The 72,089-nt window shown below is 40.4% G+C and overlaps 1 protein-coding gene and 1 pseudogene across 1 annotated transcript; one reads left to right on the plus strand and one right to left on the minus strand.

The window, feature by feature from the left end:
- Window positions 1-3,711: 3,711 nt before the first annotated feature.
- On the plus strand, window positions 3,712-4,430 carry LOC101434672 (proteasome subunit alpha type-2 pseudogene; annotated as a pseudogene).
- A 12,381-nt stretch (window positions 4,431-16,811) lies between these two features.
- On the minus strand, window positions 16,812-27,074 carry DACT1 (dishevelled binding antagonist of beta catenin 1). The gene is made up of 4 exons (XM_004452467.4): window positions 26,585-27,074; window positions 24,296-24,428; window positions 23,423-23,578; window positions 16,812-19,735 (listed from the first exon to the last, which is right to left on the minus strand). Exons 1-4 carry the CDS (start codon window positions 26,927-26,929, stop codon window positions 17,946-17,948), a joined length of 2,424 nt encoding a protein of 807 aa, XP_004452524.2. The 5' UTR covers window positions 26,930-27,074; the 3' UTR covers window positions 16,812-17,945.
- Between the last annotated feature and the right edge of the window lie 45,015 nt (window positions 27,075-72,089).

Consider the following 72,089-nt stretch of genomic DNA (forward strand, 5'->3'; position numbering starts at 1 on the left):
CACCACGGAGAGTAAACTCAGCAAAGTGATGCAACAAAAAAGGGAGACAAGCAAAAATGCAGAAGAGCGCACAGTGAACGGACACAGAGAGCAGACAGCAAGCAAGCCACAAGGGGGGGAATAAATTAAAAAATAAATAAATTAAAGGTTAGCTGTACAAGCAATTAGAACATGATATGTAGCTAGCGTTATCAGGATTCTTCTATCAGCAACCTATTTAAAATACTCAAACTGAGCAGTTAAAAAGTCCCTTTTCAGGTAAATGTTGTTTCTGTTCTTGGAAGATGTATATATTTTCTTACTGTATATAAAGATGTTGGAGTTTTGATGTTGGAGTTTGATGCTGAAGCCTTAAGATGGAACCCCAGGAAGTAAACACACAGAGGAAAGAGAAGCAAGCCACAGGAAGAGAGGAACCCTGAGCCCAGGAAGAAGCAAGCCCTGGGAAGAAAAGAATCCTGAGCCCAGAGAGAAGCAAGACCCTGGACAGGAGGAATTTAGGAAGCCTGAACCCATGCAGACATCAGCAGCCATCTTGCTCTAACACATGAAAATAGACTTTGGTGAGGAAAGTAACCTATGCTTTATGGCCTCATATCTATAAGCTCCTACCCCAAATAAATACCCTTTGTAAAAAACAACCAATTTCTGGTATTTTGCATCAGCACCTTTTGGTTGACTGATACAGAATTTGGTAAGGGAAGTGCTTTTGCAATTACCGAAATGCTGGAATGGTTTTTTCTTTGTTGTTGTTTTTTTTATCCCCCCTCCCCCTTGTGGTTTTTTGCATGTTGTCTGCTCTCTGTGTCCATTCGCTGTGCATTCTTCTGTATCTGTATTTATTTCCCCTCCCCCCTTGCGGCTTGCTTGCTGTCTGTTCTGTGTCCATTCACTGCATGCTCTTTTGTGTTTTTGTTTGTCACCTTGCTGAGTCGGTGCTCCGTGGTGCTTGTGGGCCAGGTGGCTCTCCACAGTGTGCACGTGAACCTGCCTTCACAAGGAGGCCCTGGGATACAAACCCAGGGCCTCCCATATGGTAGATGGGAGCCCAACTGATTGAGCCACAGCTGCTTCCCTAGAATGGTTTTATAAATGGGTAAGGGTTGTGTTTTTGGAGGAATTTTGAGATGCTTGGAGAAAAGACCTACAGTGCTTTGAAGAGACTGTTGATAGGAATATGGATGTTAAAGAGACTTTTTATGATGCCTTAGAAGTAAATGATGACACTGTTATTGGAAACTGGAGGAAAGGCGATCCGTGTTTTAAAGTTGCAGGGAATTTAGCAAGATTAACTATTGGTGTTGTATGGAAGGCAGAATTTTTTTTTTAAGATTTATTTATTTATTTATTTTTCTCCCCTTCCTTCCCCCTCCCCAGTTGTCTGTTCTCTGTGTCTATTTGCTTCGTATTCTTCTTTGTCCGCTTCTGTTGTTGTCAGCGGCACAGGAATCTGTGTTTCTTTCTGTTGCGTCATCTTGTTGTGTCAGCTCTCCGCGTGTGCGGCGCCATTCTTGGGCAGGCTGCACTTTCTTTCGCGCTGGGCGGCTTTCCTTACACAGCGCACTCCTTCCATGTGGGGCCCCCCTGCGCAGGGGACACCCCTGCGTGGCACGGCACTCTTTTGTGCACATCAGCACTGCGCGTGGGCCAGCTCCACAGGGGTCAAGGAGGCCCGGGGTTTGAACCGCGGACCACCCATGTGGTAGACAGATGCCCTAACCACTGGGCCAAGTCCACTTCCCTGGAAGGCAGAATTTGAAAATGGTGAGTCCTGGCATTTAGCTGAAGAGCTTTCCAAAGTAAACTAGGAGAATGGGACTTGGCTTCTGCTTGCGGCTTACAGCAAAATGCTAGAAGAGCGAGATAAGCTGAGAATTGAATTGTTGGGCACAAAGAAAACAGTAACTGGTTCCAGAAATTCCAAGCCTCTGGAAAACAAACTCCCAAATGATGGTGCCCCATGAGAGGATTTACCTAAACTTAGAACTTGTAAATCAGAATTGAAGATGCAGTTATCTAGGAAAGACATGGAAAGTCTTACTCTCTGATGGCTTGAACCCCTGCTTCTTGCATGCTAAACCAACAAGGTTTTGAGAGAGCTGTATGAACAAAACCACTGTCAGCATGGACTAAAAGGGACATGGAAAGGAGAGACTGAAGGGGAAACAACTTCAAGAGAGAAACCATGGAAGCTGAGATCTGGAATTAAGACATCACCTTGGGCCAAGAAAGGAAACCCACCCATGGGTACAGAGAGGGTGAGTTTGCCCCAGCACTTGAAGAGGGTGGATGTTCCCACCCAATGTTCTGGGAGATTTTTGCTACCTCAGGATGCAGAGAGGATGGAGCACATTCCCCAAGGATTATGGCAGTTAAGTTCAGCACTCCACAGGTCTGAGAGGGATAGACCTATCACCCATGGATTAGGGAAGACTAGGTGGTCAACTCGTTGCTCTGAGAGGGCTGAGCCTGTTTGCCAAAGATTAGGGGAAATGTTGTCTTCATGTCACTGTACTAGGGGGGGTTAAGACTCTAACCAAAGATTGGGTAAGGTGCAATAATCACCCCAACACTCTTGGAGGGTGAGGTCTGGAGCTTGGTCAACACCCAGATGCTTGATGAGGGTGGAACCAAGAAAATGGCCATTGGGCAAGCATGTGAAAAGGGTGGGCTCCCATAAGGCACCAAGGAGAAGAAACCATCATCTTAAGAATGACTCTCAGACTGAAATCAAATGGAGGATGCCCTGCAGATTTACTTAACTGTAGAGGACCCGTGACTCATGTTTCCCTCCCAATTTCTCCTTATCGTAATGAAAATGTTTATCCTAAGTCTGTCCATTTGTGTACTGGAAACAGATAAATGGTTTCAAGTTTCAGAGATCTACAGCAGATAGGACTTTGCCCCAAGACAAGCTATATTTCTTTAAATTGATTTTGATATGATTTAGTATTCGCATTGTTACTGATTTAAGGTGTTTTTTTTTAAATATTGTAATGTCTTTTTGGAATTCAGCAGGTGATGTATAGCAGTTTGATATAGTTACGAATTCCAAATATAGATATTGGATTATGTTTGTAATCTGGTCTGTACCTGGGCATGATTAAGTTACAATTAGGGCTTTGATTGGGCCATGTCATTGGGGTGGGAACTCACAGATAAAAGGCATGGCAAAGGACAGAGGTGAGGGTTTGTGATGTTGGAGTTCTGATGCTGGAGCTTGATGCTGAAGCCTTAACTGGAGCCCCAGGAAGTAAGCACACAGAGGAAAGAGAAGCAAGCCACAGGAAAAGAGGAACCCTGAGCCCAGAGAGAAGCAAGACCCAGGAAAGGAGGAATTTAGGAAGCCTGAACCCTCATAGACATCGGCAGACATCTTGCTCCAACATGTGAAAATAGACTTTGGTAAGGGAAGTAACCTATGCTTTATGGCCTGGTATCTGTAAGCTCCTACCCCAAATAAATACCCTTTATAAAAACCAACCAATTTCTGGTATTTTGCATCAGCACTCCTTTGGCTGACTAACACAGATATCAAGGATTGACTTGCAACTTAATTTTTTTAATGTTTTTAAAAAGCGCCCCTAAACAACTGGGGAAATGTGAATGTGGACTCGGTATTAGACAAGAAGAAAATGTGTTTACATGGAAGGTGGAGATCCTTGACTGCAAAAATTAAGTGGCAGATGCACCTTGACTCTCCGAGTAAAGATGGAGGAACATGGTTACAGCTTTTGCCGACTACATTCAGCCCATCTGGTAAATGTGTCCAGATTGAATATGCTTTGGCTGCTATAGCTGGAGGAGATGCTTCAGAGGGAATTAAAGCTGCAAATGGTGTGGTGTCGGCAACTGAGAAGAAACATAAGTCCATTCTGAATAGATGAGTGAAGTGTACAAAAAATGAAACCAGTTACCAAACATGTAGGTTTGGTGTACAGTGGAATGGGCCCACATTACAGATGCTTATGCACAGAGCTTGGAAACTAGCTCAGCAATATTGTCTTGTTTACCAAGAGCCCATTACCACAGCTCAGGTGGTACAGAAAGTAGCTTCTCTGATGTAAGAACACACCTAGTCAAGTGATGTTCATCCACTTGGAGCCTCTTCACTTATGTGTTTGGAATGAAGGATGGCCATATTTATTTCACTTAGATCCATCTGGTGCTTACTTTGCCTGTAAAGTCACAGCAATGGAAAAGAACTATGTGAAAGAGGAAAACTTTCCTGGAGAAAAGATACAATGAAGATGTGGAACTTGAAGATGCCCTTCTTAGAGCCATCTTAACCCTAAAGGAAAGCTTTGAAAGGCAAATACAGAAGATGGCATAGAAGTTGGACAGAAGTTGGAATCTGCAATGAAGCTGGATTTAGGAGGCTTACTCCAACTGAAGTCAAGGATTACTTGGCTGCCATAAAGAAGTACTGAATAATCTTGAATTTCAGATGTTCTGTGTACTTAAACATGTTTAAAGTATGTTTGTTTTGTAGACTTTTGGGATACTTATTTCTATATGGTTTAATGGACTGATGTTTTTAAAATGGCACTTAGAAATCACAATAAGCTGTTAAACCCCACCCTCCCAAAAAAGAGCAACTGGCAAAATAGCAAGTAAGGTCAGATCTCATTCTTGGACACATACATTCTTGAAAGGGGACCTGAAAGGATATACAATGAGTGATTGTCAGAAATATGATCTCTAATTAATAAAAAATAGTGTTTTTATTTCCTTATTTTTTGCTTATTTGTATTTTCTTACTTTCAATAATATATACATACTGTGTTTATAATAAAAGATTATTTTCAATTAAAAAAAAACTTCCTTACTTTTAAAATTTTAGAACTTTGCATTTCCTGATTCTGCCTAGGTACAATATTCAGAGTAAAATACCAAAATCCACTAGAAAGCCAGAAATGTGGGTACAACTTCTTCCTAAGTAAGGAATATAGTTGTTGTTTTTTTTAATATGGGGAAAAGTTGCTCTTGCAAGATTCCTTGCCTAAGTTTGCCAGTTCAAAGGCTTAACACATTTTACATATGATTTTGATAAATAAATAGATTTTAGGGTATTTACTCAAACCAAACCCATGCTCTGATCATTTTAATTCTACCCATCATTAATCAAAATTTCCCACAGAAAGTCTCTAGGCTGCAACTTTATATCTTAGTGTCTCTTTATGGTATAACAACTAAATGGACTAGTAGTATTTAAGACATTGTTTTATACTTTGCTAAACCTGAAATATTTGTTATAATTAAATATAAAGGTAAATTATTCCTTGACTGCTTCAGTTTAATGATTCCAATGCAGATATTATTTACCTGGGCAACAGTCCTCAAATTAAAATAATTCTCTGCTACAGTTTTGGGCTCCATGCTGCTAGTCCTTATGTTTAACAGATAGGTTGTAACAGATCCAAAACCACCATGGGCCAAGGAGTAAATAATCATTTTCAAAAGTATAATTATGTGCTGTAATTATATTAGAGTCAGAGATATGATGATCAGGTAAATAATTAAAAGTGACAAATCTAAAATCAAACACAATGACTCCCAAGGAAACAAAAAGCACTTTTATGTCACATTTCAGATAATACTCACAAGTGGAGAATGTTATTTTTTCTAGTTCCAAGAGAAAAAGTTGTACAGAAATAATTACAAAGCTCCCCCTCCACCCTCCAAATTAAAGGTTTGCACCCAGAAGGAAGTTAAAATAAAATCTACTATGCCAGTACTAAATGCAGTCTTCAATGTTGATAAAGGATTTTCCTGCTTTTAACAAACCTTACTATTTTATAAGATTTAAAAATCAGATCACAGAAAGGCTATGTCTGTTTTTCAGAGTAGGATGGGGAATTTGGGGGAAGATATGACTGGCTCTCCTACAAGACCCTGCTGGGTCTTTGAATTCTATCCATATTAAAAATAAATAGGTCAGTGTAATTCTGGTTCTGCTATAGTAGTATGAGACCACTATGGTCTATCCTTCCCACTGATTACAACTAAAAAATCTGACCAAAAATATGAAAGAAAAAAAACTATCTAAGGATTATGAAAAATAAACCAAAGCAGAAAAATGGAGTAATAGGGAGCAGGGGAAGAATAAGGCATGAGTTTCACATTATTTTTTTATTTTTTCATGCTTTGCCTTGATGGCAGGTCCCAATGGCAGAGCAGTGGGGCCACACAGACAGCTAAGATTCGAAAAGAAACATGTCTTTTTGACCAGAGGAACCAAAAATGTTGACCCTGTGGCACTGAGAAAATGGGAGAAATCTCAGAGTTAGAGAAGATCCTCTAATTCTGGATAGGGAACTTCACAAATCTCAGCTTGGCTAACCTCTAAGCCAAGCATACAAGAACAGGTCCAACATAGCAGAGGCTTTGAGAATTGAACTGAGATATGAACCACCCACTCCTAGACTAACTCCTGAACTACCCATATGCAGGACAGATCCAAAGTATCTCAGCAAAGGTTTAGATAATTGAACTGAGATTTAAATCACTGCCCACAGTAGGTGAGTAAAACTTAGGGTCAGAGCCCAACTGAGTTGACTGCCTGCTAAAACAAAAACATTGAAAGGATGTTGATGTTAAGGAATACAAAAGGACCCAGAATCTACACAATTTAACATTCACAAAGTCCAGGATACAATCTAAAATTGCTTAACAACCAAAGAAACGGGGAGAATGTGACCAATTCTAAAGTCAAAATCAATCTAATTCCAAAATGATCCAGATATTGAAATTATCAAAGACATAAAAGAGCTATTATAACTATGCTTTGTAAGTTAAAGGAAAACACATTTGAAATGAAAAGATTAAAATTCTCAGTAGAGAAATAGGAACTTTTAAAAAGAACCAAATGAAAATTTTAGAACTGAAAAAATCCAAAGTTTGAATTTTTTTTTAATTCACTAGATAAGCTCAATAGCAGAATCAGATGACAAAAGAGTCAGAAATTATCTAAATTGGAGAAAGTGAAAAATCCTTTCAAACCTTGAAGACAATATCAAAAGATCTAAGATTCATGCAACTGGAATTCTACAAAACAACTATTAGAACTAATTTGCTAAAGGAATTTAGCAAAATACAGGATTTAAGGTTAATACACAAATATCAATTTATTCGTATATACCAGCAGCAAACAAATGGAAAAATGAAATTTGGAGTAGGATAAAAAAACAAAACTACCTAGAAATAAATCTAACAAAAGATGTCCAAGGCTTCTATACACTAAAAACTATAAAACATTGCTGAGAAAAAGTAAAGAAGACATAAATAAATGAAAACTGTACCATACTTATGGATTGGAAGACCCATTATTGTTAAGATGATAGCAATTCTCCCTATATTGATCAATTCAATGTGATCCCAATCAAAAATTTCAACAGGCGGTTTTGTTTTGTTTTGTTTTGTTTTATTTGTAGAAATTGACAACCAGATTTTAAAATGTATATGATAATGCAAAGAAACTAGAATAAACAAAGGAATGGAGGAAGAGGAAAAGGGGAAGAAGAAAGAGGGGAAGGAGAAGCAGCAGCAGCAGAACAGTAGTTGGAGAAAAAAGAGGAAAAAGAAAAATAGGAAGGAGAATAGGAGGAGACAGAAGCAAAGAAGGTGGCAAAGGAGGAAGGAAGAGGAGGAAGAGTTGCAACAAAGTTGTAAGGCTTGCCCTACCTGATTTCAATATTTACTGTAAAGCTACAGAAATCAAAATAGTTTGGTATTGGTGAAAAAAAGACATAACAGATCAATGAAATAGAAGATAGTCCAGAAATAGACCCACATGCATATAGTCAATTGTTTTGACAAACGTACCAATGAAGAAGGGAAAGTCTTTTCAACAAATAGTGCTGGCAACTATATATATGTATGGAAAAAACAATGGAACATCTACTTTTACCTCACACCATATACAAAATTTAAATCAAAACAGGCCACTGACCTATTTGAAAAACCTAAAACTATAAAACTTCTAAAAGAAAGTATAGGAGAACATGGCTGGTAGTAATGTAAATGGTACAATGAGTTTGTAAAGAAGTTTGGCAGGTTTTTAAAAAATTTTTATGTTTAAAGAAGCTTTAGATTACATAAATGTTATATAAAAAAATATAGGGGATACCCATATGCCCCACCCCTACCTCCCTCCCACATTTTCTCACATTAACAACATCTTTCATTAGTGTGGTACATTTGTTACACTTGATGAACACATATTGAAGCACTGCTACTAAGCATGGACTATAGTTTACATTATAGTTTATACTCTGTCCCACACAATTTTGTAGGTTATAACAAAATATACAATGGTCTGTTTCCATCACTGCAATGTCATGCAGGACAACTCCAATTTCCTGAAAATGCCCCCATATTACACCTATTCTTCCCTCTCCCATCCCTCAGAACTTCTGGTTGCCACTGCCTTCATATCAATGATAAGTTTTTCCATTGCTAGATTAATAATGTCTATAGTAGAATAATAAATCTACTTTAGGGAAACGGACTTGGCCCAGTGGTTAGGGTGTCCGTCTACCACATGGGAGGTCTCTGCGGTTCAAACCCCGGGCCTCCTTGACCCGTGTACAGCTGGCCCATGCACAGTGCTGATGTGCGCAAGGAGTGCCCTGCCACGCAGGGGTGTCCCCCACGTAGGGGAGCCCCACGTGCAAGGAGTGCGCCCGTAAGTAGAGCCGCCCAGCACGAAAGAAAGTGTAGCCTGCCCAGGAATGGCGCCGCCCACACTTCCCCCGTGCCGCTGATGACAACAGAAGCGAACAAAGAAACAAGACGCAGCAAATAGACACAGAGAACAGACAACCGGGGGAGGGGGGGGGGAATTAAATAAAATAAAAAAAGAAATAAAAAAAAAGATAGCTTTAAAAAAAAAAAGTCTACTTTAGTCCATTGTTCATTCCCCAACCTTGAGGCTTTTGAGATGGTGATGCCCACTCTGCTTCTATTTGAGAGGGAGCTTAGATCCCATGGGGCAGATAGATGGAACTATCTTGCTTGCAGTTACTCTCTGTTACTGGGATGGGTGTTGTCCATAATCATCTCATTAGTTGTCCTGGGTAAGTCCAATGAACTGGAGAGTAGGTGTTGCAATTCTGCTGAGACTCAGGGCTCAAACAACACATGAATGGGCCAAAGATTTAAGTCTCTGGGACACATATTTAAAGAGTATAGTGCTGGGAAGCAGAGTTGGCCTAGTGGTTAGGGCGTCCGTCTACCACATGGGAGGTCCACGGTTCAAACCCCAGGCCTCCCTGACCCGTGTGGAGCTGGCCCATGCGCAGTGCTGATGCGCGCAAGGAGTGCCGTACTATGCAGGGGTGTCCCCCACATAGGGAAGCCCCACGCACAAGGAGTGCACCCCATAAGGATAGTCAGCCAGCACAACAGAAAGTGCAGCCTGCCTAAGAATGCACCGCCCACACGGAAAGCTGACACAACAAGATGAAGCAACAAAAAGAAACACAGATTCCCGTGCCACTGACAACAATAGAAGCGGACAAAGAAGACAACGCAGCAAATAGACACAGAGAAGAGACAACCAGGCCGGGCGGGAGTGGGGGGCGGATAAATAAATCTTCTTTTTGAAAAAGAGTATAGTGCTAATTATAGTTTCAAATAAAAGGAACCAAAGAGCCATGTGCAGGGAAACTATAAATGAGTCTAATTTTATTACACTGGGGAGTATAAATTCCAAACCAAGGCCCACCTACAGGGTGCTGAATTCCTGAGCTTGTCTGCCCTGCTTATAGTGTTTAGATATCTCTATAGCCCTTAGGAGCCCCACTGTTTGAGGCACTGTTTACTGTGGCAGTCAATGAGAGTCTGCTAAGACGTGCATAAGCATAACCTCTGGAATGATCTTCCAACTCACTCTGAAATCTCTTAGCCATAAAAACTCATTTATATTTAATATTTCCCCCTTTTGGTCAAGGTTTTTTTCCATATGCATTGCTAGTTGGTGCTTGGTAGTAATTCTCTTGGTGACAGGGAGGCTTATCCCCAGGAGTCATGTCCCACTCTAGGCAGAAGGTAGTACATTTATATGCTGAGTTTGGCTAAGAGAGAGACAATATTTGACCAACAAGGAGGTTTTCTAGGAGGTAACCCTAAGGCAATATATAATACTAAGCTAAGTTTCAATTTCACAAGAAAAGGTTCATAAGTACAATCATCAATATCAAGGGCCTGGTATAATGGTGAGTCTTCCTTCACTAGGCACTGCCCATGTACTCAGAGGATTCTTGCCTATCTATTAGAGAATGTATCAGGATAGGAATTCAATATTCTTTTGGTTATTATGTGGGTCTCCACCCTCCGAGACTATGCCCCATGAACACTTGAACATATTTATATGCCTTAAAGCATGCCCCAGGTGCAGCTCTCTCTACACATCTCCCCATCACCAACACCCTGCACAAGTGCGCCTCCTCTACCAGAATTATAACCCTTCTGTGACCCAAAAGCTCTCCAAAAACAAATCCCCCCAAAAAACAAACAAAATTAATAATAAAATAATAATTTTTAAAAATAACAAAATACAAAAATATTTAAAAATTTGAAATAACATTTTAAAAATTTTTATATTGTATCTTCCATCATTGTGATCTGTTATCTTGTAGATACAGTGACAATTTCTTCTATTTGTTCCCCCAGTGTCTTATTTTTTTTTAATCTCTAAAGAAGCTTTAGGTTACAGAAAAGTCACATAGAAAATATAGAGGATTCCCATATATCCATATACCTTTCCGATTCTCCCCTATAAATAATATTTTACATGTGGATGGTACATTTGTTACAAATGATGTACAAATATTGAAGCATTACTACTAACCATGGTCAATGGTTCACATTATGGCTTACATTTTGCACCATACCCTCTTATATGTTTTGACGAAATTTCAAATAGCCTGTTTTCATTATTGCAAGACCATGCAGAACAATTTTTAAAATGCCCTATGTTCACCTATCTATTTTTCCTCCCCTTCCCCTCAGAATCTATGGTAACTGTCAAGTTTCAATTTTAAGAATAAGGTTCATAATTACTTGCAATAATATTCAGGGTTTGACATATTGGCCTGTTTTATTAGGCACTGGCAGTTTCTTAAAAAGTGAAATATATGCCTACCATATGACCCTAGGTATTTTCCCAAGACAAACCAAGACATATAGCCCCATCAAAAACCTGTGCATGAGTGTTCATAGCAGCTTTATAATCTGCTATGTTATTACCCCCAACGGAAAATAACCCTAATGTTTATCAACAAGTAAATGGAAAAACAAATGGTGGTATATCACTACAAAGGAATGCAGCTCAGCAAATGAAAGTAGTGGACTACTGATGCATGAAACAACATGAATGAGGCTGAAAATCATTATGCTGAACTTAAAAACTCAGGCAAAAAAAAAGTGTACATACTGTTTGATTCCATTTATGTATAATAGTAGAAAATGCAAAGTAATGTATACTGACAGAAAGCAGATCAGTGATTGCTTGGGGACAGGGATGGCAGGACAAATGGATCACAAAGGATCTCAACGAAACTTTTAAGAGTGACAGAAATGTTTGTTATCTTAATTGTTGTGATGGTTTCTCAGGTATATACATATGTCAAAACTGATCAAGTGGTAACTTAAAATATGTGCAGTTTATTGTACAATTGTACTTCAATAAAAATGTAACCAAAAAAGAGGGAAATGGAGATCCAACTTATTGGCAAAGGCAACAGATGGTGCCATGGTTCCTGTTTCCAGTAATATGGTGAATTCAATAACCTGTTCTTCTCATTATGAAACACTCAGAATGTTGGATGAATTCACAAATATCTTTGTAAGTGTTTAGCTGACTTCACTAGAAAGAAAGGCAACCAAGCTTGGAGAGTTGCTGGAGAAGGTCTCTTAAGCAATAGGTTTTGGTTTCAACAGTTACTCAGGGTCAAGGGCTTGACCCTCACAGGGTAGGATTTGGGAGTAAGATTCCGCCATATTTCTGGGATCACTGAAGGACTCAGTGAAAGGTTAGCCCCAGGATGAAAATAAGGCAGCTTGTCTGCCTTGGCATGGGCTCTGATGAAAGAAAAGTTCTCCCCCAAAAACTTTTAACTACAGCCTATCCTCAAGTGAGTTTGGGATATGAATTTATATTACCTCTGTAGTCAAGAAACTCAAAGTATATAAATTACTTTAAAAAGTGGTCGAGCCTAGAAATACCCCTGAGTATTTCTGAGGCAACTGGGATAAAAAAGAACAAAACTCCTCTGTATGGAAAAACCCCTAGCCAAGCCCAATAGTATTCCCACAATAACACACCACTGAAAGTGAGCTCACAATACAAAATGTGAGACAACTAGTAAGGAAATGTATGTGAAAATATAGAGCACTTGATTCACAATTTTGTTGCTAAGTACTGGAAATTTTCTAAACAAGGCAAATTCAAGTAGCCTATAAAATCTGGTGCCAAGAGACGCAGATGTGGCTCAAGTGATTGAGCTCCCATTTACCATATGGAGGATCCTGGGTTCAATTCATGGGGTCTCCTGGTGAAAAGCGAGCTGGTGCAACAAGATAACACAACAAAAAAAAGCGACACTCAACTCAGACCAGCAGAATATCTCAGCCCACATGTAATATCAGGAGTTAAAAATGCATTTGACCTTGAATAAAAGGGGGAAATGGAAAGGACAAATGAGTTTATATGGCTATGAGTCTCCAAAAAAGAACCAGGAGCTCATCAGAGGGGTCACCTGTATGCACACCTCAGCAGAGTCCCAGAGACAGCTAAAGTAAATACAACCCCAGATATTGGTTCTCCTGAGGGCTACAGAGACCCACAGGTTCTATGGTCATGGCAGATGGACTTCAGTGCCATGTCAGTTGGCCCTACTTTGGAGTTTATGTTCCTGAGCATGATGGAGTTGGACTCAGATATGATCTTTGTTCACAAGCCTCTCCTGTTACTTTTACTGGACCTGTGGTGGGCGCTGGGGTTTAGTGTATACTCAGGGGTCCTGAATCTCTGGACTGTCTATGTGATAGCCAGGCCCTGAGCCTCAATAAACTTGCAACTCCTATACTCTGGTTTATTGGACTTATGCCAGCCAGCTAACATGGAGGTGAAGAAGGTCAACCACCACACCAGGGAGTCAAGAGTGCCTACAACTGCAAACAGGAGAATTGCATCCATCATCCAAGTGGAATCTAAGCCCCCTCTTGATATAGAGGTGGAGTGGACATAACCATCCCACGGTCCACAGGATGGAGGAATAGAGTATGGATTAGAGTAGACTTACTGATACTCTATTCTAGAACTATTGTGACTAGTAATGGAAGTAAATGCAGCACTGATGTGGAGAAAGTGGCCAATGAAGCTGCTGAGGGTGGGGAGTGGGAAGAAGAGATGTGATGTAGGGGCATTTTCAGGACTTGGAGGTGTCCTGGGTGGTATTGCAGGGACAGTTACTGGACATTGTATGTCCTCCCATGGCCCACTGGGTGGACTGGGGAAGAGTGTAAACTATAATGTGGACCATTGGCCATGTGGTGCAACAGTACTCAGAGATGTATTCACCAAGTGCAATGAATGTCCCATGATGATGGAGGAGGTTGTTGTTATGGGAGGAGTAGGGTGAGGGGGATGGGGGGTTTCTGGGGACCTCATATCTTTTAAATATAACATTAAAATAAATAAAGACAAAGAAAAAAAAAAAAAAAGCAACACAGAGGAGACAGCGAGAGACACAACAAACCAGGGAGCTGAGCCGGTTCAGGTGATTGAGTACCTGCCTTCCATGTCAAAAGGTCCCAGGGTCAGTTCCCAGGGCCTCCTAAAAAGAAGACAAGGCACACAGAATGGACACAGACAGCAGACAGTGAGCACAAGTGGCACGGGGTGTGTGTGGGGGGATATAAATAAATAAATCTTTAAAAAGTGAAGCAATACTTGGAATCCCATTAAAAAGAATGGAAAGATTATCCACCATGCAGTTTCATGAAATGAAGGAAGCAAGTAATGGAATAATATATATGGCTTAGGCCATCTTTTTTCTTTTTAAAGAAAAACTATCAAGGTTATGTGTTGGTTTGCATACATAACAGGGTATGGAAATAACATACATCAAACTTACTGAAGAGCAGGATTTGGGGAGGACTAAGGGGGACAAGTTTTAAACACCTGTATATTGTTATTTTTCTTTTGCAATAAGCATTTGTAATTTTTTAAAATAAAAACATTCTTAAGAATTCTTTTGTTACAACAATAACAGCTGTTTTGCCATTGAAAATAATGGACAAAGCCCAGTTTTCCAGATGTTGTACAACTGCTACAGGGAAGTCAAGTAATAGACTAGGAGGAGGATAAGCCTTTGAAAACCCTGTTTTTCACACATCTTAGTTTGGTATTCTTTCACCTACGGGCGATTATTCAGAAGCTGGTTTTCAGAAAGTGTCCCCTTCCGAGAATAAAGCTCATTGAGAACAACTTGGAAATTATTCAAGAACTGACTGCAGGTCACAAATGATTCACATAATAAATTTTATAGTCATGTCCCAGAGATCAGATCACAGAATTAGAAAAGGTGGTAAGATCATCCCCTAACTTATGCTTGGCTCACATTTAGTCAGGTAATAAAAGAATTTCTAGCCAAAGTAGAATGACTTTATAATATATATGTAAAAACTTATGACTACTAAAATACACAACGTTTTGAAGAATTCAATTGCTTGGGGTATCTTGCTAAAAGGACATCTTTATGAGTCACAGGGTGTTCCAAGGATAAAAGCCTCGCTAGAGATAAGAGGTATGTAAAATAGGGGAAAAGAGAAAAATTACAAGACCAAATAAAAAAATGAGTAGTTAAGCCCTAAATGAAAAAAAGGTAGTTAAGAGATTTTCCTTGCATTAAAAGTTAGCATCTTGCATTAAAAGTTAATGCAAGTTTCCTTGCATTAAAAGGAAGCGGACTTGGCCCAATGGATAGGGAGTCCATCTATTACACAGGAGGTCCGTGGTTCAAAACCCAGGCCTTCTTGACCCGTGTGGATCTGGCCATGTGCAGTGCTGATGTGCACAAGGAGTGCCGTGCCACACAGAGGTGTCCCCCCCCCCCCAGTGTAGGGGAGCCCCACATGCAAGGAGTGTGCCCCGTTAAGGAGAACGACCCAGCACAAAAGGAAGTGCAGCCTGCCCACGAATGGTGCGGCACACATGGAGAGCTGACACAGCAAAATTACGCAACAAAAAGAAACACAGATTCCCGGTGCTGCTGATAAGGATAGAAGCGGTCACAGAGGAGCACGCAGCAAATGGACACAGAAAGCAGACAACTCTGGGGGGGGGGGAGGGGAATAAAAAATAAATCTTTAAAAAAGTAAGTATCTGAATTAGTCTTTGAAATTTCATTTTAATTGAAGATATTTCAGAATAAATATCCGAATTATAAGACTGAGCTGATTCTATTGTTTGCTTTAAACAAAGTAGATTCTACTGGTCATATCTGAGGGAAGCTGAACATGAAATAGGACAATGACTGCAGGTGATTATAACATACCAAATAAATAAAAATTTATGAATGCATAGTGATATTCCAAAGACAGAAAGGGGAAAAAATTAGGAAAGTTCTATTTTTGTAGAAGAATGTCTGAAAAATAAAAGGAGAGAAAATATTTCAAAAACTACCTTTTTGCACCCCCAAAGCAGTAACCAATTCAAAGATCAGGAATGCATGCTAAAGCTATTAAGGGAAAGGTTGTTAAGGAATCCACACACTACCAAAGAATTACCCACATATACCCACAAATACTAACCATCTACAAAAGAAAAAAAAAACAAAAAACTTCATATCTTAACCAAGTGATCATTCAAATTCAGTAATGGTGGGGCAACCTGATAATTATATGGTTCTTTATGTGAAGCAACACAAAGTATACATCACCACTGAAACCTTGCCAAGAATGTGTACACAGGAAATAGAGAGACTAGACTATGTTGAAGGACAACATAAGGAAACAACAAAATACAGAATACGGGTCCTTTACAAGGCAATTGTCTTGAATTCTTCAAAAAGTCAATGTCATTTTTTTTTTAAGTAGGGAGACTGATATAAACTGAAAAAAACTTTTAAAGCAATCTAATAACCAACGGCAATGCACAACACTTGACTGAATCCTGCTATTTTTTAATTCTTGGAACAAACCAGAAAACCTGAATTTAGATTAAGTATTTGATATTTTGAATTGTTAATTTTCCTAAGTATTATCTGAATTGGGTATACAATATTTCCTTGTTCTTATAAGATGTATTCTTAGGTTTTTAAGGATGAAATTTCATGATGCCTATAATTTACTTTAAAATGGTACAGGATTATATGTGGGAGTGGAGGGAGACCTGCCAGTATCTGAATGTCTTCTGACCTACAAAACCAGCAAAATAGTTTAATCTAATGCATACATACAGAGAGTTAAAACAAATAGAGCAAAATGTTAGTAACTGTTGAATCTAGGTAGTGGGTATACAAAGTTTATTGTACTATCCTTTCAACTTTCCTATATATTTGAAATTTTTTTAATAATAAAAGGTTGGAGGGATTCTTCTCAGAAATGTTTTCTTGAAGACACCTATCAATTTTACTTATATTTTAAAGAAGTGGTTCACTTTTTCACAGTTGTTTACCCACATTTCCCAATAATACTCCTAAAGCCTGCCTCAATTATTGTAAATAATATTCTAAAGCTAGACTAGATCTAATACAAATTTCACAGATAACACCAATAATCAGCACAAAATTTAAAGCACAAAATTTAAAGGTTTAAACATCTGATTTTATACCCAAATAACAAACTTAACAGCAGTAAAACAAATTGTTTATTACAGTATATAATGTGTTATATTAAATTTACACAATGATATATAAAATCACATACTGCTTATATCATACAGAAATTTAACAGGAATATCAAAACAAATACTACTCATGCACAAAACATGCATATATTGTTTTTTAAAAAGCAATTTTATACAATACTGTTTATCAAAACATTTTTAAAAAACAAAAAACCCTTCCAATACTGGGTCAGTGGTCCAATCTGGACTGGATTGCACTAAAACGCTGGGACCAATGCTTAGTTGGCACAATGCTCAGCAAGCAATTTTAGGTTGAATTAAAAAGGAGTTACTTCATTAGGAGTGAATTTCTCTGTACCCAAGAACCAAAGTTTTATACAAAGGCAAGTCCTCCCAAGAAAGAATGGTTGGATCTGCTGCAAATTAAGGAAGTGAAAAAAGGCATCAAATGTTGAATAAATGACCCTTCAGTAACCAGGGCCAAGGCACCAAGAGTGACAAAAGTTTTAGCGAATCCTTTTATCACCAGCCCCTATGCAAGTCAGGATCTCTCTCGATTTAAGGTCTGCTTTACAAATCGTGTGTAAACAGAAAAGAATGGGCAAACATCTGAGAAATGGTGACTATCTAAAACATTATAAGAAAATAATGGCTGCTCCTAGTACCTACTTCACACAATTTTAAGTGATACTCCCCACCCCCCAAAAGGAAAACCCTCGTGGAAACACTGCCCTAAAGAACCATGGGGCAAAAGTACATCCTAAAATTCCATCCACCTGACATTAAGATCAAAAAGATCAATAAAACCTGCAGAAAATACCACAACCTGTACCTTGACAGCCGCTCAGGAAATTTAAAATAAAAACTGGCTATCACAAAAGTCATTCGACATTACCATTAAAACTCAATATTTACTTCTAACTAGCATAATCTTTCTTTACCTTCCATGAAAGGCACTAGTGTCCATATGGGATGAAGATGAAACATAATTTACCTTGATTTTATCTTAAAAATAAAAATCCCGTAAAAGTACTACACAAAAACCAAGACACCACTTTCTTTTTCCTGTGACTTTCTACGCGACTGTCACTCAAACCGTCGTCATCAGTTTCAAAGAGCCGGACCTAAAGCGGAGGATTTTCTTCTTGAGGTTGTGCGATGCCTTAATTTTAACAAAGGTTTTTGTGGGGTTGTTGTGAAGGTCTGGGGCTGTGACCGTTTGAAGAGGGAGAGTTTGAACAAATTGGGACCAAATTAATCCCCCACTTTCTTCAGAGTCGCTGGTGGTTGTGCTCTCCCCCACAAACTCCCCCTCGCTCACGCTGGACTCACTGTCCCCAAAGCAGTTTGTGGTGTAATTGCTCTGCTCATCCTCGCTGGTGTCCACCACGGTGGAGTGGAACAGCGACTCGCACTCGGCGGAATACTCGGAGTCGCTAGCTACATAGGCGTACGGACTGGCGTACGGAAGAGGGACTGGCGCTGCGTACACACCCACGTTTTCCCGGCGATTTCTCCGGGCTCTTCTCAGGGCTTCTTCATAGGAAATCTCGGCTGACGACTTCCACCGCCGATAATCAGTTCGCTTATGCTTAGGTTTGGCCACAACCGCATCCCGTCCGTGGCCGTGGGGCCTGTTCCCAGCCCTGTGACCCCCACCCAGGGGCCTGCTGGGAAGACCCGCCTCCGGCTGGCCGCTCCCGCCCCTCCGCCCCTTGAAGGAGGCTTTCTTGAGTTTCTTATTTGTATCCAGATCATCAGGAAACCGACACTTCTTGCCCACTACGCGGGTTCTCTCCCTCACAGTGGGCAATCCGTTTTCCACCCCATGAAGGGCCTGCATTCTGTGTTTCAGGGTTGAGGTTTTGGGGATTCCCACGTTCTTGTTGCCCCGGTGAAGCCTGACGCTGGACTGCTGCTGCCCCGGGATGAACTGAGCGTTGACCAGGTGCCCTTCCTCTAGGCTCTGGGAAGAAGAGCCCTCGCTTTTGAGATCCAAGGCCGGCCTCTCTTCCACAGGGAGGGCTGAAGATAGGAGCGAAGGAGAAGCAGGAGGAGGAGCTGCCGGAAGAACAACCTGCAGGCTATTTTTCTGTGACATCTTTTTCAGTGGCTGAACAATTTTGTTGTCTTGCAGAGTGACAGGGACTCTCCCAGGGCTCTCTTTTGGAGAGGCAGCTGAGCTCTGACTGCTTTCTTTAGGTAACTCCCCTGCCACAGGAATGGGACACCGGGCATGTTCTTGGGATGCTGGTTTGACATTTTTTAGCAGATGCTTACTTTGAAGTTCAATGGCAGTGCCTGCCGAGTAGTCCTCCAGTGGGGGCAACCTCTTGCTTTCCAGTTGTTCTACCTTTGATTCTTTTGACCACTGCTTCCGTGGGGAGAATGTCCCATTGTCCAAAGAGGTTACTCCGCCAGAGGGCACACATGCCTGTTTAGCATTCTTAAGGGTCATTCCACTGCCCTGTGACACGCCACCAGGCACTCTGACACAAATGCTTCCATTCCTCAGAAGCCCTTTAGGGGGGTCAGCGTTCACACTGGTTCTTGGTTTGTTGGTCCTTACAGGGTGGGTTTTTTTCTGGACAAGGCTCAGAATGTAGCCGTCCATTTTCTTACTGGATAAAGGATGGGAAGCAGACCACAAACTGCTGGGAGATGGTAAGGAGCTTTCTGTTTTGATGGAGTCTAGCTCAGATCTGGTGCAAATGTCATTGGCATGGTTGCCAAGCCTCTCTTCTTCCCTCAGAGGGTTGCCGGTCAGACAAAGAAGAAACATTGGGCTCTGCACAGCCACAGCATGAAGCGGACTGGGATAGCGATACACATCATTCCCGTTTTTAGACACCAGATCACACTGGTACTTGGGGTTCACATCTGCAATGACATCAAGGGGATTAAATTGTAGTGTAGATAGGGAATGGCAAACTGCCCCTGAGGCCTGATCTTCACAGTGGCCTTCTTTACATTCCAACCATCCTATGATATGTGAAAAGCATTTAAAAATATACTCGGAAGAAATGAACTTTCAGCATCATCTTAACTCTTTGGCCAGTTTTATGAAGACAAATCCACAGCTACAGAAAGGCCAAAGAATAAAAAATACTCCACTAGCTATTCTACCATTTTACACAGATCATACAACTAGGTGAAGGGGGAAAAACAATATTTCCATGGCTACATGATAGTCTTCTCTCCCTCCAGATTTCTTTAGGCAGGTCAATAAGGAATAAAAAGGAGCAATAAAAGTGTCATTTGTTTGAACTCTCCTACACTCTTGGTGGGAATAATAAAATCTTTTGAGAGAGAATTTTGACTGCATGACACGAGTGTTAAAAATGCTCCTATTGGGGGAAACGGACTTTGGCCCAGTGGTTAGGGCGTCCGTCTACCACATGGGAGGTCCGGCGCGGTTCAAGCCCCGGGCCTCCTTGACCCGTGTGGAGCTGGCCCATGCGCGGTGCTGATGCGCAAGGAGTGCTGCGCCCCGCAGGGGTGTCCCCCGCGTAGGGGAGCCCCACGCGCAAGGAGGGCACCCATAGGGAGAGCCGCCCAGCACAAAGGAGGGAGCAGCCTGCTGAGGAATGGCGCCGCCCACCCTTCCTGTGCCGCTGACGACAACAGAAGCGGACAAAGAAACAAGATGCAGCAAATAGACACAGAGAACAGACAACCGGGGTGGGGGGGGCAGAAATAAATAAACCTTTAAAAAAAAAATGGTCGTATTTGAGAAACAGACTTGGCTCAATGGATAGAGTGTCCACCTACCACATGGGAGGTCCAGGGTTCAAACCCAGGACCTCCTGACCCGTGTGATGAGCTGGCCCCACTCACAGTGCTGATGCGCTCAAGGAGTGCCGTGCCACGCAGGGCCCCCGCCCCGTGTAGGGGAGCCTCATGTGCAAGAGTGCACCCTGTAAGGAGAGCTGCCTCATGTGAAAAAAGCGCAGTCTGCCCAGGAGTGGCACCACACACAAGGAGAGCTGACGCAGCAAGATGACACAACAAAAAGAGACACAGATTCCCAGTGCTGCTGACAGCAATGCAAGCAGACACAGAAGAACATACATGAATGGACACAGAGAGCAGACAATGGCACGGGGGTGGGGGGGAATAAATTAAAAAATAAATCTTAAAAAAAAATTCTTTTAATGACCTTCAATGCAAGAAAATCAAAATTGAGTTTATCACTACTTAATTTGTCTTCCATTATAATTACATTTAATCCTTCAAATATTAAGAATCCACTGTTGGGAAGAGGACTTGGCCCAGTGGTTAGGGCATCTGTCTACCACATGGGAAGTCCGTGGTTCAAACCCCGGGTCTCCTTGACCCATGTGCAGCTGGCCCAAGCACAGTGCTGATGTGCTGATGCGTGCCACGCAGGAGTGTCCCCCGCGTAGGGGAGCCCCACGTGCAAGGAGTGCGCCCCATAAGAAGAGCCGCTCAGCACAAAAGAAAGTGTAGCCTGCCCAGGAATGGCACTGCACACAAGGAGAGCTGACACATAAGATGACGCAACAAAAAGAAACACAGATTCCCGTGCTGCTGACAACAGAAGCGGACAAAGAACACGCAGCAAATAGATACAGAGAACAGACAACTGGAGCGGGGGAGAGAAGGGGAGAGAAATAAATAAATAAATCTTTTTTTAAAAAAAGAATCCACTGTGTTCTCTAGAATATCCTCATGTTTAGGATTTATCCACAAATCAAAGATTTCTGCCATAAAGAGGTATTCTCTTACAATAATAACAACACCATAAAAGAACAAATATCTATATATACCCACTTTTTAGTATTCTGATAGCTATGAACATAATGTTTTAAAATACAGACTTACTGACTTCCTTTACTTGAAAACATCAAGGGCTTTCAATTCCCCTACAGTGTTAATTATTTAATTCAAAGAGACAGCTCCATGAACCTAGTGTCAGGGCAAAAATAGTTTAGACCTGGAGTTGATATGATTCATTTGTAAAGAAAAGATTACTATAAAATAAAATTACTATGTCCCTATCCCACTCCCAGTAAGTAGCCTGTTCTAAGAAGGGGAAACCTCTCCAGCTAACCTTTCCCCATCCCTTACTTAAAGCCACATTTACCTACACTTCACCATTCCTTCCTTTTCCCATGTAAAGTTCCCACTTAAAGTTATAAAGAGCAAAACAGATATCACAGCCCCCAAGCCCAACTAAACTGTCTCAACTATGCAGTGAGGGAGCATCTCCCTAAAGTCCTTCTAACTTCTAGGAAAACCTGTACCCAACTTCCTTTAATGGGTTTATAAGGTGTCCCTCTGAAACCAGAGCAGCAGAGTGCGGGGAAGCAATTATCCAGTGAACTTGAGACACAGATAGACACTCCAGATAACACAAATCTGTGCTTCCCCAGTCGATTGCTGCTGACAAAACACATGATGCAAATACAAAGACACTAGTCAATGAACAACTCTCAGCTGTTTCATCTATGTCTGTGTTGCCTGGACTCAAAGATTAAGTATTAAACCCAAGTGGAGAACACAGACAAGTCAAGGAGAAGTGCCTTGTATCAGTACCTACAGTTCCTCTAATCTCCATATAATTTCTCTTCTTCCAAGGAATCACGATAAAGCAGAACTGGGGAAGGAGTCTGAATTTCAGCACCAACTCTGCTATTCAACTTATGTCACTTACAGGCTGCATTCTGCAGCTTATAAGCCATACTTCCTTGTATTACATGAGGAGGTTGAACACAACAGTTTCTCAAGTCATGGTAGAAAAACATGGACCTGACAAGTCAGAGCTTGAATCCTGTTTCTGCTACCCACTAGCTCTATAGCCTTAAACAACTAATCTTGTTGAACCTCATTTTTCTGATACATAAAATGGAGCCAACAACACCTGCATCTTGTAAGACCGCTTTTGAGGATTCAACGGACTAAGTAAAGGCAAATCCTCCAGTACAGTGTGGGGAATAAAGTGGAAATGCAAAACTTTTCTAAAACAACAAGAGCATAATTCTCCATAGAGATCCTTGCAAGGATAGTCCAAAAAGGGGATCAATGGCACATGGGTTAGTGGTACCCCATTTCACCCACCTGCTAAAAGGCATTCTAGAGAACATGGAGAGGCCACTTCTCCCTGAAATACCAAGCAGTCCTTGGCCGGCTGGACAGACATATTTAACAGTAGCTCTTGGACAGACATATTTAACTTAATGGTGAACTTTAGCTTTAAATGATTAAAGAAAGAAAGGGAATAAAAGTGGTTTTCAAAAAAACATAGACAAGTTAAATGCAGCAAAGAATCAGAAACAGAGTTCAAGACCTTTAATATTGGGAAAGGATTTCTAAAGCTAACCCACTATTATATAAAGTCAGTTGCCACCTTAAAAAAAAAAAAAGAAAAGAAATTGTGGTCTGGGTTCTGGGTTCTGGATTCAACTACAGCACTAGGCACAGCAAGTCAATTAAATTCTCCAAGGCTTTGTTTTTCCATCAGTAAATGGGAATGGAGCTAGGTAAACTCTAAGGGCCTTTGACCCATTCCAATTAAAAATTTCTATCAATTCTAAAATTTCTTACCTGCAGATTTGAGGCAACCATCTGAGATAGTCAGGGTTGCATCCAAGGGACTACAAAAGCAGGTGCTAGAATGACAACTGGATAAACACTCACTGAAGACTGAGTTAGAGGAATTAGAAAGGGATCCTGAAGCTCCATCACTCAGCTCATAAAACCCTACAAATGAAAATACCATTTGGAATTAAGATCATGTCAAGCAATAATACACATTTGTGATTAAAAGGAAAAGGGGTAATCATCTACAAAGGGAAACTTTTTTGCTAATTTTGGTTCCCTGGATTTAGTGTCCTAATTTTATGACTTTATCCCAAACAATCCTTAGGAAAAGGCAAAAAGCCTATAATTATGGTTACATTTCAAAGCTACTCTCACCCTAAAGTTGATCTTTCTCTCTGCCCCTACCTTTAAGGATATACAAGGAAATAGATATAGATCTATCAAAGTCTCAACTTTATCATGAACATTTCAGAAGAAATAACTTTAAAAAAATAAATCTATTTGAGGGGAGCCAAATCGTTTTTTAAAAATCAAAATACTTTTGAAGTGTTCTCAGGAAGTTGAAGTGTGACTAATATTCTAGCCTAGTTATAACTTTCTCAAGTTTCAAAGGAGGACTGCTCTTCCAGAAATCTGAATACAAGCTTTTATTTTAAACTCAGGGAACTCCAGACAAATCAATATCATTATTAAAAATTTTGTAGTCTGGCTTTATTTCCCTCTCATACAAATGAACAGTTGACTGCCCTTTTTATCCCCTCTTTGCACTGGAAACTGTCATTTGCAGGTCTGACAATGTTAACCATGGGTGGAAGGTTGGGGCAGGGCAAGGTATATACCAGGTGAGTGCAGAATTCTGTCCTTGTGCTCACTCACCAGAGCTAGGCCGGCTGTCTGTCTCCAGGTGCTCTTCAGATGTCTTTTCCACATCCAACCGCAGGTCACTTATCTGCTTGTCGAGTTCCTGCAACTGGTTCAATAAGCCAGCATCTCTTCTCCTCAAACAATTCTGATTAGGAGGAAACAGAGAAAGAAAAACACACTTTGGTGACAAAGAACCAGCAAATCAGCTCTAAGTATTCAAATTACCCATCAGTTCACTAAATTACTCTTCAGTTCATTAAATCTTCCTAAAACAAAATTTTGCTGGATGATCTGAAACAAAGAAAACCATCAAGAACATGTCCTATGTTTAATGCTACTTTTCTCACATTTTGTCACAATATAAAGTTTCTTCATAAAAACAAAACTTGCTTTTAGTTTCAACCAATATATACAAACAGATTTTTTCATAGGTAGGACAAGGAAAATGTATTGGGATATTTTAAATCCTCTGGTGTGCAGACAGTTTAAAAAAACAAACGAACAATACTTTATAATAGACTCTTTAATTTGAAGTCAGAGTAACAGATTTTCTACAATACGCTATAATCTTACTTAGGTGAGATTTTCTGGCCATTGGCCTGCAGAGTTTTGTTTTCTATTAGTTGCTTTGTGCGGTTTAATCAGTCTTAGGGCCTTTGAAAGTGAGAAACTAATACTAATAGCCAGTGCCAAGTATAATGTGATCTGGCAAAATCCAAAACCCTCAAGGGAAGGCCCATGTAGATTTGAACTCAGCTCAGGTTTCCAAAGGTGACAGATCTATTGTGCTAACTCACACCGCCACCTAGTGCTTCTTATTGCTGGAAAAGCAAAAGGCATCTGGTTCAAATCAGAAATGCCAAGTCTACAAATGAAAATAGTACCACAAACACTGACTGGACTGCCTTACTTTCCTCCAGAGGACAATAGGAATGCACCAATCACAATCTTGAGATTCGAGAAGACAAAACAATGCTTTACCCAAGGCAATGCATAAAATCTGAATGCCCAGGCATAACCATTTGATGTTACATACCAATCTGATCTGCTACCAAAGAAACACATTAAATTGCCAAAACAGAGGTACTGCACAAATCAGAAGGTACATCCTTAAAAAATAGATTCATACGAATATCTACTCTCCCTGTCTGTCCTTTGATTTAAAAAACTCCAAGACACAAACCATATGTTTCCTTGCTAGAAAGAATTTCTTTGGGGAAAATGAGCCAAACCGATGAAAGAAAGCACTTTGGTACTCAAAAGAGAAATGTGAAAAAAGATATCCTAAGAAAACACATAAATAATCACACAGCATCACTACTTGATTGTAGAAGGGACATTATCTAGCATGCATCCAGTTTCAGACAGTATCACATGGTCAGGTAAGAAATTTTTTGCTGTTTGCAAAACTACAATTTTGAAGTCACTGAAACAAAGCTGCCGCCATTACTCTGAGGCGGGGTCAAAAGCTGTTCATCGATACATTAAGCTCCAAAGTTCTTTTTCTACCAGGTTAATGAAGACTGCCTAGAACGACTGAGACGCTGACAGAAATCCAATATGATAAATGCCCCCTGAGAGCAGGTTCGCTCTTCCACCTCCACCACCAATCACAGCTAGCAGTAGGTATAAAATACGAGGAGAGAGGGGCATTCTCCAACCAAATTTCCATCATTTGCATCTAGTTTTAGCTCTCTTGTACAAAGAGCTTTTATTTGATGTTAAGCACCAGCCGGGACGAAAGCTGACACGCTAGGGAGATCCCTGGGAGGGGCACGGCTCCCCCACAGACGCTTGGGTGTTACTGGGCTTTGGACTGTTAGCCACGCCACAAGCCCCTTCCTCGGCTTTTGTCTCCCGTGGGCGGGATGAGATGAACTAAGAAGACCTGCAAATGAAATGGTGTTTAAAGTGAGGGTTTGCAAGCTTCAAGGTCAGGGCGGGTATTCATCTAACCAGGGAGATCGAAGGTTACAACCAGGCGACTCCAAGAATCCCCAAGGCAGACAGAGGAGAAGGGGAAAGCCGCCACTCCCTCCCCATAATCCGCGCGGGGTCGCCAGCCCCTCACCTGCCCAGACACAAAGCGACACACCAGAAATGCGTGGGCGTCGGCAGCCCACGCGCACCGGACACACGCAGGAATGGGGATCAGGGAGACGGGCCGGGGGAGAGGGTCCTGGTAACAACATGAATTGCCCCAGCCAGAAGCAATCAACCACGCACCCACTCCAGGCCACCTGCCCCGACCCCTAGTCCCGCCGCTGGAACAGCCGTGCCTCACCCCGGGACACGACTTACCAATTGCTTCCGCAGCAGCAAGATGTTCTCCTCCAAGAACTTCTCCTCCAAGCGGCTGCGCTGCGCCGCCTCCCCCGGCAGCTCCCCGGCGCGGGGCGCAGCGGCCCCCGCTTCTCCCGCGCCGCGCAGGGCGCCCCGGACCAGCAGCTCCTGGCGCTGGCGCAGGTACTCCAGCTCCGCTAGCCCGGCCAGCGTGGCCTCCTGCCGCTCCCGAGTGCGCTGCCGCTCGGTGTCCGCTTCGCCCTTCTCCCGCCAGCGCCCCTCGGGCTCCGCCGCGCGCTGCTCGCCCCGGGCCGGCGCTAGCGGCTCCAGCTCCCTCGCCGTCCCGGTGGGACTCGGCTTCATGGCCCAACGCCGCAGCGAGCGCCCGTCACCGGAGCCCCGCCGCCCGGGCGGAGGAGCGCGAGCGCTAGGGCTGCGGCCGCCGGCGCATTCCGCCCCGCAACCAGCCCCAGCGGCGAGAAGCGCCCGGGACCCGCGCGCCGTCTGCGCTCCCGCTCCGGGCGCGGCCGTCTGCAGCCGCCGCGCGTCCCTCGCCGCGGGCCCGGCAGCCGCTACCGCCCTGCGCGGCGCTACGTCACGCGCGGCCCGGCAGCCCCCGCCTCGCGCCTCGGCCGCCCCGCGCCGGCCCCCGGCTCCGAGGCTCGCCCCGCTCTCCGTCAGGCGCGCCAGCCAGCCGCTCGGCGCTCCTCCTCGCTCGGCCCTGCCCGCTCCTCCCTCTCTCCTCCCCTCTCTTCCCGCGGGCCTCCTCGCCCCCTTTTCTTCTTTACTGCGCCCGATATTTCAGCCGCTCCTTATTGGTTCCTTTCCATCGCCCAGCGCGAGGGGCGACCGCCTCGAGCCCCAGCATCCTGTTACAGTCGGACTCGCGGGCAGGGTCCGCGAAGGACACAGCGCTTTGGCTCCCCAGAGAACTTTCTGAAACCCGACCAAGTTTCAGCCCCAAATCTTAACCCTTTCTCCGCATGTCCACTGTTCCTATCCACCTGAACTGCTTTACATTTCTTTTCGCCTTACCAAGCAATACGAGTGCATTCAAAGACAATTCTTGTGGGATTATGGAACTCCACTTTATAAAGACAAGCAATACAAAGCGCAATGCAATGCTACTCTGAAACTGTTTAATTCCTAACATTGTTGTTGGTTTTATTTTTAAAATGTTAACTGTACATGCGGCGATAATCTTACTACGGAAGGCATTTAAAAGGAGGCGGGAGGACTTGGCTGGATCGCTAGCGATTGCATCAATACTTTTACAGCCTCAGGGTTTGTGTGTAGGCACGTTCCCGCTTTGTTGTTTCGCGGGTTTTATAGTTGGCATTTAATCTGCATTCAAAAGAGCTCTCTGAAACCAGACAGCCTGAATTTGAATTACAGTTCCACTTATGCGGGCAAGTTACCTCACCTCTCTGTCCCTCCATTTCCCCATCAGTAAAATGGAGCTACTAACAGAACTCCCCTGTTGTAGGAATGATAATAATACACAGTATATAACAGATATGGGGGGAGGGAGGTGCGTTTAGAACGTGGTTGGCACATTGTAAGGTTATATGAGTTTGGGCAGTTTGGGTCCCTCCCTTCCCCCTGGAGGAACTTGAAATGAAAACGTTCCTGCTGGAGTATCACTGACGGTATGGTCATCTCTGCTTGGGCCACTGGTGACTGGAAATCTCAGTCGGATATGGATCTGGAAATGCCACCAGCTGGCTTGTCTATGAAAGAGACCATATAATTAATAATAATTTGAAGAGGCAATACATCCAAGAGCCTCAGAAATTGAATCCATCAAATGACAAATTTGCTGAAGTTCAGCCACAGCATATGTGAAGTCACAGTGCATCCTCTTATTTCAGACTCGTGCACCTTTGCTGAGCTGCTTCCTCCTGCCTGGAATTCTCCAGCTCTCCTCCCCTCTCTGTGGGTTCCAAGATCAGTTCATTAGCTTCTCTCCTATGAATTCCAGTTACTGCATGAACATCTATCTGACCCTTACCATATGCTATTTGTATGATTACTTATCTGGATGTGTGCACCACACACATCCATGCATGTAGGTGTGTATAAGTATCTCTTCTCTCCAAGTTCCCTGAAGAGGTCTTTTTAAAAACCTTCTCAGTATCCCAGTACTCAGCACAATGCCTTGCAAGCATCCAACTGATGACTGTTAGAGAGAATCAAGAAAATGTAGATTGGTTAACAGGCTTTTTAACTTAATACCATGCCACCCTCCACTCTCCTTCCCAATGCCATCCCTCACAGACATAAAAGGAACTATAACTACAACCTTGATTCATAATTAGCAAGATTATACATTAGCTCTAAAAATGAAATTATGTTCAGGTGTTCATAAGCATGCAAAATCAATTCTATTCAGGTCACCTCTTCTTTATGCCAATGGTGTGTCAAACACTATACATGATAATACAGGAAACTTAATTTTCCTCCCTAGTTTTTAGTAAGACACTAAAGAATAATGACTTGTCCTGCCTGCCAAATGCCATTTACCCATGTCCTCTGTCATTGTTACATCCTATTTGTTTCTAAGCAATCTTCTCGCTTCCTAGTTCTGAATTAGATTCCTGCTGGCTGGGTGGAGTCTCTTGTGGCCTGTGTTATGTCACAGATCGACAACTATATTAAAGAGCTTTTTCAAAAAGCTTAAACATGTTTTTATACACTTCTAATAAATCTTGTTAAAGGAGACAGACAAGCCGTTATGTCTCCAAACCTCCCCCCACCCACCCCCCTCCCTACCAAATGCCACTTTGAGCTGGTTCATTAGTCCACAGCAAACCATTTGCCATAACAGCTTGTACATCTCCATGAAAAAGTGTTCCCAGCAAGTTTAAATATTAAAACTAATGTATTCAGATGGTTCTGCCAATAAAATGGTCACCAATAGGAAAAAAGGTTATGCCTTCCAAAGTATCCATTACGCATTAATAAATAATTCTGTTCATTCACATGCCAATTAAAACAAACTCAGGCTGTCAAATAAAGTTAGAAACAAGGAGTTCATTGCTGTAATTGTTTTTCCAGGAAAATTCCCAATACAATCAGACTAAATGTGACTGGTTGGGTTGCCCCTGTTGTCTTCTTAACCCAACCGCCAAATTTTCTCCTCTCTAGTTTAGGTCCTGGACTCTTCCTTGCTCTTTAATTCCTTGTTTTGGTTGCAGGTATTTGGAAGTCAGTGGAAAGCAATCACCCACTGCTCCCTTCTGCTTCCAACCGGATCTCACTTCCCCTACTGTTTTGATTTATCTTTTCCTTTCTTTTTAAAGCTATTGCTTCTTTCTCAACTAATGCTAGTTCATTATCTCCTTTCTAGTATTGCTCAGCCCTAATCAGTTCTTTCCCTTTCCCTGAAGGCCTCTGTCTTTTCAGAAAAGCTGGTAATCCACACTCAGAAAGTGTGGTACTAAAAATGGGGTGGATCTGTTGCCCAGAAGATCAAGAGATTAAGACAAAGTTGCTAGTGTGAAAAAGAGTCTTGATTGAATATATTACAGTTGCGGTTATACAGCTTCTGCTTAAAGATATTTCCTGGGTCCCTGATTCCCTCAGATCACACAGTCTGACTGACACCTTGCCTTGGGCAGAACAACTCCCAGCACAAAAGTCTGAGCATTCTACAAATGCCTCATCCAGCAATGAACATTCTACTGCAGCCAAGCAAAGTAAAGACCATCTATTGCACATTTTGCTATACAGCAAAGCAACAAATTGATGCCTTGCAGCTTTTATGGCCAAACACAGATGATGTAATTGGGAAAAGCTGTCTTGGAATAGGAGGGGGAAAAAAGTAAAGAGCAACCCTTTGAGTTGGGGTGATGACCACCATTTGAGGGTCCAGGATCAAAGCATCAGCCAGACATCAAAGCCCATTTGAGTCTAATGCCAGAAGAGCCACTTTGAATTAAACTTCGTGTATAAACTAATTATAACCTGACCCCACAATCAGGCTTCAGTGAGCACACAGAGGAAAGAAAGCAGACATTGAAACAAAAGATCAAGAAAAAGGAAAGTTGGTAGCAAAACTGCGCAACATTATAGCCCTGAACACTTTAAAAATCTTCTGAGGGCAGAGGGGAAGAAGGCAGTGGCTGCAGAAACAGCCAATTTTTGACAATGCTGGTCTTGTTCAAAAGGCTATGAAACAGCTCCTTCCAGCCTCACTGACTGGTGCACAACCAAGGCATCCTGATCCTTGGAAGAAAGGTTTTAGCTATGTTTTGCTAAAGAGGTTCCAGGTCACCAGGTACCTGTTGAAGAATCACCATGAAGTATGGTCGGGAATTTTCAAGCTACTCAGGCTTCCTCATACTGAACACTGTGAGTTCCAAAGACACTCTAATCTGTCCAAGAATGAATTGCATTGTCCATGTTCTTAATCACCAATGTCTCCACCAAGCTTGGATTTCAGTCCCTTGGCTCTGCCATTTCTGCTGATCATCTTTACAGATGGAAGGTGCAATGCCCTGAGTGTGCAAATACCCTAGAACTACATATTCTGGTACTCACACCATGAAACAATTAAGACTACTGTGTCCCCAAGCACAATTAAAAGGTGTTTCAGAGATAAATGGTCTCAAACCATTGTATTAGGACCATTTTGTGACCCTTACTCTGCTATTGGAACCATCGGTCAATTAATTGAAATTCTCAATCTTATAGACTACATGATTTGATAAACCACAGAACATTTTCAAACATATTTTTGGTAGATGAGCATTAGCAATTGCTTAAGACAACAAACTCTAAATTAAAAACATTCAGTAAGAGAAAAATCAAAGAAAGCAAGTATATACCAGCATCATTACATTGCACCTCTTTGGGGAATCATTTAATCAACAGATTTTTATTGAGCACTTAATATATATCAAGTACTATGCTAAGCTCCAGGGATATAGTGGTGATCAAACCATACATAGCACCTACCTTTATGGAGTTTATGGTCTAGGAAAGACATTGGCACTAATTAAATAATTTTTTGCACACACATATATATGTATGTATATGTACATATATATATAATTCCAAATTGTGAAACTACAATTTGCAAAATGATATTTTAAAAAGTAGATATATTACATGAGTATACCCAAAAACTCATACTCAAATCATACACACAAAAATTTACTGTCTTTTATCAAACTTGCTTTTTTTTTTTTTGCAGGGAATGGGATCTTACATTTTACTCTTTTTTTTAAAAAAAATATTTTCCTTAAAGCTACATTCGAAATATCTAAAGTGAGAAAAGTGCTCTGTCACCTAACAATTCATTCTTCTAAATATCATTCATTGAGGGTAGTAACTAGTATATGTAAATAAAATCTGAGATAACTAAATATCTTACAAATCTATCTATTAGCTTTTCCTAAGAACAATCCCAGAAAAGAGAGAGAAAGCATCACTTCAGTCCGTGGAACCGTAAACAATCTACACTAGTAGAAATGAATGAGACAATGTTTTTGCTAGAAAGCCCCCAATTATTGGCATGAAAGCAGATGTTTTTGCTTTAAAGATCTAGACAATTGGCCCAGTTCTTTCATTTCATTTGATTTTAGGAACCAAGGGTCTCCGAGACCAGGCAGAAACTGAACCAGAACTCAGAACGCGGTCCCACACTGAGATATGACCTGTGATCGCCTGAAAGAGCCACAGAGTCACCTTAATTAAGACCCTTCCCTCCCCCGGGGCCTAAGGATCCCCCACGGAAAAGCCCCAAATGCTATTATCACCCAGGGAGAGACTGAAAGCAGCTCCAACTGAGGGCTGAGGCTTAGGCCGCCCCCATCCCCACCCCAGGCACCGGGAGCCGGCTTCCTCTAATCCAGTTGCGCCTCCACAGCCATGCAGTGTGAAGAATAGCACATTCACTTCAAACAGAAATTGGACCTCGGAGTGTGTTTGGGCTAAGGGGAAGGGTGGGGGCTGCGAAGAGCCTCAGATTCAAAGAGAAGTCAGCTGGGCTGACAGTCTGTGGCTGTATGGGGCTCCAGCCCCCAGGATTGATAGGAAGGCTAGGAGCCTTCCATCTCCCTCGCACCCGGGGGTCTTCTCCCTCCTGCGCCGGGATTCTTTGAAGTCAGTGAGGATGATTTGGACAACAGATGAGACAATTCGCTTCTGTTCAGTTTGGTCTGTGCAGACTGATTTAAACAGTAGAGGGAGTTTTGCCTAATGATAAAGAAGCCATGTCCTTTTGTACACCCAACACTTCACCTTCGAGGTCTATGGTGGAAAGATACAGGGTTTGGAGTCAAGCTGATCCCCATTTGAACGCAGCTGCCCCACATTCCACTACTGCCAAGTGTCCACTGTGCACTGGTTTTTGCCAACTTTGACCTTTCTCAACCTCCTTTTTTCTCTTATGTAAAACCAGGTTTATTCCTAACCTTATAGAGACATCCCAAGTGTTACATACCCATGTGTACACAACACCCTCCCCCTTACCCACACACACAAGTACATACACACACATAGAGAGAAGGGACACTTAAGGAAATGCCTATCAAATAAAAAGTATCAATAGGTAGATGACAGGCAGAATAATGAATAGATAGAATGATATGGAAAATATGGCAAAATGTTCAAAGTTCCTGGATCTGGGTATCTGAGTGGAGGGTACTTGCGGTCTCTGTTGGGTTTTTGCAACTGTCCCATAAGTTTGAAACTATTTCAAAATAAAAAGTTAAAAATAATTACCATTAGCCATCACAGTGCTTTGAACATTTTCATAAAGCCTACATGGCATATTGCTTTTAAAACACTCTATTTGGTTTTGAACTATACATAGGTCTGAAAGACTTTTGAAGGCTCAGTGCAATGGGATGGCCAAGATACAGGACTGGAAGCCTGCCCTGGGAAACCTTATGGACCAGTAGAGCAGCGTGCTCTATTGGAAAGAACATGAGCTGTGGCCATGGCTCAATTCTTGGAAAAGTTACTTAACCTTTCTCAGCCTGAGTCGCCTCATTTATAAAATGAGGCTCACAATTTACAGAGTTAAGAGTTAGAGGATGTGAAGGGTTTCGCACAGTAGATGCTGGGTAAATGTTGACTCCCTTCTGGCTTCTTCATATTTCACCTGAGGTATTATTTAGGTCAATGAAGTTTAATCAGCATACCCTTATGCCTAGTCTTTTACTATGGAAAATTTTCAAACACAAAAGTAAAGAAATGGTACAATGAATCTCTTTGAATCCATCATCCAGGTAAACAATTATGAAAGTTTATAATCACACCCCACATAGAAATGGTTATTTTGATCATTTTAGGACTGGCAAATATAAAAGACTTACAGAGTTATTTCCATTGTTAGCTTAGTGCCAGCCATATAACTAGCACTCAGAAATTGCTAGATGTTGTTATTATTCTCAATGGCAAGAATTTTTTTTCTAGAACTTGTCCAAAACCTATTTATGGACCTTATAATTCACCTTTCATTCAAAGAATGCAAGGCATTTTTCCACAATCCTTCTAGTAAATCCTGATGTGAGGAGATAAAGAAACTCTGAAGTATAAAGCAGTATAGTGACTTTCCCAGAGCCTCTCAGGACAAGGGCGCATTTGCTGGTCTTGGGTTCAGATTGTTCTTATGCACCAATGACTTTCTCTCTTGTGTCCTATCTCCCGACTGGACTTGACAGTGTGCTCCTTGAGAGCCAGATCCACCTTGATTCAACCTTTTATCCCCAGGATGAGTGACAGGACTGGATGAATGTGTAATGGTCAAAGTCATAGTACTGGAACAAAGTACTATTAGGAAAAGTACTATTAAGAAAAGAACCAGGTAAACCAAATTAGCTTGAAAATTAGTTAAAGCATCCCTGGTGGTCTAGATTAGATTCCTTCCATTTGGGCTTCAGAGGCATTTTTCATGAATAACTAAATTTACTCTGTTACATAGATTAAAATCAATGGCCCATTTGGCCATTGCACATTGAAGAAAAGAATGTGACTTCAGAAACTTGTGAGTGAATTCTTGGCTTAATAATTATTGCCTTTCTTATTCAATAGATTTTAAACTCCTCAAGGACAGGGACAACTCCTACTTCATCTCCAAAGCCCTCATAACAAAACCCAATACAAATGCTTGTTTAATTCAATCGCCTGTGACAGGTAGATTGAACTTTGAGTCCCTTGTCTGTGACAGCTCAAAAGTACTGAATCTGAAAAATTCTATAAGTAGATATTTAGAAACAAACCAAAATTGAGTGGTTTTCCTGTCTGCTCCACTTTTAGAAACATCTTTTGTACCTTTGTGCCTTTTTAAAAAATACAAGGAAATAGGAAAAAAGGAAACACTTCCATTTCTGAAGAGATAAGAGTAAAGTCTGATAAAGATAAAAGGCATTTGGGGTAGGTAGAGTTAAAACAAACTCAGACTGTTCAGTCTGTTTGAAGTTGACAAGTAACAGAGAATGACCCACAGGTCTATTGTAGAACACAAAGTAGCTTAATCAGCATTTCATCAATCGCACAACACCGTGGGGTAGCCAAAGCAAGGCAAACTGGCACTGAGGGAAAAGCTCTGACTATTTTTTACCTGAGAGGGCATTTCTACCTGAACACATCTGTGTGTGTGTGTGTGTGTGTGTGTGTGTGTGTGTGTGTGTGTGTGTGAAGAATGGCAGGGGCTATCACTTATTTGGGGTTCAGCCTTTCTCGTGGCTTCTGGTAAAGGAATTCCTAAGAAGTTCTCTAAAATGATTTCATTTTGTTTTGCTGTTCATTCGGCTTACTTCCTTGCAGTGGTTCATAACACCTCACAGGGTTTTTAGTACCTACTAGATGTTTGATAAATGTTTGTTGAGTTGGGTAGGGGAAAAGGGTTGGAAATCACTAACTGACCTTAAATGCCATCTCCACTAAGAATCTTACTTTGTTGAGGGATCTTCTCTGAAAATAGTTCCTTTCCAAAGATGGGAGCATATGAGCCTACCTCTTGAGCACAGAAAGATTGACATTAAAAGCTGCTCAAACTCCAAGCCATTCTGTCGTCTGAACATGTACCGCATAGATCCAAATATACTCTGACTGATAGTGGGCTCTGCCTAGGAATTTTCCAGGAAGCCAGGATCTGACTGCCAGTTTGCAACTGTTGTGGCTGTAGCTGCTTCAGTCACCACAAGGGAGGGAGACCTGGTTCTGCTCCACAATGGGTTCCCTTTGTACTTTCTGAGGGATTTCACTGGCTTAGAAAAAGCAACCCAGAAAAAAATCCAGAGTTTACACACACAACTTTTCCTTCCCCATTTAGCTCATTTCCACATCAGGGAATTAGTTTTCTCTATTTTTAATGGAGCTGAATCCAATCTAGAATTATAGCCCATACCACACTCCTATCTGTTCCAGTTGTGCCTCTGACATTGTCCAATCCACATCACCCAACCCTTTTCTCCCTCCTCCTCTTTTGAAGAGCTCCCCTTCTCAGAGGACCCTGAATAAGCAGCTTGGCAGAGGAAGGCCGTGAAAATCAGAATGGATCTTTGTCACACCAGATCATGTTGAAGAAACACAGAAAACTGAGGGCAGTTTAGCATGTGACCCAAGCACAGGCTTTGATCGTTAATAACTAAGAAGGGAAGAATGCACATACATTTAGGCTATCATATTAGGTCTCACTGGTTAAATGCCTGAATCCTCAGTCTTTACAAAAAGTCCACTATCTTCCAACAAAAAGTGAAGTTAACTTATTGACCTTTTCCCCACATCATCACAAGGACCAAAAATCCAAAGTTAGGTGATTAAGTTTCAGTCTTCACTGTAGCCCTTCTACCTTATGTGTTCTGCCTGGAAGCCTATGAGAAGCATGTGAGGAAGGAGGCTACATTTCCTATTGACCCAGCTGTTTATAAGCAAAGCTCTTCCTTCTAGTAAAGGCAAAAGGCATTTAAACTGCTGAAAATTATCAGCCTCAAGTCATCTGAATTTCATTGTGATGCTACAAATTCAGGAAATGGGAACCACGAGAAGTTTCCTTTTTTTTTTAATTGCCTCCAGATGTGGCATTCAGAAGACTCTTTTGAAAATATCATACAGTAGCCAGTGCCCCATAATTACTTCTTCTGTTATCTTAGTAAAAAATGAATAATAAACCACTGATCAGAGAAAGAAGCTCTAGGTGTCGGAAATCAGCTTTAATATTGCAATGACCCTGATCTCTGCTCCCCACAGCCTCCAGTCACCTGAAGCTACCTTACCTTGTTTTTTTTCCCATAGCATTTAACACCTTAATACACTATCTAATTTATTTATTATGTTCATTGTTTATTGCCTGTCTCCCTTGCCAGAATGTAAGCTCTACAAAAGCAAGAATCTTTGTTTTGTTCACTTACACCCAAAGGGCCTAAAACTGTGCCCAGCACACAGGGCTTGCTCAAATAAATATTCCGGTGAATGAATGAATGAGTCATATTGTCAACTCTTATTCAATCAAAATTTCTAGTCCTGATCTTGAAATATCTGTAATGCCACATGCCCTATGTGCATAAAGCCTAAAATGTCATAGGGCTGATCCTAATCTTATTTCTAGCCACTCTTCACTTTTTCTCACCCTATTTATTGTACTTCTCTCTTCCCAAAGATCTACTTTGGTCAATGATAACACAACCTACTGGTCCTGACACTAAAATTCCTTTTTCTTTCTATTTCTTTACCTCTTTTCATCCTCAGATTTCTAATTTATCAAATTCCCAGAGATGCTTTCTTCCAAATCTCTCTCCAGTTTGTTTGTTCCTTTCTGTTCTCACTGCCAGCACCCTCAATCTACACAATTATCACCTCAAATAGACTCCTAATTGGCCTCCCAGCCTCCGAGTCTCTCCCCCCCACAGGCCTTTTTGCATATCATAAGCATCGTTTTGATCACATCAGGCCTCTTCCAAAGCTGTCTGTGATCTGGGCCACCTATCAAACCTGACCTTCCTGAGTAGTCAAATGGTCAGGAGTTAGGTCTTGGAAAAATAGTAAGTGTTACATGGACAGATGAGTTGGTGTGTAGAGGTAGAAAAAAGGAGCTGGGGAGAAGATCATAACTGCCAAGGTAAGGAATTTGGACTACATCCTGGAAGCCATGAAAAAGAGCTGCTAGAAGAGAGGTGGGCTGGGGAATGGCAAGATGAAAATATTATTTTAGGAGACGTCTTCTTGTGAATGGGTATAGGTGCCATTGGAGTGAAGACTGACTGGAGACAAGGTATTTCTGACTATTAATTCAATGAATATCTACTGAGTGCTAACAATATGTAAGCCAATGGTCAAAGTGCTGGGGAGATACAAAAGGGAAGAGTTATTTTCTGGGATCCTGGGAATAGATAGGGAAAAATCACCAGAGACCAATAGCAAACCACCACAGTCTCTTACTTTCCTGTTCTTGTGTTCACCTGACCACTTCCCTTGGCCCCACACAGTCTCTCCAATTGAAAATAAGCACGACGAGCCAGGCTTGTCATCACTGTGCCATCTGTCTTGCTCAAAGCTGCTACTCCTGAAGACTTGGGCCACAGGTTAGTTAAGATAGAGGAAGGAAATGTTTTCTCTAAGTCAGGGTCAACAAATGTGTTGTAAATGGCCAGAAAGTAAAGAATTAGTCTTTGAGAACTCTGCAGTCTCTGTCACAATTATCCACTGCAATTGTACCATGAAAGCAGCCGTAGTCAATACATGATGACTGAGTGGAGTGGCTGTGTTCTAATAAAACTTCATTTACAAAAACAGATGGTGGGCCAGACAAGGCCTGAAAGTCAAAGTTTACTTATTCCTGCTGGAAGTTATTAGGATATTTAAAATCTGCTGACCAGTTTTAACTTGGGTATGTAATGTGGAAGAGTATAGAGAGAAGGAGTTTGGGAGCCAGAAAGCTGGAATCAAATCCCAATTCTACAGCAAGCTATGAGGCACTAGAAAAATAAAACGTTTCTTAATGCAGAAAATGAGAAGCAGCATGGCATGGTGGCCCAGAGTCAGATTGCCTAGGTTAACATCCCACCTCTACCACTTTCTACCTTTGTAATCTTGGACAAATTTCTTAATCTCTCTGAGCTTCAACTTTCTCAATTGTTTTTCAAGGAGATAAAAAATATCACCTTCCTTACTGAGAGGATTAAATAAGATCATGCATATCAAGTCCTTGGTCCAAAGTAAGCCCTAGATAACTATCATTATTATTATTACTATGAAATTTGCCAGGACATGGCTATTAAGACAATATATAAAAGTATTCAAGTTCTCATTTCAGAGACTTAGAGAAGAGTTTTTCTGTTTTTAGCCTCCTGTACTTCCTAAACATTTTTAACACAACTGCAGGAAGCTAGAGTCACCTTGTAAAGGAGCCACTGCTTTTTCAGATGATTGCCTTTAAGTGGCTTTCAAATTCTGAAGGTTATCATGCATAATGTATTATGCTTATGTAAGGATTAATTTTTTTTCCCCATTATTTTCCTCTTACCTCCATGAAGGGTTTTGTTGGACAGGACTTTGTCTCAAGGGGGAACTGCTTTGGCTTTCTCTGAATTGTGAGCACAAAGAGCTTCGTTCAGGGTTACTGTCTTTAAACCAGTTAATGTGATTTTTGTTTCCAATTACAACCAAGTTAAAATTCTCCAATAAGCACTGCAATTCCCAGGATAGGCACTAGAGCATCCCAACCAATTCAACACCTTCAGGAGGAAACTAAGAACTGGAGTATGGCTGGTTCCTCCCACAAGCCTTGCCCCCACAGGAGTGGGGGCCAGGACAAAGGAAAGAATTTCCTCATGACCTTTAGGAAATTCTTCTGTTCCAGGGCACTGTGGTCATAATTTAATTGGGATATTAAGTAACTTTCCAAAGTGCAAAAAATAATATATCATTTTTCACAGTGTATCACACATACCAAGGATAAGATTGGTCCAATGTAGGTTAAAGCAAAGATGGTCTTATTTGCATAAGACTCTCCAAGACTGTCTTTGTTCTTTATTAAAAAGCATCCCAGAAATCGAAATGGCTTTTCACGGTAAGACCTCTTGAGCCTGGGGTGTGGGCTGCTTCCTCCTGTTTAGTTCACCACTAGTAAGCACGCTGCCCTTCTCCTTGCCATCTAGAAGGAGGTGGGCATGCATTTTAGGTCATCTCAGGTCTATACAACAGTCCAAGCTACTATAGTATGTGTGCTCTTTGTTAGCAGGAATCAGCCACAGGGGCAAAGGCGGTAAACAGTAATTAATATGCAAATTTGAAAGTGACTTGCCTCTTGGTGCTGAGTCTTTGTTTGTTTGTACAGTCATGGACAAACTGGGGTTTGTCTTAGCTGTAATTAGCAGTATAAATATAAAATTATGACATTAATTGTTATCTGGCTTTTCTTTAATGGTAGTATACCCCTGCTGTGCCTGAGATGCTGCAGCTCAGTAGGGATTCCCTTCAAAAATGAATTTTAAAATGCTGAAGTGCCCGTTTTAATTAAAAGGCAAACACTGAAATGAGTTTGTCACTTCAAAAATCATAGTTACCGGGCAACAAATCATCGATGCATATATTAACAATTAGTGTTTGTATGTCAGTTGACCTTGTCCCAATGCAAAAAAAAAAATAGAGGATCACTTTCTCTAATAATACTAATGAGGAGTAATATTTATTAAGAGCTCTGTACCAGGCACTGTGCTAAGTACTTTCCTTGCATTATTTCAATTAATCCTTGCAGCAACCAGACTGGATGGTGCTATTAATATCTGCATACCGGGATGGAAACCAAAGCTTAAGATAGGTGGCTGTTTTTAAAAGATTTCTCTGGTGCTCTTCTCAAAACTGCTATACTTGAGACTCTATCCACAGACCCTATTCCTTTTCTGAGTCTGCCTTCTCTGAGAAGTCTACCATTTAACTTTCAACTAACGCTCATATGCTTATAATACCCTAAATCATTTCTCACTTCTCCTACCAAGTAAAGGCCAGATTCTTTAATCAGATGTTGAGGCTTTCCAAAATCTGGCCCAGCTACTTTCCAACTCTTATTTCCCATTCCTTCTCCCCCCACCCCCTAGGCTCCATTATTCAATTCAGTTCACACTACTTATTTGGGGGGTGGGAGACGGAGGGTGACACAGAGTGGGAGGGAAAGGAAAGTGAAATTTTACAGAGCACCTATTTTCCTAGAGGCTTGTGTGAGAACTTCAGAAAAGCAAAAAACAAATCCTAAAAGATGTTTGCTTGCCCTGAGGGTAGAGAAGTAGGACTACAAAACGAACTCTCTTTTGGTTACACAGTTCAGAGTCTAGAGCATAGTCTGCCCATGAAGCATTTGCCAGTGGTTTTCTTCCAACTTGACCCAGATCCATGTACCCACAGAAGCTGTTCCTTTCCTCCTCAGCTCAAGTTGCCTTGCCTGTGAAGCCTTCCCTGCTTCTCCCAAGTGGATTTTGGCATCCTTTTTTCATATTTCCACTACAGCCTTCCTTTAACAATTGCAATATGATATCACATTGGGGTGAAATTATGTGTTCGTCTCGCCTTCTCCCCTAGACTCTGAGCACACTGCAGTTAGAAAAAGGGTCTTTGCTCCTTTGCATCTCCCGTGCGTAACACAGTGCTTGGCACCTACTTGGTCTGCTGGAATCACTGTCCCTTGCCAGCGGCCACTGTCAGACCTGCTAACAAAGTCAGAAAGTGCTTTCAAGAAGAAATTAACAATTCAAAGCAAGGCCAGTGAAAAGGAGCCTAGGGGAGTAGCTAAAGGAAATTTACCTCCAGGCTGACCTCTGGGAAGTACTCTCCAAACTTCTGGCTGATGACTGAGGGCTGGGAATAGGAGCGGTGGCAAGATGAAGCCTTAGAGAAATGACTTCATAAACCGCTCCACTCCAGGACTTGCCAAAGTAAAGTACGCCGGGGCATGGAAGTGGAGGCTCATTCGTTGGCCACTTTGGACCATCTTCTTTTTTTTTGTAGGACAAAGTAGTATTTATTCTCGTCTTTTAGGGAACAATGAAACTATGACACCACTAGAAGGCAATTTCCCCATGCTGCCAGTAGCCATCAGGATCCTGCCACCTCGACTTCGGTGTATGTTCAAATGCACACCATGGGCCAGGGCACTCTGAGGACTCTTTCTGGCATTGTCTTTAGCTTTTAAAATTCAGTGCTGGAGACAGTCAAGGAAGAAAGAAGTAGGAGAAGAAAAACATCCCTGTGCTTTCAAGGTGCCTTCAGTCTCCTTTCCCCTCATAAAACTCTCCCATCAGTCACAGAAGTCCAGCCTCAGTGACTCTCAGAGGCTAGGATCCACGCGCGCCTCCTACCTGCCACACATCCTTGGAGGTGCAGATTGACAAGACCACAGGTCATTCTCCTGGGACTAACCACCCACCTCCCGGCACTGACCTAGCCATGTTTGTTCTTTCATTTTCCATGTTTCCACTCCAGCTCTTATTTTTTTAAAGATTTATTCCCCCACCCCCTCATTTTGTGCTCGCTGTCTGCTTTCTGTGCCCATTCGCTGCGCTCTCTTAGGTGTCCGCTTGTCTTCTCTTTTAGGAGGCACTGGAAACTGATCCTGGGACCTTCCAGAGAGAGAGAGAGGTGCTCAGTCTCTTGCGCCACCTCAGCTCCCTCACTCCAGCTCTTTCTAAGGTAGGAAGGTGCAGGGCACAGTGGCAGGGACTGAGGAGAAGGAGCAAGAGGATGTTTGGGAGCAGTCACTTGACTCAGGTGCTGCCACCTGGCGATTGCAATCAGAATCCTCCTGCCCATCCCCATCCACTTTATCCAGAACAGATACACTCTATTTTTTTGGTGCATCGCATAGAAGTTCACTTTTGAAAAAGAGGTTGAGTTCTGCTGCTTAAAGAAAAAGAAAAGTGAAAACCATGGCTCTAACTTCACCTATCAAGAAGGCAACGAGCACGGTTAAGAGGACTCAAGGGCCAAATAACCAGGGTTGGAGCCTAGGTCCATCATTTACTCGCTGCATAAACTTGAACAAGTTATTTAATTTTTCCCCTCTGTTCCTTATTTTCTTCATCCACAAAATGGGATTAATAATCGTACCTACCTCAAAGGGTCACTGTGAGGGTTAAATAATCTAAGATATACAAAGTGCTGAACACAGTGCCACATTTCTAGAAGTTCTATGTCCTTGCTTTTATTATCAGTAGAACATGGTCTCCATGAAGGCCAGGGTTTTTGCTGTGATGTTCATTGCTAGTTTCCCCAAGCATCTGAAACAGTACCTGTCACACGGAAGCCACTTGATAAATAGTGGTGAAAAGATGGAACAAATACATCTTGCTACCATCACTCCTTGCAGCACTGGAGCAGAGTGATTCACTTTTCTTTAAAGATTTAATTTATTTCTCTCCCCTCCCTACCCCGTTGTCTGCTCTCTGTGTCCATTTGCTGTGTGCTCTTTTTGCCCACTTGTATTCTCATCAGGTGGCACTAGGGATCTGTGTCTTTTTTTGTTGCATCATCCTGCTGCATCAGCTCTCCAGGTGTGTGGAACCACTCCTGGGCGGGCTGTGGTTTCACACGGGGCGATTCTCCTTGCGCATGGGCCACTTGTTGCGTGGGGGACACCCTTACGTGGGGGCATCCTGGTGTGGGCCGGCACCCCTTGCACATAGCAGCATTGCTCATGGGTCAGCTCACCATACGAGCCAGGAGGCCCTGGGTACCAAACCCTTGGACCTCCTATATGGTAGGTGGATGCTCCGTCTGTTGAGCCACATCCACTTCCCAAAGTGATTCACTTTGAACTAGCCACCTCCCCTCACTACTAACAATTGGTCTGTGGTCCACCAGACTCTAAAGGTGGTGCCTCAATAAAGAGCATGCCTGGAAGAAAGGGCCCTGCAATGAGAAGGAGGAGGTGAGTTCTTGGACTAGCTCTACCCCTACTATATCTGTGGCCTGTTTCCCATAATTATAAAATGTGAGAGTTGTAAACAAAATGTGATATGTACATTCAATGGAACATTATATGACCTTAAAAAGGAATGCATTCAATGGAATATTGTATGGCCACAGAAGCAGACAAAGGCGACGACACAGCAAATAGACACAGAGAACAGACAACTGGAGTTGGGGGGGGAGAAGGGGAGAGAAATAAATAAATACATAAATCTTTAAAAAAAAAAAGGAATGAAGTGGGAAGCAGATTTGGCTCAACTGATAGAGTGTCTACCTACCATATGGGAGGTCCACAGTTCAAACCCAAGGCCTCCTGACCCATGTGGAGCTGGCCCACGCACAGTGCTGATGTGCACACAGAGTGCCGTGCCACGCAGGGGTGTCCCCTGCATAGGGGAGCCCCACTCACAAGAAGTGCACCCTGCAAGGAGAACCGCCCTGCACGAGAAAAGCACAGGCTGCCTAGGAGTGGCGCCGCACACACGGAGAGCTGATGCAGCAAGATGATGCAACAAAAAGAGACACAGAAGAACACACAGCAATTGGACACAGAGAGCAGACAACGGGGGGGGGGGGGGGGGCGGAGAAGGGGAGAGAAATAAATCTTTAAAAAAAAAAAAAGAAATGAAGTCCTGATACATGCAACAACATGGATGAAACTTGAAGACACTGTGTTGAGTGAAATAAGCCAGACACAAAAGGACAAATAATGCATGCTGTCACTGATATGAAATAATTAGAATGAGCAAACACTCATAGAGACAGAAAGTAGAATAGTGGTTACAAGGGGTAGCAGGAGTGGGGAAGAGGAACTTTTAGCTAAATGAGTATGAGTTGGTTTAGGATGATGAAAATAGTCTGGAAATAGTCAGTGGTGAAAGTTACCCAATATTGTTAGTGTACTTAATATCAAAGAATTATCACTTAAAATGGTTAAAATGCAAAGAAAATAAAAGGAAAGTTTGGAACCAGAAGATTCAAGTGCTTAACTCAGCCAGGACAGCCAACTGTGAAAGATACCTAACCACAGACTAGAAGTAACACTACTTGGTAAAAAATATTTAGGCTCACAGATTCGGCTACCAGGAAAAATTGTTCAATCATGAAAAGGTCCTGAAGAGCCATCAAAAATTATTTTGAAAATCTGTAATTCTTCTCTCAAATTACAATATGCCACTTCTCTATTACAACTGATTAGATGTTTTATTACAACTTTCCTCAGTCTATAAAAAAGAGGTACTGACCATAAGACTTAAGCACTCATACAAAGAAAGTACTCCCTGCCCCTCTGAAAACCTATAAAACCCACCGATTCTATGTGGTCCTACGACAGGTATGCTCGTGAATACCACGCTCAGATTTGATTTCATAATAACAATTACTATAAGAGGGGAGGCAGACATTGACATGTGCTTGTGCATTTGACACACATGAATAATGGAGAAGCACACACTGTACCTGGGACACACTATGAGCCTTGCATCCCAGTATCCAGGAGGATACCAAGGCTTGGCTCGAATTCTTATCCATGGCAAGGCAATCATAGTGAATCCAGGGGTAATGGACCTGCTCGTTGGACCATCTCAGGTTAGCTAGCCCAGCAAGAAATCCAATCTCCATTCCTCCCTTGTCCTAAGCTGAACCTGACATTTTCAAATAAGGCAATGAATTACTCCAGAACACCCTCAGATCGCTTTTGAAATTTTAATGGCTCTGCTCTGAGAGAAGATGGAATTTTCCTTCTTTAGACTAGGAAGTGGGCCTTTCTTCCTACTTATGGTAACCGACACCAAGTGGGGCTTTGGTATATCATATACCCAATCAGCTCTTTATAAAACACAACTACTTTCTCATCTGAGGCCATCTTGGCTTTCCAACTTCATAGAAGTATGACATTTAGAAGGCCAAGATTTATTCGGTGAACTCAGAGGGACTTTGTTTAGCATTTAAGCCTGGTTCTAAATAATTCTGACCCAGGTATTACTCCCATATTTGGGCTCATCAGTTCTTTTCTTGCCAGATTATACTTATATACCCTGGTTTAAGAGGAACCCCTCCTACAACTGGCCATTGGGCTCTCCAGCCTTTCTCTGGATCTCTGTCTGCTCTCTGAATTCTGTCTAGAACCTTTTGAGCATTCATTCATTCATTCATTCAGTAAACAATCACTGAGCACCTAGTAAGGGGCAGGTATTTTGTGAGACACTAAAAACTTCATTCCCTGACCTCGCCCTGTTTGCCACGTCTCTGCTGCTGCTTCTGTCTTTTGCTTCAATCAACCTTGACATTAGGTAGTCCAACTTTTACTTTAACTCATTATTTTTATTATGTTAATAATTCCCATTGAAGAAAAAATAGGAAGTAGAGATAGGAAGAAAGAAAAAAGATCATTGAAATTTGAAGTCATTTGATTAATTTTTCTCTTGAGGCAAGCAGAGATCATAGTACTAGATACAATATAAAAAGGGAAAGATGTTCTTAACATTTTATTTTTAAATAATTGTAGACCCACAAGAAGTTGCAAAAATAGTTCACAGAAGTCCCACGTACTCTTCAACCAGTTGCCCCCAATCATCACTATACATAATTATAGTACAGTATCAAAACCAGGAAATCGACATTGGTGCAATCTATAGATCTTATTCAGATTTCACCAGTTTTTGTAAGTACTTGTTTGTGTGTTTGTGTATGTATGGTCTATGTGATTTTATCACATATGCAAATTTATATAACCACACCGCAATCAAGATACTGAACTGTTTCATCACCACAAACTCCCTCACGCTACTTCTTTATAGTCACACTCACTCCCTTCCCTAAACCCTGGTAACCACCAATTTCTTCCCCATCTCTGCAGTTCTGTCCATTTGAGAATGTTTTTTAAATGGAATCACAGAGCATGTGGCTTTTTGAGGCTGTTTTCACCAAACATAATGCCCTTGACACCCATCCAAGTTGTTGTATGTTTCATAATCTGTTCCTTTTTATCGCTGAGTAATATTCCATGGTAGGGATGTGCCACAGTATGTTTAGCCATTCACCATTTAAGGATTTAGTTTTTTTAAATTTATTTATTTTTTGTCTATTAGAGATTAAGCAGCCATGAATTTTCATGTACATTTTTTTGTGTGGACATAGTTTTTGTTTCTCTGGGATATATACCCATGACTGTGATTACTGAGTTGTTCAATAAATGTATATTTACTAAAATACACATTTGCTAAAATATATTCCAGAGTGGCTATACCAGAAATCTAGTTGTTTTGCATTCTTGCTAATATTTAGTATTGTTACTCTTTTTATTTTAGCTACTCTAAGCCAAAGGCATTTTTAATAGCAACATCTCAAAAAGTATGGGAATAAACACAGCAAAACTTGACTTCCTAACTACTTTTAAACTAAAACTTTTCACTTCTAAAATATAATTTTCCCTTTGATAATTCTTATCTTAGATTCTCCTCCATTAATAATACTTTAGCTTCTTTAATTCATTTGAGATGTCATGAATTAACACTAATCTATTTTGAAAAGTATTCAGAGTTTATGACTAGGTTCTAGAATATAGATGAACAGAACTTGGGTTCTTCATCAGTAGGCTGTCCCTATGTCACATTTTGCTTGGGAAAGTTCTGGTTTATACCTGTTGTTCAGCATCCTGTCAGAGTTAGCATTTGTTCTGAGTTTTTCATTTTTTTAATGACGTATAACTAGCAATCATTGCATTAAAATAAGCTGGAGAGGATTTAATAGACCACCATATTTCATGTGTCTGGCTTTTGCTAGAATAGCATCTCATAGTATGTGAGACACATTCACAACAAAGAGCTCCCGTTAACCCGTGGAATATGAAAGATCACCAGTGACACCATTTTCTCCTGACCCTTTCAACATTAAAGATAACTAAGACTTCTCTTCCAAGGACGCATGCATGATGCTCACTCATAAAACAAAATGCACTAGCACATAAGCAGCCAGGGGCTACTAACTCCTTTGGGTCTGAAGGGGTGATGGGAGAAATATTGAAAGCTGTTGTCCTACTGGCCAAGGGTGAACCAAACAGTTGTGCCAATGCCATGATCAGTGAGAAACATGAATATTAGAGAATGGAGACACATGACATGTGAGAGAGTCTAGAGACTAACCTCCTGCTGAATTACAATTGTTAAATAAATTAAAAGGGCTGCCTGCATTGGGTGTTCCTGGGAGAAGACCCCTTTCCTGGAAGGGGTTGTCCAGACGACAAAATCAATTGACCTGCTGGGGTTTTCCAAGAAAACAGAACACACTCTACAGGGTTGATAAAACTAGTTTCAGTACAATAGAAATAGCTTATCAGAATGGACAAGAATACCATACTCATCAATGTAAATCTGCTCCCACTTTGTAAGATCCCTCCATATAAAATGGAAACTTAATATCAGCCAGTCAGAACATTTTCTCACTTGCTTGCATGATTGTCCTATATGAGCTTCCCTTTTCTACCCCCTGGGTGGAGCTCTCTTCTACTTTCTGAATGGAATGCTGCCTGATTCACGAATTGCTCAATAAAGCTGTGAGATCCTCAATTGCATGAAAAGTTCTTCTTTTATTACAATAAATGGCTCTGTCATTCATTGTAATTCTACAACTATTAGCTTTATTGGTAGCATGTTTTTATAATGCAATAAATCTTTCGGACAGCAATGAGTCTAAAAAAAAAAAAGAAAGATCAGGTTAAATGAAAAATTAAGTACTAAATGTCCAGTTCAAGAAAGTTCATGATGAACATGTTCCTTGGGCAAAAATGTTTTTTGATACATATTTTTCTCCATAGGCATGATATTGATATCACTAACTACATGAGAACCAGAAGACTAAATCTGCCAAGGAAATAGTATCAATGGTTAGTGGTTAGTTTTAAAAGATTGTGTTGCAGGACAAGCTAACCAATGAAGCTTCAGAAGGTGCATTTATATATCAGTCTATGAATTGTGACTTTTTATTTAACTCAAATGACTGTTCAACTAAACTAATTTCAGTATATTTTAAATTCCAAGTTTTCTTGTGCACAGACAAAAAGTAAAAAGAGCTATTATGTGCTGTCTCCATTAGAAGAATCACAGTAAAATACCACCAATTTATATCAATGCCATCATTTACTTCGAATGGAAAATCTTTTAATTACAATAATGGTTCAATTTTGTCATTCAATTCATGGAATCAAAGCAAAGTTCTTAGATGTTAATTCTTTCTGATTGGTTGTGAGGCTCATATAATTTATACTCATATCCAAACCAGTTACAATATTCTACCAAACAAAAAAAGAAGCTTGACAAAATGGACGTTTTTTCCTACAGTTTTGAACACTCTAAATTATGCCAGCATGACAGTACATTCTTTCTATCCTTGAAGCCTGACATTAATAAGAGTAGAAATGCTTGAGCTTTTGAAGAACTATTTTACATATCAGCTTAAGTGCCCCTTAATAACATTGAACATTTTGGTAAATGAATCATCTATGTTTTGCCTGTATTTTATTCAAAAATTTTTAGAAATATTTAATCAAAGTATTTATCAAATGGACTACCAAATACTTAAATTTTTGAACTTTATGCAATTGTTATTATGGAAAACAAAGGTTGCAAATGAAATGATATTGAAATGTATCCCCATAAAAGCAGGAAAGGAAGTGAACAAATTTAAAAAGAGAGCTCAAATGATCTTTGAATATGATCTGAAACTCTATAATTGTGCTTTGTAATATCTTAGCCTGTGGGAAGTATCTTCTGATAAAACTCTTGTTTTTAATTGGATAAACTTATAATCTGTATCAAAATAGAGTGAAATTTTAGAAAACCTTCAATTTTGCAGCATCTAAATTTGTCAAGTCATTCAAATGATTCACAGAGAAAATTTTATTGAATGAGTTTTGCTTGTAAAATTATTTGTTAAAAGAGTTGCTCCCTAAAGGGAGGCAAAAAAAAACACAACAATTCTTATGAAAATACTTGAGCTGAAATTTGAAATTTGAAATTGAATATTTCATTCATGAAATTTTAAATGAAAACTCTTGAATTGAAAAGTATATTTCATGTCACAGAATTTGCTCTGAGCCCTAATCAACTGCCTCAAAACCTGTAGATATTTTCTCACTTAAAAATATCACAGGCTTCAGAGAAGAATCAACTGAAGATGTTAACAGTTTAAAATTTATTAACCTTAAAAAGCAACCTTGAAGCTGATCGGGTATAGCCCAGTGGTTGAGCACCTGCTTTGCATGTATTAGGTCCTGGGTTCAATCCCTGGTACTGCCTGAAAAACAAAATAAAAAATAAAACTAAACAATCAAATAAAATAAAACGCAACCATGAAGATGATTATTATAAGTTTTATGTAAAAAATTTAAATACATCCACATTGAAAAATATATACTCATCAGAATACTCCAGTGACATATTAGACAGAATACTGTTAAACCAATTAAAAGATATCAATATGTACCAATAATTATTGTTCTTGTATAATTTTAAAAGTTAAGATAGCCAATTTTGATACATTTTTAATTTTGTTTAATGTATAGGATTTTTTTCTTTACAAAGAATTTCATTTTTGAAAATAGTTTTGAACAGACTTTATAGAGCCACCATTCTAAAATAACTAATTTGCTGGTCAATAAATAGATATTTTTTAGACTATACAAAGAATTTTAGGTCCCCTTTTATTCTGAAGGGGTCCCAGTTTCAATGATAAATTAGATAAGCATTCTAGTCATAAGGAGGTACTTTTATATTGACATTCATTCTAAAACTTGATGGCAGCATATTTACTTATACCCAGATTAAAAACCAAGTGATTTGATGGATCAGTTGGCTTTGAATTAGTTCTAAGAGTGGGCAATAGACTGATCACAATACACTGATGATACCAATAATGGACAAAATGTCTCCAAAGATATCTGTACTGCACGATTCCTCCTTCTCTATGGAGAAAGAAGGAAATTCAGGAAACAGAGTGGCAGAGTTGTACTGGTAGTCCCAAGAGAGCAGCTATGTGGTTTTGTGTTTGTGTGTGTGGGGGAGTTGTTTGTTTTTTAGATACTGGGGGTTGAAGCCAGGATCTCCTTCATGAGAAGCAGGTGCTCAACCACTGAATTACATTTGCTTCCCAAGGATAGCTATGTTTTTAAGGGTATGAGTGATGGTCTTCAGTTCAAAAAGAGTTGAATGTTGGGAAGCAGACTTGGCTCAATGGATAGGGCATCCGCCTACCACATGGGAGGTCCACGGTTCAAACCCCGGGCCTCCTTGACCCGTGTAGAGCTGGCCCATGTGCAATGCTGATGCGTGCAAGGAGTGCTGTGCCACACAGGGGTGTACACAAGAAGTGTGCCCCGTAAGGAGAACCGCCCAGCACGAAAGAAAGTGCTGCCTGCCCAAGAATGGTGCTGCACACACGGAGAGCTGACCCAACAAGATGACACAACAAAGAGAAACACAGATTCCCAGTGCTGCTGATAAGGACAGAAGCGGTCACAGAAGAACACACAGCAAATGGACACAGAGAGCAGACAACTGGGGGGTGGAAGAGAGAAATAAAGAAAAAATAAATCTTTAAAAAAAACCAAAAGAGTTGAATGTGAAATCAAAGCTAAAGGAGACCAAAAGGAAACCACTGCAGTCTTGGTGATAGTGTTGGACTTCCACAGAATGTGGGTTAGGACATTCAGATCAGCTTCATATAAATTTCAATGGCTGGGGTAAACCATCATTATCTGTTGGTAATGTTGGTAAGAATGAGCAATATTGTATGCAGCATGCCTGGAACACGGTGAGATTCAATAAATGGTTGGTATAATTGTTATTTTAGGATCATACTGAGAGTACCAATGAGAAAATATGAAAGTGTGAGTATGCATATCTGCATGTGCACACACGTGTGCAAATCGTATATCTCAAGATCTACAAGATGTTATTCAGACATGTGTAACTTGTGTTTTGAGTGATACTTTCTTAACCTACTTGTAGCTATATCAGATTTTCAGGGTCAAGCCTACAATGGGGAAAAAAAAAGTTAATAGGAAGTAGAAGGTACAGGAAATGAAAGTAATACTACTGTAAAGTGTTTCCGGAAAGACCTATTGAACACAGAATAGATTTGTAGACCAGTCATACTGTGAACATCAACCGTGCTTGTTTTCCTTCTGAAGAAGCTAAGTAACAAAAAGAATTCATTCTATTCTAAACATGGGAGAGGCTGAATACTTCTCTTGGACCTTTGGCCCATATCAATTCTTTTCCTGAAACACATTTGCTTTTCCATTTGAGACTGAAGAAAGAGTCCTTCTAATGAACTCAGCTTTCTTTGCTTCCTGATATCCTCAAAGAAACAATTGAACATCCCAAACTTCCACACGCAGCCTACCACCTCCATACCTCAAGTCCCATTAAGGCCAAAGTTGTCCAATAAATGAGGAAACTCTTAAAATAGGAAACTTTGACTTTGGGACCTGGTTCAATGATGTGGAATAAATGAAATAGAACATTTTCTTGGGCATTAATCTATATTATACTGTTCTGATTACATGACAGAGTGGCTAGTGGGTGTTCACTAGCCTTGGGTTCTTATCAGAAAAAAAGGGTGCGGTTGGCAGAATTTTTAAATGACTTCCAATGACCCGAGATCTTATATAATTCCCTCCCTTTAAGTGTCAGTGGGACCTGTAATTTGCTTCTAACCAAGAGAATATGGCAAAGGTGGTGAGATATCACTCCTGTAATCTTGTTACACTATACGGTAAAGGTGAAAGGATTTTGCCTTAAAAAGAGAGTCTAGAGGAGGAAGGGAAAAAGTCAGAGAGATTCTCCTGCTGGCTTTGAAGAAGCAAGTTGCCATGAGTTGCACAGCTGCAAGGAAATGAATCCTCCAACAACCACATCAACTTGGAAGAGGACCCTGAGCTTCAGATGAGACCCCAGTCCCAGCTGACAGCTGGATTTCAGCCTTGTGAGACCCTGAGCACAGAACCCAGCTAAGCCACATCCGGATTCCTGACCCATGGAACTGTGAGGTCATAAATGTATGTTGTTTTAAGCTGTTAAGTTTCTAGTAATTTGTTATATAGACATAGAAAACTAATACAGAAGGCTAGAAAATTAGGAGCGATAGCCAAAATGGGAACACAACCTACTGAGAAAGTCATGAGCGAGATTATAATTAAAGCTAACTGGAAATGCTCAGCTACTAAGAGCCCCAGCATGGGACTGCCACTTGACAGGGAAATACAAGTGAGAAAGGCAGTAATAGCTTCTTTTCAAATTTGAAAGAAAAGCCACCAGTCATTTGATTATTATCTGAAGTACATCCATCATCATAGCTAAGTCAGACTTCTTTTTGTAGAACTAAAGGAAAACAGAAACATACTCTCAAGGTTACTGATTATCTTCCAAAATGCCTATGTGCACCAGAGTCAGCAACCCTGGCTTCTTTGCAATGTCTTTGAAATACAACAGTATTTAGAGCCTTCTGCACTCCCATCCAACTCTCTAAACAGCTAGAAAATCTGAAAATATTCTTTCAAATAGTTGAAGAAGGCAGTATGTGAGCCCCATAATCACTGGAAATCATTATTTGCTTTTTAAAATATTTTTATCTTTCTTATACTCAATTTGGAAATGGAATGAAAGAAGGGGAAAGAATCAGGCTCCACCAATAAGTGGAGACCTTAAAAAAAATAGTACTTTTCAGTATTAGCTCTTACATTATAGGAAATATACAGATATATACAAAAGAATTTATTTAAAGCAGGTTGCCCTCTTTATGCCTTAGTTATTGAAAAGCTGTTCATCAATTTTGTTATCAACTGAATCTCATTTTAAATACATCAGGGAGCTCAATATTTGAAGGAACTCTGCAGTAAACCAAACCAAAGCAAATTAACTTTTTGTAGTATGTATAATTAGGCTACTTATGGCTCCGGATTTTTTAAAATCAGAATTTCTGAAAGTATAGAACTCATACTCAAAAACATATACCCAATTTGTTTTCATGAAATTCAGTGCCCATAGAAACCTCAGCTGATGTGGAATGGTCTCAGAAGGACCTTGTGGGAAGATAGCAGCAAAAAAAAATAGATAGATCTGGAACATTAGAGAAGGTTATGTTAACCAGGAGAACTATAGTCTCAGAGACTTCTAAGCAGGATATGGGATAGACCTTCCAGGTGGTATGTCATGGAAAAGAGTTCAACGCCTTAGGAGACAGTGTCTTACATTTTGCAGTCAGATTCCATGGTTCAGGTCCTGGAACTACAGCAATGTAGCTATGTCACCAGGGGAAGCAATTAAGCCCTCTGCCCGCCTCTTATCCGAAAATGGGAATGATCAAAATCCTGAGTTTATAGGGCAACTATGAAGATTGTTTGGTATAATACTTAGTAACTTTTTAATATTTGCTAACTATTAGTATTATATTTGGCACAATAGAGTTGTAGAAGTTCCAATTACTAAAAAGACTAATTAAAGCTGGGGGAAAAGCATTGAAGGAAATAAACATGTCTTAGGAAAAAGCATTAGCTTCTCCAGCAGGAGAATGCCTCCGGCATTTTCAGTTCAATGACTATGGACTTTCTAATCACTATCACATTTAGAATTATAATGAAGGATGTTGAGAATAATTAACCCCTTTCTGTATTCCCAGGAGCCTGTCAGTGCAGGTAGGAAGGACTGACTAGATGCCAGCTCTCTGTGCTCCTCTCTACCAAGCAGATGATTAGGACTTTTGTCAGTTCTGGGCATGCAAGCACGTTCACTGCAATAAAACAATGTCAGCCAGCCTCTGTTTTCTGGCACTACTCACTTCCCCACCCACTTCCTAGCAGCAAGGATGACGATATTTTGCATTTGTCTTATGCCTTGACAACATGTTTGCAGGCATAGAATAGTACCACCAGCTCTTGAAATCACCTAGCCTTTTTAAAAGCCTAGGATCTGCAACAGCAGTGTGTGAGCAGTTTGAACCTGATGTGGTAAACCCTCTCTCAGCTGAGCTGCCATCCCAGAAACCCACTCCTTCCTTTGTTAGGAATTCCAGTCACAAAACCCACAATAAAATGCTGCAGGCACATCAATAAAGGATATAATGAAATCAAATGAGTCTTGTTCTTTATATTTGCATGCAACGTAATATCAAAGGAGCATCCAGTTTGTTCCTGAGACCCACACAATGAACTCTTTTGTTTGAGGGGAGAGAAAGTATAGGAAGCTGAATTAGGAAGCAATTCCAATTAAAAGGGCTGTGTTTAAGGCTCCAAAGACAATACAGCCTTTGCTAGACAGTTAGCTATTAGAAGTGTCTGGCTGCGAGGTGGTTTTATGGTAATTGGACTAGAGCTGTGGGGAAGGGAACACAGCAATACCCAACTCCATCCCAGGCTCTGGGGTCACACTTCAGCTTAATCCTGCACAACCGTGGGTATAATGATAGGACCTACCTAATAGGGTTGTTGTGAGAATGAAAAGAAAGCAAGCATGTAAACAACTTCTGGCAGTGCCAGGCACATGCTCAGCACTCTACAAACCTTAGCTATTATTGTTATTTCCTCAGATTGGGCCCCACACCAGTTCTGGCACTCTGTGCACGTGCTTGACAAGTGAAGGGGACCCTGAAAGTCTCAGGGCTTGGCGGCCACCTGCTATGTGGTGAAGGGAAAGCTATGCTCAGTACAAAAGCCTCTGAAGTCAGTATAAGTTACTTTCCTAGAGAAATGGAGTTCCTTTAGCCAATATCAGATACCTGGGACGCGTGCCATTTGAATTAGCTCCTGTTTTCCTACATACATAGCATATTTAACGCTAGAGTCAGAGTCTGTAGAAGGCACCTCAGAGATAAGTTATTGCCTGTGGCAGACCACCTGCAATTTTTCTCCATATTCTTCATTTGCCTTAAATGCAATCCATCTTCCTGAAACTGTGCGTGTTGGCTGCCTCAGGCCAGCTCAGATCCGTAGCTGGAATTCTAGTTTATTTGTCTCTGTGGAGAATCTCACTTCTGGTGGAGTGCAGGGACATAGTATTTGGCTGCTAATCCCTTGTCTGGTTCACCAAAGGGCCTCTTAACACAGAAGTACTGGAAATTCTTGGTTTTGTAACTTTAGTGTCATTCTTCATTTACCTTATAAAAAATGTAATAATTTCAATTGGGAACATGGGTTGGAGGCTAAAAACAAAAAGTTTGAAGCATATACTGGATATGCTAGTGAAACTGTAGAACATAAGAGAAATTCAGAACCAAAAGATACCATTGAATGTTCTGACAGATGGGAACTACCTGAGGAGCCCCACAATGAACTTGAAACAAGATAATAGCACAGTCCTAACCACAATTTGTTCATCGATAGTAAGCTCTGGTTGTCAGATTGCAAAGCACAGGGTATGATACCTGCAGGCTCATTTAAAATGCTTACATGTGAAGATGTGAATGAGTCTAAGTCATAGTGCCTTTTGTGTGAAAAAGCTCTGAGAAGTAACGATATGAGGCCATCACCATTACGGTGACATTTTAAAAAACAGTCATGAGGAAGGAAGAGGAATAGGAAAGGGATGGGGAGTCCAAAATGGGCTTTATTTCTGTTTGTAATATTGTATTTTTTTAAGAAAAAAGATCTAAAACAATTATAGTAAAGCAGAAATAATTCTTAAATCTGGATGGTTAAGTCACAGGTATTTGTTTTGCTGCTCTCTGTGCTTGTCTACATGTTTGAAACTACTTTAAAATATTTTAAAATAATTAAGTAGATTTTAAGGGAAGAAACTCAGTTTTTGGCAACTGAAAAGGGATGTCTTGGCTAGGAAGAGCACAATGAAAAGCAAATGAAAATAAATGACAAGTACTGGAAGCTTCCTGGAAGGTAAGTTTTAGAATGACTCTGGAAGGTACAGTTCATGTAAAGGGAAAACTATTCCCTTCAATGTGGCCAAATCCATCTTAGGTTAAAGACGCAGAAGTTGGGAAGCAGATGTGGCTCAACTGGTAGAGCTTCTACCTCCCATATGGGAGGACCTGGGTTCGATCTCTGGGGCCTCCTGGTGAAAAAGAAGAAGAGAAAGCATGCCCACATGGTGAGCACCAGTGCCCATGCAGTGAACCAGTGCCCACTCAAGTGAGTCACACAACTAGCTGATGACACATCCAAAGAGAGAAAAGGGGAAAGTCAAGGTGAAGTGCAGTAGAAACCAGGAACTGAGATGGCACAACTGACAGGGAACCTCTCTCCACATCAGGGGTCTCCAGGATAGAATCCCAGTGAATCCTAGAGGAGAGAAAATGAGAAGAGAAGACAACACACTCAGCAAAAACAGCAGGGTGGGAGGAGGGGAAGGGGAAAAAAATAAATAAATACATCTTTAAAAAAAGAAGCAGAAGTAATGGGATGGTGGTCTGTGTGGAGGGTCACTAATTTTCCTCCCTTTTTCCCCATAACCTCAATGAAGTCATGAAATATATTTTAAAGTAATCTAATAAAAATGCAACAACAGAACAGTGGTTTGGATACTAATCAGTTTAGCCTAAATGGGAAATAACTTTGAAGCTTTCTTTTCTAAAGCATAGGCTAGTTTAACCAAGAAAAGGTGGCATCAGAATACAAATTCAGAATTGAACCGTTAGGTTTCTTCAGAAAGGAAAAAAAGAAAACCCTGGATTGGCTAAATGAACTCAATGTTCAACCTAATGTAAGAATGCCTCCCAAAGCTGGCTCACTTAACAAATATTGTTGTAAAACAATTATATTCTGTAATATATTCTCAGAATATTGTGGCTCAGACTCTCCATCATCAAGTCTGAGATCAGACTGCAAAATTTTTCTGTGCAAAAGAAGGCTGCTATGAGGAAAAAGAAACCTGATATGCCATAAAGTATTGATTGTGGGAATTGACTCATTTGAGACCGTTTTAAAAAAGATTTATTTATTTATTCCTCCCCTTCCTTTTTTTTTTTTTAGGTTGTATCTGGAATTAATTAATTTTTATTTTATTATATATATATTATTTTTTTTTAAATCACCTTTTAGAGAATCTCCCAGGTGTTATCTACATTCAGTCAATCTGAAAACTATCTGCTCTAGATGTTTTAGCTTCCTGAGGCACCATAGCAAACTACTACAAACTGGGTGTTTTAAACAGCAGAAATGTATTGTCTCACAGTTCTGGTAACTGAAAGTCCAAAATTAAGGTGTCAGCAGGGCCTTGATTCCTTCAAAGTCTGTAGTACTTTCTCTTCCACCTTTTTTTTTTTAAAAAAAAAACAATCTTCCAATATTACTATTATAACAATATAAATAAAAACAAATTCAAAAGATGAATAGTTATTCGCATGATAGTTTCCATATAAATTTCAGTAATGCTATGTAAATCACATTTGTTGATATGATCACATCATACAACAATTCTAATATTTTATTGCTTGTTTGAGAATTGGAGGAATCCCTGAGTTCCCCAAAACCAAGTCTTTCTCTTTTTTTTTTGAATTGATTTCTTTTTATTCCTAAGCTTCTTGATATTTTTTTTTCCCAAATTCTACTCAATTTATTCATTTTTTTAAAAGATATTACATTAAAAAATATGAGGTCCCCATTCACCGCAACCACCCCTACCACACCACTCCACCCTCAATAACACTCTCCCCCATCATCATGTCACATCCATTGCATCTGATGAGTACATCTCCAGGCATCGTCGCACCCCATGTCCCGTGTTCCACACCATAGCCCACACTTTCCCACGTTCCATCCAGTGGGCCATGGAAGGACATACAACATCCGGCAATTGTCCCTGGGTACAACCCAGGACAACTCCAAGTCCCGAGAATGCCTCCACATCTCTTCTCTTCCTCCCATTCCCCGCACCCAGCAGCCACCATGGCCACTTTTTCCACATCAATGCCACATTTTCTCGATTATTAACCACAATAGTTCATGAATAGAATATCTTAAGTCCACTCTGATCCTTACTGTAGTCCTCCTTCCTGTGGACCTTGGCTTGGTTGTGTCCATTCCACATCTATGTCAAGAGGGGGTTTAGATTCCACATGGATATTGGATGCAATCCTCCTGCTTTCAGTTGTAGGCACTCTAGGCTCCATGGTGCGGTGGTTGACATTCTTCAACTCCATGTTAGTTGAGTGGAGTAAGTCCAATAAATCAGAGTGTAGGAGCTGAAGTCTGTTGAGGTCAGGGCCTGGCTATCATATTGTCAGTCCAGAGATTCTAATCCCCTAGATATATCTTAAGCCCCAGCACCAACTACAATTCCAGTAAAGTAGCATGAAAGTCTTGTGAAAAGAGATCCCATCTAAGTCCAGCTCCATCACGCAGAAACACCAGCTCCAAAGAAGAGCCAACTGGCATGGCAGTGAACCTCATCTGCCATGATCATAGAAACTGTGGGTCTCTTTAGCCCTCAAAAGGACCAATATCTGGGGTTGTATCTACTTGATCTGTCTCTGAGACTCTGCTCAGGTGTGCATAAGGACAATCCTTCTGACAACCTCCAGACTCTTTTTTAGAAACTCATAGCCATATGAACTCATTTGTCTTTTCCATTTCCCCCTTACTTTAGGTCAAACAGCATTTTTAACTCCTGTTATTATATGTAGACAGGGATATTCTGCTGGTCCGTGTTGAACCTTTAATTTAAGGTCATTTTCTAGTTACGTCATCAGCTGGTACTTGGTAGTGATCCCTCGGTGCCAGGGAGGCTCATCCCCGGGTGTCATGTCCCACGCTGGGGGGAAGGCATTGCATTTACATGCTGAGTTTGGCTTCGAGACTGGCCACATTTGAGTAATATGGAGGCTGTCAGGAGGGAACTCTTAGGCACAGTGCTGCTCTAGGCCTTGTTCTTATTTCAGGTGTATAGGCTCACAAGCATAGTCATTAGTATCAGGGGCTCACTGTTGGACCCTCATTCCTTCCTGGTTCTGACCATTGCACCTGGAGGACTGCCACTGCTCCCCTAGGGACCATGACAGAGTCCCCCCCCCTCCCCCCCCGGCCAGTAACCCAGTATCCCCCAGCTGTTGTTTTTAATTGTTTCCACTATGAGTATATCCAAACATTTCCATGCACCCCAGACACATGCCCTGTGTAACTCCCTGTCAACCATATATCACCTGTCAATAACATCCCATACCAGTATTCCTCCGCTGCCATTGTTGAACCACTCTGTGATCCAAAACTTCCTGAAAAGTGAAGCCCAATATAATGTCAAGTTCCCTTACTAGTAAAATGGAATATAGCGATGAGTTTAAAGGTTAGATATAGAATATATATTGATTTGGAAAAATTCTACATCCTATCTTTTTCTTTTCTTTTTTCCTAATTTTTGAGCTTCTCTTCACAAGAGCCCTAGATCACAGTAATTCATATATACAATATACTGTACTCCCACACATCCACCATAAAACCTTTTCCCTTCCACAGAGATAATCTTTTAACTTATTGATATCATATTTACTGAAACTGATGTACAGACTCTGAGACAATAGCTTTCAAATAAGGTGACATCTGTGCTTACATTGTGGTCCATACTTTAGGCTATAGAGTTTTCTAAATTTTTTAGTTATCCTATGTTTTACATTATGGTTTACATTATTAGTCTGTTGTCCCCTATATGTTTTTGGTGTAATATTACATGTTTTATATCCATCCTTGTGTACTCTCGTGAAACTCCTCTATTACCCCCACATTTACCTTGGTTCCATCCATTCAACATCCATTTTCCCCTCCCCTTGGGACCCACAGCGACAACCAATCTCCATTTCCCAAGGAGCCATGTCCAGAGATACTTGCAACAGTGATCAGGGCCTGACTTGCTCAACTGCCCCAATGCCCTGGGAGCCACCCTTTCTCTCGAGAGATACAGTTCCCTCTATTTGATGGCATTAGTCCTCCCCAGGATGTGGGTCCACCCCCACTCTTACTACTTGGGTCTCTACCCAATGGTACAACCCACCCTGGCAAAATGAGCATTCAGACATTCCCCAGGAGTCTGTCCCACGTCAGACCATCCCCTCCAAGCATCCTAAACAGGTAACCCTCCTAATTACATTTTGATACGGTTTTCTCAGCATTTTACTTTCAACCAACACCTGACAATCTCCTATGTTCATATGTTGCCCCTCCCTCCCCCCAATTTTTTGGGCAATATTACCCATCCACCCATCCCCAGGCCCTCAAACTTGCAAAGCCCCACCCAAAGGCAACCCCTTGCCCCCATTTTATCTCTTCTTTTTGCTCATACTTACCCCCAGCTCATCATAGATTCCACCCCTGCAGACATCAGCTCACATCCTTCCTCCACCCCCCGATTTCCTGTAAGCCTATCTTCCAGTCTCTAGCTCTCTGAGGCAGCTTGCTTATTTCATATCATTGAGGTCATGTAGTATTCGTCCTTCAGTGCCTGGGTTGCTTCACTCAACATAAGGTTGCGTTTGTAGTGTATTTGTTCTTAAAGCCGAGAAGTATTCCACTGTATGTATATACCACATTTTATTGATCCGCTCATCTGTTGATGAGCATTTGGGTTGATTCCAACTTTTGGCGATAGTGAACAATGCTGCTCTGAACATTGGTGTGCATATATCAGTTTGTACCCTTGTTTTCAGTTCTACTGGGTATATACCCAGCAGTGGTATTGCTGGGTCTAATGGCAAATCTATGGTTAGTTTTTTGAGAAACCACCAAACTGTTCTCCAGAATGGTTGGATCCTTCTGCATTCCCACCAGCAGTGGATGAGTGTTCCCATTTCTTCACATCCTCTCCAGCATTTGTATTCTACTGTTTTTTTCATAGCTGCCAATCTTATGGGAGTAAGATGGTATCTCGTTGTAGTTTTGATTTGCATTTCCCTGATAGCTAGAGATTTGGAGCATTTTTTCATGTGCTTTTTAGCCATTTGTATTTCTTCTTTGGAGAAGTGTCTGTTTAAATCTTTTCCCCATTTTTTAAATGGGTTGTTTATCTTTTTATTTTCAAGATATAGCAGTTCTTTATATATGCACGTTATAAGTCTCTTATCAGATATATGGTTGCCAAATATTTTCTCCCATTGTGTGGGTTCCCTTTCTACTTTCTTGACAAACTCCTTTGAGGTGCAGAAGGCTTTAATTTTGAGGAAGTCCCATTTATCTATTTGTTCTTTTGCTGCTCGTGCTTTTGGTGTGATATTCATGAAGTCATTTCCTATTACAAGGTCTTGTAGATGTTTCCCTACACTGCTTTCCAAGGTCTTTATGGTCTTGGCTCTTATATTTAGGTCTTTGATCCATCTTGAGTTGATCTATGTATAAGGTGTGAGATGGTAATCCTCTTTCATTCTTCTACATATGGATATCCAGTTCTCCAGGCACCATTTGTTGAATAGGCCATTCTCTCCCAGCTGAGAGGGTTTGGTGGCTTTATCGAATATTATATGGCTATATATATGAGGCTCTATATCAAAACTTTCAATTCGATTCCATTGGTCTGTGTGTCTCTCCTTATGCCAATACCATGCTGTTTTCACTACTGTGGCTTTGTAGTATGTTTTGAAGTCAGGTTGTGTGATTCCTTCAATTTCATTTTTCTTTTTCAATATGTCTTTGGCTATTCGGGGCCTCTTTCATTTCCAAACAAATTTCATAGTTAGATTTTCCTAGTTCCTTAAAGAAGGCTGTGTTGATTTTTATTGGGATTGCATTGAATGTGTAGATCAGTTTTGGTAGGATAGACATCTTAATAATATTTAGTCTTCCTATCCATGAACAGGGAATATTCTTCCATTTATTTAGGTCTTCTTTGATTTCCTTGAACAGTCTCGTATAGTTCTCAGTGTATAAGTTTTTTACATCTTTAGTTAAATTTATTCCTAAATACTTGATTTTTTTATTTACTATTGTGAATAGTATTTGTTTCTTGGCTTCCTCCTGATCTTGCTCATTATTGGTGTACAGAAATGCTACTGATTTTTGTGCATTGATCTTATAACCTGTGACTTTACTAAACTCATTTATGAGTTCTAGCAGCTTTGTTGTAGACCTCTCAGGGTTTTCTATGTGTAGGATCATATCATCTGCAAATAATGAAATTTTGACTTCTTCCTTTCCAATTTGAATGCCTTTTATATCTGGTTCTTGCCTCAGTGCTCGAGCAAGTACTTCTAAGACAATGTTAAATAGAAGGGGAGACAGTGGGCATCCTTGTCTTGTTCCTGACTTTAGAGGGAAGGATTTTAGGATTTCTCCATTGTAAACAATGTTGGCCGTAGGTTTTTCATATATACTCTTTATCATGTTCAAAAAATTTCCTTGTATTCCGATCTTTTGGAGTGTTTTTATCAAGAAATGGTGCTGTATTTTGTCAAATGTTTTTTCTGCATCTATAGATATAATCATGTGATTTTTTTCCTTCAATCTGTTAATATGGTGTATTACATTGATTGATTTTCTTATGTTGAACCATCCTTGCATACCTGGAATGAATCTCACTTGGTCGTGGTATATAATTCGTTTAATGTGTTGTTGAATACGATTAGCAAGTATTTTGTTAAGTATTTTTGCGTCTAGGTTCATTAGAGAAATTGGTCTGTAATTTTCCTTTCTTGTGGTGTCTTTGTTTGACTTTGGTACTAGGGTAATGTTGGCATCATAGAAGGAGTTAGGCAATGTTCCTTCTGTTTCGATTTTTTGGAAGAGTTTCAGCAGGATTGGTATTAGTTCTTTCTGGAATGTTTTGTAGAATTCATCTATGGAGCCGTCTGGCCCTGGGCTCTTCTTAGTTGGGAGGTTTTTAATGACTGATTCTATCTCTTTACTTGTGATTGGTTTGTTGAGATCATCAATTTCTTCTTTCGTCAGTTAGGCTGCTTATGTGTTTCTAGGAATTTGTCCATTTCCTCTGAATTGTCATTTTTGTTGGAATATAGTTTTTCAAAGTATCCTCTTATGATAGTCTTTATTTCTGTGGGGTCAGTGGTGATATCTCCTTTCTCATTTCTTATTTTGTATTTTTGCATCTTCTCTCTTTTTTTCTTTGTTAATCTTACTAAAGGTTTGTCAATTTTATTGATCTTCTCAAAAAACCAGCTCTTGGTCTTGTTTATCTTTTCAAGTGCTTTCTTATTTTCTATTTCATTTAGTTCTGCTCTTATCTTTGTTATTTCCTTCCTTCTTCTTCCTGTTGGATTACTTTGTTGTTTTTTTTCTAATTCCTCCAAATGTGCAGTTAGTTCTTCAATTTTTGTTCTTTCTTCTTTTTTGATATATGAATTTATGGCTATAAATTTCCCTCTCAGTACTGCTTTTGCTGCATCCCATAAATTTTGGTATGTTGTGTTATCATTATCATTTGTTTCAAGGTAGTCATTGATTTCTTTTGAGATTTCCTCTTTGACCCACTGTTTTTCTAAGAGTGTGCTGTTTAATTTCCAAATCATGGTGTGAAATCTGGGCCTCTGTTCCTTGCAAATTTCCAGCTTCACTCCACTGTGGTCAGAGATATTATTTTGTATGATTTCGATCTTTCTGAATTCATTAAGCCTTCCTTTGTGGCCTAGCATATGGTCTATCTTGGAGAATGATCCATGTGCACTTGAGAAAAATGTATATCCTGCTGTGTTTGGGTGTAATGATCTGTATATGTCTATTAGATCCAGCTCCTCTAATATACTGTTCAAATATTTTGTTTCTTTAGTGATTCTCTTTTGAGATGTTCTGTCCAGAGTTGATAGTGGTGTATTAAAATCCCCCACTATAATTGTAGATGCATCTATTCTTTCACTTAGTTTTTCCAGCATTTGTCTCACGTATTTAGAGGCGCCCTTGTTAGGAGCATAAATATTTATGATCGTTTGATCTTCTTGACAGATTGTCCCTTTCACTAATATGTAGTATCCTTCTTTGTCTCTCACAATTGTTTCACATTTAAAGTCTATTTTGTCTGATATTAATATAGCTACTCCTGCCTTTTTTTTTTTTGGTTATTGTTTACTTGTATGATTGTTTTCCAACCATTCACTTTCAACCTCCATGAGTCTCTGGGTCTAAGATGTGTCTCTTGTAGACAGCATATAGATGGGTCATATTTCCTTATCCAATGTCCCAGTCTGAATCTTTTGATAGGTGAGTTTAATCCGTTGACATTCAGTGTTATTACTTTCAAGGAATTGTTTGTGTTAGCCATATTTTGATTGAACTTGTGTTTGTCATATTTTGTTTGTTTGTTTGTTTTCCCCTTCTCTTTTTGTCTTTTTTGTTGCTCTTATGCTCTCCTCCAACTCTTCCTGTCCTGTTTTTTCCTTTCTTCCTGCAGAACTCCCTTTAGAATTTCTTGAAGGGGAGGTTTCTTGTTGGCATACCCTTTCAGTTTCTGTTTGACTGTGAATATTTTGAACTCGCCATCATTTTTGAATGCTAGTTTAGCTCGATAGAGTATTCTTGGTTGGAAATTTTTTTCTTTTAGTACCTTGACTATATCATACCACTGCCTTCTTGCCTTCATGGTTTCAGATGAGAAATCAGCACTTAATCTTATGGAGCTTCCCTTGTATGTGATGGTTTTCTTTTCTCTTGCTGCTTTTAGAATTTTCTCTTTGTCTTGAGCGTTGGATAATTTGACAAGTATATGTCTTGGGGTGAGCCTCTTGGGGTTTATGACGATTGGGGTGCGCTGTGCTTCTTGGATATGTACTTCTGTCTCTTTCAGTAGATTTGGGAAGTTTTCAGCCATTATTTCCTGCTACACTCCTTCTGACCCCTTTCCCTTCTCTTCTCTGTCTGGGATTCCTATAATACATATGTTTGAGCGTTTTGCATTGTCATCCAGGTCCCTAAGTCCTAGCTAGATTTTTTCTATCTTTTAATCGATCAATTCTACTATCTGTTTGATTTCCGATGTACTGTCTTCCACATCACTAATTCTCTGCTCTGCCTCTTCTAGTCTGCTGATATTTGCTGCAAGTGTATTTTTGATTTCTTGAACTATGGTGTTCATTCCCATCATATCTGTTATCTTTTTGCATGTGTCTGCAATTTCCCCTCCAAGTGTTTTCTTCATGTTGTTAACCTCTTCCTTTACTTCATTAAATTTGTCGGTGATAAATGTTCTGAGATCTTTAATTACTTGTGCGAAGTTCTGTTCCCCTTCCTGGTTTTTAGTTTGTTCATTGGATTCAGTCATGTTTTCCTGATTACTGGTTTGGTTTGTAGATTTTTGTTGCTGTCTGGTCATCATTTTATCTTGATGGGTTTAATCAGTTCCTTAGCTTCTTTGTCTAGTCTTGGGGATTAATTAGCTGTTGTTTTTGTGTAAGTGTTATATCTTCTCTTTGTCATTTTGTTCTTCTTATTCTAATTTCTTATTGCTGGTTGCATTCACTTTAAAGGAAATTCTCCCCTTCCTTGTTGTTTGTGTTAGCTATCTGCTCTTTGTGTCTGTTTGTTGTGTGCTCTCTGTGTCTGATCATCTTTGGCACCGGGAACCAAACCCTGGGACCTCCCATGTGGGGGGAGGCACCCAATTGCTTGACCCGCATCCACTTCCTACTTGCTGTGTCTCCTTGTTGCGACACCTCATTGCACCAGCTTGCCACACCAGCCCTACATGTCAGCTCTCTGTCTTACTTGTCTTCTTTAGGAAGTACTGGAAAACTGAACCCGGGACCTCTAGTGGGAGGCGGGCACCCAACTGCTTGAGTCACATCCGGGCCCCCACCCCACCCCATTTGAGACCTTTGGTGCACTTACTTGTGATTAAAATTTCAGGGTAAATGGCAAAATAAAGAATAACATAACGAATCACCTTTCTTCATGAATTAGTATTTACTTAACATAGTAAGAGTCTCAAATCAGACTGTTTCTCCTCACCCCCAAATGGACCACATATAAGAAATAGTTAGGTAAAATTTCCTCCAATGTGGAACTATGTACCATATCCATTCTTAGTGTCCTTTCCATAGTCTTTGCTCTAATATGGATTGTAAAATGGTGAAAAAGAAAATTGCTGCTATTTGTATCCACAATTGTATTTTAACCTAATTCTCAGAATATTGTGGCTCTAAGAAGAGAAATTGCTTGGTGCCAAACTTGATGTACATATTTTTCAAACTATAGAGAGGAAATATGACTCATCCTTTCAAATTTACCGAAGAAACCCATAGTTAACTTTTTTTGCTATTTTTTCTGCCAATAATTAATATAAAAGATTATATTAAAACAAAGCCCCACTACTAGGCATATACCCAAAATAAATGAAAGCAGGGACTCCAACAGATAATTGTGCACCAATGTTCATAGAGGTATTATTCACAATTGCCAAAAGGTGGAAGCAACTCAAGGATGCATCAACTGAAAAACGAATAAACAAAATGTGGCATGTACTTAGAATGGAATAGTATTCAGTCATAGAAAGGAAAGATGTCCTGATGCAGGTGACAACATAGATGAAACTTAAAGACATCATGTTAGGTAAAATAAGACCGACACAAAAGGACAAATATTGTATAATTTCACTGATATAAAATAATCAGAATAAACAAACTTACAGAGTCAGAATCAAAAATATAGGCTGTCAGGGGACAGGGTAGGCATAGGGAATAGGAGTTAATGTTTAAAATTTAGAATGATGGAAATGTTTTGGAAATGGATGGTGGTGAGGGTAGCATAACATTGTGAACATAATTAACAGCACTGAAATATGTATTTGAATGTGGTTAAAGGGGAAATGTTAGGTGGCATATATAGTAATAGAAAAAATATTTTCTTAATCCATGGAACTGCACTACACAGTGAACCCTAAGTTAAAGCATGGACTGTAGTTAATAGTACAATTATAAAAATGTGCTTTCACCACCAGTAACAAATGCTCCACACCAATACAAGGTGTTAATGATAGGGTATATGGGAACCCTCCATTTGAGGCATGATTGTTCTATAAACCCACAACTTCTCTAACTACAAACACAAAACATTTCTGACCACAATGGAATGGAGTTGGAAATTAATAGGGGACAGAAAACCAGAATAGGCACAAATATATGGAAGTTAAACAACACACTCTTAAACAGGAGGAAATTGCCAGAGTAATCAGTAACTACCTCAAAGCAAATGAAAATGAGAATACACCATATCAAAATTTATGGGATGCAGCTAAAGCAGTGCTGAGAGGGAAATGCCTACATTAAACAAGAAAAAAAGAGCTAAAATCAAAACCCTAACTGCATATCTGGAGGAACTAGAAAAATAACAAAAAACTAATCCCAAAGTAAGTAGAAGGAAGGACATAACAAAGATTGGAGCAAAATTAAATGAAATTGAGACTAAAAATTTTTGAAAAAAATTTAACAAAATCAAAAGCTGGTTCTTTGAGGGATTAATAAAATTGACAGTTATTGACAGGATATATATGGTTGACAGGGAGTTATACAGGGCATATGCCCAGGGTATATGGTAATGTCTATATATACTCATAGTGGAAACAATTAAAAACAACAGCTGGGGGGGTACTGGGCTCCTGGCCGGGGGGTCACTGTTGTGGGCCCTGGGAGAGCAGCGGCAATCCTCCAGGTGCAACGGCAAGAACGAGGAAGGAAGGAGGGCCCAACAGTGGGCTCTTGATACTAATGGCTACACTTTTGAGCCTATGCACCTGCAATAAGAACAAGGCCTAGAGTAGCATTGTGCCTGGGGGTTTCCTCCTGACAGCCTTCATGTTACTCAAATGTGGCCACTCTCACAGCCAAACTCAGCGTGTAGATGTGATGCATTCCCCCCAGTGTGGGACACGACACCCGGGGATGAGCCTCCCTGGCACCGAGGGATCACTACCACATACCAGCTGAAGAAGCAACTAGAAAATGACCTTGAATTAAAGATTCAATGCGGAACAGCAGAATATACCTCTCTACATATAATAACATGACTTCGGGAAGCGGTTTGACCTAATGTAAGGGGGAAATGGAAAGGAGAAATGAGATTATAAGGCTGTGAGTCTCTAAAAAAGAGTCTGGAGGTTGTCAGAAGGAATACCCCTATGTACAACTGAACAGAGTCTAAGAGACAGATAAGGTAGATACAACCCCAGGTATTGGTTCTTTTGAGGGATAAAGAGACCCACGGGTTCTATGGTCATGGCAGAAGGGGTTCACTGCCATGACAGATGGCCCTTCTTTGGAGCTGGTGTTTCTGCGTGGTGGAAATGGACTCAGAGGGGATCTCTTTTCACAAGACTTGCATGCTACTTTATTGGAATTGTAGTTGGTGCTGAGTTTAAGATATATGTAGGGGATTTGAATCTCTGGACTGATAATATGACACCCAGGCCCAGAGCCTCAACAGACTTCAGCTCCTACACTTTGACTTATTGGACTTACTCCACTCAGCTAACATGGAGTTGAAGAAGGTCAACCACCACAACATGGAGCCTAGAGTGTCTACAACTAGAAGCGGGAAGAGTGCATCCAGTACCCATGTGGAATCTAAGCCCTCACTTGACATAGGTGTGCAATGGACACAACCAATCCAATGTCCACAGAGAAAATGTGGAATGGGTGTGGGAACGGTAGCCATGGGGGCTGCTGGGTGTGGGGAACGGGAGGAAGAGATGAGATGTGGAGGCGTTTTCGGGACGTGGAGTTGTCCTGGATAGTGCTTCACGGACAATTACGGGACACTGTAGATCCCCCCAGGGCCCACTGGATGGAACGTGAGAGAGTCTGGGCTATGATGTGGACCATTGACTATGGGGTGCAGTGATGCTCAGAGATGAACTTACCAGGTGCAATGGATGTAACACGATGATGGGAGAGAGTGTTGCTGTGGGGGGAGTGGGGGGCAGGGGCGGTGGGGTTGAATGGGACCTCATATATTTTTTTTAATGTAATTAAAAATAATAATAATAAATAAATATTTAAAAAAATAAATAAATAAAATTGACAAACCCTTAGCTAAATTAATAAATAAAAAGAGAGAGAAAATGCAAACAAATAAAATAAGAAATGAATGAGGGGATATCATGACTGACCCCACAGAAATAAGGAGTATCATAAAAGGATACTTTGAAAAATTTTATGCCAACAAGATGGACAATTTAGATGAAATGGACAAATTTCTAGAAACACATGAGCAAACTATATTGATGAAAGAAGAAATAGAAGAACTCAACAGACCAATCACAAATAGTAAGATTGACTTTGTCATCAATGCCCCACTCCAACCAAGAAAAGCCCAGGACCAGATGGCCCCCCAGGTGAAGTCTAGCAATCATTCCAGGGAGAAATAATACCAGTCCTGCTCAAACTTTTCCAAAAAATTAAAGAGGAGGGAACATACCTAATTCATTTTATGATATCAAACGTCATGCTAATACCAAAGCCACATAAAGGCATTACAAGAAAAGAAAACTACAGACGAATCTCTCTAAAGAACTAAGATAACAAAATACTTGCTAATCGAATACAATAACACATCAAATGAATTATACACAATGATTAAGTGGACTTTATCCCAGATATGCAAGGGTGGTTCAACATTAAAAAATCAATCAATGTAATAGGTGGTAACAGATTGAAGGGAGAAAAATCATATGATCATCTCTATTGATGCATGAAAGGCATTTGACAAAATACAGCATCCTTTCTTGATAGAAACACTTAAATGATAGGAAAAGAGGGAAATTTCCTCAACATGATAAAGGCACATATGAAAAACCCATCAACTAATATCATAATCAATGACAAAAGGTTTAAAGGCTTTCCCTCTAAGATCTGGAATAAGACAACAATACCCACTCTCACCACTTATTTAACATTGTATTAGAAGTACTTGCTCAAGCACTTAGGCAAGAAAAAGAAATAAAAGGCATCCAAATTGGAGAGGAAGAAGTAAAACTTTCACTATTTGCAGATGACATGATCCTATAAAAATCTACAGTCCTGAAAAATCTACAGCAAAGCTTTCAGAGCTCATAAACAAGTTCAGTAAAGTAGTAGGATATAAGATCAACACACAAAAATCAGTAGCATTTTTGTACACTTATAATGAGCAATCTGAGGAGGAAATTTTTAAAATTTCATTTATAATAGCAAATAAAAAAATCAAATGTCTAGGAATAAGCCTAAGGAAATAAATGAATTGCACATAGAAAACTACAAAACCTTGCTAAAGGAAATCAAAGAATACCTAAATAAATGGAAGAATATTCCATGATCATGCATTGGAAAACTAAATATCATTAAGATGTCTATACCAGCCAAATTGATTTACAGATTCAATGCAATCCCAATAAAAGTTTCAACAACATTTTTTACAGAAATGGAAAAATCAATTATCAAATTTATTTGGGAGGGTAAGAGACTGTGAATAGCTAAATACATCTTGAGAAAGAGAAATGAAACTGGAAGAATCATGCTATCTGACTTTAAAGCACACTACAAAGCTACCATGATCAAAACTACATGGTATTGGCAAAAGGACAGACCTACTGTCCAATGGAACAGAACTGAGAGGTCTGATAAAGACCCATACATATACGGCAAACTGATATTCAACAAGGTCACCAAGCCCATTCAACTGGGACAGAATAGTCTCTTCAACAAATGGTAGTGGGGAAATGGATATCCATATCCAAAATAATGAAAGAGGACCACCATCTCATGCCCTATACAAAAATCAATTCAAGATGGATTAAAGACCTAAATATAAGAGCCAAGGCCATAAAGTTCCTAGAAGATAAGGTAGAGAAGCATCTGAGAGATCTTGTAGTAGACAATGGCTTCATAAATTTCACAGCCAAAGTGCAAACAATGGAAGAAAAAATAGATAAATGAGACTTCTTCCAAACTAAAAACTTTTATGTTTCAAAGGAGTTTTTCAAGAAAAGCAAAAAGGCAGCCTATTCAGTGGGAGAAAATATTTGGGAAACACTTATCTGATAAGGGTCAAATATCCAGCACATATAAAGAAATCTTGCATCTCAAAAACAAAAAAGACAAACAACCCATTTTGAAAATGGGCAAGAGATCTCAATAGACACTTTTCCAAAGGGGAAATATAAAAGGCTAAAAAAGCACACGAAAAGAAGCTCAACATCACCATTAGGAAAATGCAAATCAAAACTACGAAAGATATCATCTTACACCTCTTAGATTGGCAGCTATTCATAAAATCTCTAAGTGTTGGAGAGGATATGGTGGAATAGGAACACTCATCCACTGCTGGTGGGAATGTAGAATGGTGCAGCTGCTGTGGAGGTGGTTGGGGAGTTCCTCAGGAAGCTAAGCATACAAATGCCATATGATCCAGCAATACCACGAATAGAAATATACCCAGAAGAATTGAAAGCAGGGAGGCAAACAGATTTATGCACACCAGTGTTCATTGCAGGATTATTCACAGTTGCCAAAAGATGGAAGCAACACAAATGTCCATCAGTGAATAAATGGATAAATAAAATGTGATATATACACACACACACACAATGGAATATTACTCAGCTGTAAGAAGGAATGAAGTATTGACACATGAAACAACATGGATGGATCTTGAAGACCTTGTGTTAAGTGAAGTAAGCTAATCACTAAAGGACAAATATTGCGTAATCTTACTGAT

This window comes from Dasypus novemcinctus, chromosome 3, assembly GCF_030445035.2.
Source record: "Dasypus novemcinctus isolate mDasNov1 chromosome 3, mDasNov1.1.hap2, whole genome shotgun sequence".
Taxonomy (NCBI): domain Eukaryota; kingdom Metazoa; phylum Chordata; class Mammalia; order Cingulata; family Dasypodidae; genus Dasypus; species Dasypus novemcinctus.

Bases quoted from the DNA above. Each gene is read 5' to 3' on its own strand.
- DACT1 (XM_004452467.4), bottom strand. From the start codon at position 26,929: ATGAAGCCGAGTCCCACCGGGACGGCGAGGGAGCTGGAGCCGCTAGCG. The intron at 23,579-24,295 runs GTGAGTGAGCAC...TTTCATTTGTAG, and splicing joins AGACAGCCGGCCTAGCTCTG to GGTTTTATGAGCTGAGTGAT. The intron at 19,736-23,422 runs GTAAGAAATTTT...ATGTCATTGCAG, and splicing joins TGGTTGCCTCAAATCTGCAG to ATGTGAACCCCAAGTACCAG.